At 55.2% G+C, this 61394-nt stretch overlaps 2 protein-coding genes and 1 long non-coding RNA gene across 9 annotated transcripts; 2 read left to right on the forward strand and 1 right to left on the reverse strand.

The window, feature by feature from the left end:
- Window positions 1-15767: 15767 nt before the first annotated feature.
- LHX5 (LIM homeobox 5) lies at window positions 15768-25768 on the forward strand. Its single transcript, XM_070630325.1, has 5 exons — window positions 15768-16291; window positions 18308-18531; window positions 19200-19477; window positions 20164-20329; window positions 24226-25768. Exons 1-5 carry the CDS (start codon window positions 16119-16121, stop codon window positions 24591-24593), a joined length of 1209 nt encoding a protein of 402 aa, XP_070486426.1. The 5' UTR covers window positions 15768-16118; the 3' UTR covers window positions 24594-25768.
- Window positions 25769-41674: 15906 nt separating this feature from the next.
- Window positions 41675-55467, reverse strand: SDSL (serine dehydratase like). Of its 7 annotated transcripts, none has more exons than XM_070627221.1 (10): window positions 55349-55467; window positions 54603-54715; window positions 49792-49984; window positions 49504-49543; window positions 49331-49360; window positions 48664-48803; window positions 45680-45768; window positions 44718-44945; window positions 43039-43163; window positions 41675-42054 (listed from the first exon to the last, which is right to left on the reverse strand). In XM_070627221.1, exons 3-10 carry the CDS (start codon window positions 49963-49965, stop codon window positions 41861-41863), a joined length of 1020 nt encoding a protein of 339 aa, XP_070483322.1. In that variant the 5' UTR covers window positions 49966-49984; window positions 54603-54715; window positions 55349-55467; the 3' UTR covers window positions 41675-41860. The 7 variants fall into 7 exon arrangements, with proteins under 7 accessions (XP_070483322.1, XP_070483323.1, XP_070483320.1 ...); XM_070627222.1 differs by having other exon boundaries at window positions 55342-55461; XM_070627219.1 differs by lacking the exon at window positions 55349-55467 and adding an exon at window positions 54925-55056.
- Window positions 53711-60550, forward strand: LOC139084469 (uncharacterized). The gene is made up of 2 exons (XR_011541873.1): window positions 53711-55201; window positions 58429-60550. It is a non-coding gene; the product is annotated as an uncharacterized lncRNA (long non-coding RNA).
- Window positions 60551-61394: the final 844 nt, after the last annotated feature.

Here is a 61394-nt window from a genome sequence, read left to right on the forward strand (position 1 = left end):
GTCCGATCAGCAGTCACTCTGTTTATCGGTGCTGATGAGGCTGGTGGCCGAAACTCTTCCTTCCCGGGGCATCTCGTGTCTCCTCCTGGTTTCCTACTTAATCTTCTGCACTGAACTCCTGGGGCAAGAGCGGGTCTGGCTCCTCTTGCTGCTCCCCAGCCCTCACAGTGCCTGGACCACAAGGAAGCACCATGCATGTCTGCGGATGCATCTTGATCCTTCGATAGGCGGAAAGGAGCTTCCCTGGAGGAGGAGAGAGACGAGCCACGGACTGAATAACGCCCACCGCCCTGGGTCGCCCTTTGGGAACCCGCGCTGCTCTCTCTGCGCCCTCTGCCACCACGTGGGACACACCCAGGCAGCCATCTGCCAGGCCTCAGATGAACACAAAGTGGGAGTAACGATTGAAGAAAGGGCTTGAGATCTAAGCAGTCAGAATTCACGTGAAAAGAATGCCTCCTCTCATCAACTAAAGGGGGGGGGACACTCTGCTGCTTTCTCCTCTCTTCTCTCCCAACATTGTTGACATCAGAGCTCGGAAGGGACCACCAGCATCTACAGTGGAGAATGATCAGTTCAAATCAACACACCCAGTCGATCCACGCAGGGTCAGGGTGGCTGATCCATCAGCTCCACTTCACAGACTCATGCCCAGAGAGGCAGAGCGATTCCCCCAAGCTCACACAGCAAGAGTGGCAGAGTTAGGCAACTTGAGGCTAATCAAATGAAAACACGGCTGTGGGAAGAGTGTATTGGTGAGTTGGCACAGACAGCTCTGCATTCAGTCTCGGCTTTGCAAGTTTCAGGTTGTAAAGTCCTGGAGAAGTCGCTGAACCTCTCTGTATCTCAGTTCCCTCACCTGTAAAATGGGTGGAATAATAGCCCCTACCCCAAAGATGCACGGGAAGTGCTTTGCACCGTTCCCAGCATGTGCAATCTCCAGATGTCTTGTTTGTTGTTGCTGCTGTTTATTGGTCAAAGGCCCCTGAGAGGAGGCGCTGATGGTAGAAATGCCTTGCACTGAAACAGACTGAGCAGGAGATCTTTAAGACCTCAGGCCTGCTGGTGCCCCTCAGAGCTCACAAGCTCCCGGTCCCAGACCACCCGCTCACCTCTGCCCTGACCCTTCTCGCAGATTCCACGAGGACCTTACCGGCTGAGAGCTGTGTGCCACAGCTGGATCCGCTCTCTCCAGAGAGGGACCCCACAGCACATTTTAAAACAAAGTCTTCTCTGGTCTGGTTTCGTGAGACTCGAAGGTGCTGAAGCTTCCCGGAGAGAGAAGGAGAGAGGCGAAGAGGCTCCAAGAGGTTGTCACAAACACTTGCGCACCAGGAGAAGCCTGTGTGGCTAGTGGTTCCTGGGCTCTGACCAGCCGGGGTTCGGGAGGGACCGGGCAGGGCATGGCTGGGTGTGAACAGCAGGACCCTGACCCTGGGCAGTGGGATGGGGGCTTTCTGCCAGCCACGGGATGTAAGGCAAGGTTTCCCCACCTCCCACTCTTGAGATTTTGAGCTGAATAATCCTGGGGTTGGAGGAAACGGTCCTGTGCATTGTAGGATGCTTAACAGCATCCCAGGTCTCTACCCGCTGGATGCCCATAGCATACTCCACCCAGTGTGTCAGCCAGACACATGTCCAGACACCGGAAATGCCCCTGGGGAGACAGAACCAGCCCCGATTGAGAACCACTGATAGAAGGGGGGCTTCCCAGAGGAGGAAGGAGAAACAGACACCCCAGTTAACAGTGCTGGGTGGAACGGGCAAGAAAAGGGAGGAAGGGCAGAGATACCTGCTGGCTTTAGAGGGAAACAAAGGACTCGACCCCAAGCAGATCACATCAGTAGCCCTGGGGGTCCGGCCCAGGTAAGAGAGCTTCCCCTCCTCCGTTCCGAGGGATCTCTCCTTCCTCTTCTTCATGATAAGGGCGTGATTCTGTTCTGTAAATATTTGCTGAGTACTTTTTGTAGACAAGCACTTTCATGAATTCATTCCAAACAATTACTTGACAAATCTGTACAGTTCTTGTCATCTCTTAGTATCTCATCACTAATAATTTAATTGCAGCCATCACTAACTGGGCACTTACTTGTGCCGGGCACCATGCTAAGCACTTGAGACTTATCCTCTCATTTCATCCTCACACCAACTCCATGTGCTTGTTAGTTTCTTTTGTCATTGTTGCTGTTACTGGTTTGCAAATGAGGAAAGTGAGCCTCAGACAGATTAAGTAACTAAGCCAAAAGCACCTAGCTTGACACACTTTGGGGAGAATGAATGAATGAAGGAATGAATGAATGAAGAGCCCAGCAGGCTCTTCCTCCTCTGATCTTCATAGGAGCTTGTGGACGTTGATGGAAATTTGGGTTGATGGAAATTTGGGAATGTCGTGGGTCTGCCCTGCTGGGCTGGGGGCAGCATGGGGGCAGGGCAAGGGCGCTCCTCCAGGCTGGGAGCTGCAGCATCTGGCACAGTGCTGGCACACAGTAGGTGGTCCAACACGTGTTTACTGATTGAGCAAGTGAAAGAGGGCACTTTGCGTGTATCTGATTTACCTTTACAGACACCACCCCTGGGACCCAGCACAGGCCCTGTCCCAGAGTAGGGGCTCAGTATGATTGCATTTGTGCCAGGAATAAATGGTAGGTTCTGGAATCCTGGGGGTTCCCCAGGCTTGAGTCACTCTGGCAGATCTGGCTTGAGATCAGTGGTTCTCAAGTGGGGGTGATTTTGCACCCCAAGGACATTTGGCAACATCTAGAGACCTTCTGGGTTGTCACAATGGGGGGTGGTCCTGGCATCTGGTGGGTAGAGTCTGGGGAAGCTCTAAGCACCCTCCTGTGCACGGGACAGCCCCAACCACAAATAATTATCCAGCCCCAAATGTCAATGTGCCACAGTGGAGAAACCCTGCTGTAGATGGACATAACAGTAAATAAATTACAATCAGGGGACGTTACAGATGGCTGGGGACAAAACGCTAGGGGGTCACCTCACTGTTCATTCACTCATTCAAAACACCTGTATCAAAACCTTCTGATATGAGAAAACTATGAGAAGCAGCGGGTAAGGGAGAGACAGAGATGAATACAGCTCAGCCTCCCACCCCAGCCAAGCTTACCAGCTCTGGGGTTTCCCGTGAGGATGGGCAACGTCAGAGAGCAGGGTGGGACATGGGTGGTGCATGCAGTCAACCAAAGAGAGGAGAAGCCAAGAAGAGGGAGGAGGAAAATCACCTGGAGAGACGGAGACAGTGTCCCACTTCAGCTTCATCGCTCTGTGATCTTCCCAACTACCTGTCAGTGACACCCACCACCATGGGGAACTGTATCAGGAGAAACATGGCTTTCAAGGGCTGGGCCCTGTTTTAAGTATGTCTGCTCTATTCACAACTAACATTTGTGCATCACTTTACAGAAGGCCTTCCTAGACAGCCCATATTATATTGCAAACATCTCTGTCCAAAATCACGAAAGAAAAAAAAAGCTGAAATACGTTAGCATCATGGTCAGGAATTCAGACTAAGTCATCAGATCCAGCTACAAATCTGGATGGGCTCAGATCTGTCCCCGCTGTGTGACCTCCCCTCTCTTAGTTTCTCCATCTGTGAAATGGGTCTGACAACAGTCCCTGCCTCACAGCGCAGTTCTGAGCAGGCAACAAGACCATGCATTTTGCATGAATCATTTCAGGCATCTAAGAAGATGCAATGGCTTTTTTAATGCATGCAGATGAGGGCGTGGTCATTAACTTCACAGAAGGATGCACCAGGAGAATTATCTTCACATCACATTCCACTAATGCGTTCAACACCTGGTGACACTGACCGTCGTGGGGTGGAGACACATCTTGCAGAACACTTCTATTCTGTAAAGGACGGTTCCCCTGAAGAGTGACCGTGTCCTCAGTGACCCAGTTCACACCTCTGGGCACCAGCTCTGCCTGAAGCCGGGCTTGCCCCAGCTCTGGGATCAGATATTAGAAGGCCCTTTAATGACTGCGAGCACGTAGTTGTGACCCCTTTCTCCAGGAAAATAACTTCACCTTCCTACTCTAGCCCAGGGCCTGACAAAGTGGATTCACTCACCTTCACCAGCTCAAGGAGACACATCTCCTGGGAAAGAGTAAAGAAAGTAGCGCCCCCCCCCCAGTAAGCCCCAATAAGCAACAGCAGCTGACTACTGGAAGGCAGGGTGCTTCCAGTTACCCACACATCATCTCCCCAAATGATTCGGGCCATCCTGTGAGGCAGGCACAATTACTGCCCCGTTCTCCAGATGAAGAGACTGAGGTTCAGAAAGGCTGAGCTGGTGAGAACTGGCACTCTAAGCCAGGCCCTCTGACTTCAGAGCCCTGGTCTACACTGACAGATAGGAGAAGACAGACAGAAAATGAGGTCTTAAAAGGTGAGTCTCATCTGTTTCCCTTTGTGTCTCAGTCTCCTTGCTCCTTCCCCTCCTCCCCCCACATCCCCGAACAGCCTCTGTTCCCTTTTCCTCTTTCGTACCCAGCTCTGACACAAATGAAACAGACTAAAACAATCCCTCCTGGCCACTCTATGATGAAGGTATACTGCTTTTATCTCTATTCCACAGATGAGGAAACTGAGGAACAGAGAGGCTAGGTGGCTCGCCCTATATCACACAGCTGGTAAATGATGGAGTCAGATTCCCACCCGAGGGAATTGGGCTCCAGAGTCTGAACTGTCAACACTACACTGTATTACTTTCTCCACCAGTGGGACTGGCTAGATTTTTTTTTTAAGATTTTGTAATTTGGATGTCTTCCTGATTCGCTGTGATTTTCCATTATCACCTTTTTGTTTGCACGTGAAGGTTTCAGACGCAACAAGAACAAATGAAAATCGCTCTCCAAGGCATAGACCCGTTTCTTCACCCCAGTTTGATCCTGGATCTGGTCTTCAGAATCCACCTAAAAACTGCATCCTCTTGGAGTCCCGGGGCAAACTTTTCTTTCTTCCTTTTTCCAAAGTGGGAATCGCCCCCCGCCCCCCCCCCCCCCCCCACCGCCAGCTGCTCCATTTGCAGAGCCTGGAAGATGGGCAAATAAAGTTCAGCCCCTTCTCAGCTTCACGCATCCATCTCCATTCACTTCTGCAGCGCTCTCGTCGTCTATGTATTCATTTATTATTCATTCAGTCAACACATACGTATTGAACAGCTATGTCCCAGGAAGTGAGGCAGGCACTGGGGATTCAACAGTGAACAAGACAAACAGTCTCGCCCCTCGTGGATCTGATATTTTATTAAGGAAGACAGACAAGATGCACCTAAACATATAAATAGGATAGTTCTAGATATTGATAAGGGCCACCAAGAAAATAGAGAGGGACGGGGGACAGGGTGCTTAGAGAAGGTGGTCAGAAAGACTTCTTTGAGGAGTTGACATTTAAGCTGAGACCTAAGTGACAAGAGGGAGCCAATCTTGTAAGGATCTGAGGGCAAAGGGGCCAGCCGAGTGCAAAGGTCTTGAGGTGAGAAAAACTAGGTGTGTGTGAGGCACAGCGTGGGGGGCACTGGAGGGGAGTGTGTTATGAGAGGTAGACAAGAGCCAGTCACCGAGGGCCCAGCAGAGGAGGGTGAGGAGTTTAGATTTTATTCTAAGTGCACTGGGGAGTCGTTGGAGGATAAAAAGCAAGAGAATGGCAAGATCTGATTTATGATTTTAAAATATAACTTTAGTTACAGTGTAGAGAATGGATTGCAGAAGAGGGCAAGGATGGAAGAAACAGGGACACCAGTCAGGAAGCTACTGCTATAAAACAGATGAGCTGATGGTGGCTTAGACTAGGCTAATAATGGAGAAGAAGATGAGAAGTAGATGGGTTGGAATATATTTTGGAGGCAGAGCTAACCGAACTTACTGATGGATTGGATACAAGGCAGGAGAGAAAGGGGAATCAAGGATGACTCCTAGGTGTGGATCCAGGAGACAGTCCAGGGCCCTTTTCACAGTAAACTGGTCCCATGATGTGAAACAGCCCCCCAACACACATGAAGGGAGAGTCCTCTGTCCTCTCCATTCTTAATTCTTGCTGTCAGATTTAGGACTTAAACCAACATCCAAATCCAGACCGAAGGCCATGGTGGCTTTGGAATCCAAAGGGATTGTGCTAAACAAAATGAGCAACGTAACCACTGGTGTAAATGTCAGTGTGGCCCCCAAAAAAGCATGAGGTTTTAGAACAAGCCCAGGCTCTATAACCAAAGAGATGTGGGTTAGAATCACTGTATAACCATAAGCAACTTGATGAACATCTCTGAGCCTCAATTTCCTCTTCTGTAAAATGGAGCCATGATAAATATCTACTACTTTTCAGAGCTGCAGTGAAGATCAAGGAATCAGATGCACATAATGGTCACTCAATAAGTGGCTTTTTCTTTTTTTCATTTCTCCTTCACTCACCCCAGGTCAGGGTTTCTCTCCTGCCACAATAAGTTTCTGCATTCTGAGAGGTTGAAAGGTACATGATCCAAAGGCGTGACCATTTTGGCCTTAATGAAAGATCTCAGGGTATTTGGTGAGAAAATAACAGTCAGGGTCTGTAGGAAGTAGGATGCCGTCACACCAACCCAAAGACGCAACCCCTTATTACAAGTCACTCTGGTTTGAGCGTTCTAGTTCTTCTGCCTTTATAGCCAAGTTAGCTCTAGTATGTCCAGGCAGGGAACCAGAGTGAGTCTATTCCATTGAATTCACAGGGACCCCTCTCCATATGTATTGGTAATGCTAACAACTGGGCTTTGCTGACACCTCTGTGATGGGGAGGCCTGGAGGGTGCTAAAGACCAAATGAAGAGGTGGCCCGAGGGTGTCTGGGCTTTCTAGAAGGTAGTATGTCTGTGAGGTGGCAGAGGGAATGTGTACAGATCTGTGTGCATGGAAATGGGTGCACTCCTCTCCATAGGAGGGAAGATGTGATTGTTTTTTCCTTCCCTGCACAAACTTCTTTAGACAAGGCTGCATACAAATTTGAGCAGGGGAATCAATGCTGGCTTATACACCGTGCCAGGCGTCTAGATAACACTGTGCACATTTAGAAAATGAAGGCCCAGATTAACCCTTTCATACCCAAACTTTGTGAAGGAATCGTTTCCCTCTTAATAATCCTGAAGCTTGTTATCCTTGCAAATCTCATCTCTGCCTCAAAGGGTTAAATCAACTTCATGTCCATCGTTTTCACCCTCACAAGCCATCTATCCACTCATAGGCAAGTACCTTAGTCTGTTCACCTTCATATTTGACCACCGATTCTCCCCAGCTCTTACATTTTTCCACCCTAGAAGTTAAGATGCCAAGGAGATGATCTTTCTGAAGCCAAAATGTCTAAACCCCTGGTCTCTTCTTCAGAATAAACGAAAAGGGAGATTCAGGACATTCGTTATTGCTTAGTTTTATTTTTTTCAGTATGAATTTCCACTTCTTTAGGGGTAAGGGTAGCTATCCGTATCCGTTTTAGAGTTCATTTAAGATCAACCTTTCTTGCATCATTTGGGAAGAAAGGAGAAGACACCGTTTTTAATCAATCGTTTTGTTCTCTGATATATATACCTGTGTACAGGAGGTGGGTTCTAAGGAAAAAACAAAAGGAGGAAATAAACGCAGGAGAGGGCAAGAAGCACAGCGTGAAGAAGAAGTAGAAGGAGCGGGTGCAGGCAGAGAGGGCAGGTTGCAGGAGCCCATTTGCCCCGCGGCGGCGCGCAGGTTCAGCACCGCGGACAGCTCCCGTCTTTGTCTTGGTCCAAACTCGGGCAGCCGGCGCAGAGCCAGGCAGCCACCGCCGGCGCGCCCGCCTCCTTCTCCGCCGGACCTGCTTCGGGAAGAAAGAGAGAGCAGAGCGGGGAGGCAGAGGTTTTCCATCCTCTCCCCGCGTCGTCCGAACTCGGCCCTCATCCCATCCCACTGCATCCCGGCGGCCGATTTTAGCCTGGTTTCAGGCGGAACCTCGCTTCTGTCTACAAGGTTTTGAGGGCAGGGGAATAGCCGTGGTGAGTTCAGAATAGATTTGGAATTCGTTTCGCTGTCACTGCCCCAGGCCCCAGACGCCCACGATCGGTCCCCAGATAACACCTAGCATTCGACCAAAAAAAATCAAAAAACAAAAATCCCGGCGATGTCGAACGTTTCGCAGGTGCGTACCTGGGGCTGTGGATACTGAAGGACCCCCAGACAAGCTGAGCTTCGCCCCAAGACCCGCAGCATCAAATCCAGGGGAGGAAAACCCGAAGTTCAGAGAGGGAGTCAGAAAGAAGAGAAAGCGTTTCTTCCGATGCAACGGAGGCCCGGCAAAAAGCACTGAATTATGTTACGATCGGAGACCATACATCCTGCCGCACGAATTCCACAGCGGTTTTTTCTCTCTTTCGCCAGGAAAAGCGTCTGGCTCCGAGTTCAACAAGCGTCACCCACAAAGGCTGCTCAAAATATATATTCTTTTCTGGGCCCTTTCGTAGGATCCAGGATGAAAAGAATTTCTTCTCACATTCTCCTCTGCCTGAAACCTTGCTTCCCCGAGGCAGCGGGAAACGCCGCTCGGGGGAAGTTCATTTTCCAAATCCTACACACACACACACACACATAAACACAGACACACACACACACACCAGGGTCAATAAAGTTATGCGCTTCCACCAAGCTTCCGAGAAGTCGGCCAGCCAAGCTAAGATTTGTTCTCACGGAATTCGTTCCCAAAGTGGAGCTAGGTGGGGACAGACGGAGAAAGTAAGTTTAAGAAGGAGTCTCCCGCGCAAGGAAGGCTGTTCCTCTGGCCGTCTGCGAACACGTCGGCAGGAAAGAAAGCGGACTCTCGCAGACCTCCGAAAGCTCAGAGCCCTCACACCCGCGTCCGGGGCGCAGGAATACCGCCACAAACCCGCCAGCCAAAAGACCCGGAGCCCAGCGCAGCCGCTGCGAATTGACCGGTTTTTGCCTGCAAAATAAAACACCTCACCACCCCCCTCAAAAAAAAAATCCCTGGAATATTGTTTTTGAAACAGCCTTCTGCCCTTCCCCCCCTCCTCCCCCAAGAAACCTGGAGGAGAAAGGCCACCGCGCACTGTTGGGCAGCTCAAAGGAGTTTTAGAGAAAGCGCGATCCCCGCTGTGGTCCCCGCGGAGCAGGAGGGCGCACAGCGGGGTAAACATACTCGCCTTGGGAGGAAGGAGCTGGGGGTCGCCTTCCCTGGGCCCCTCCCCCCTCCCGGGGTCCGCGGCGGGGGGCGCCTGGGGCGGTGGGCGGGGCCCCCCTGCCCGCTCCAGCGCGTGGTTCTGCCCGGCTGCGGTATAAACCGCCGCTTTCCGATGCAGAGTTCCCTTTTAACACCTTCTAAACAAAGGCTAATGAGGCCACTGCTTTACTCTATCAACACACAATCATTAGCAGCCTGAGAAATACACACACGCGCGCGCGGGCGCGCACAGACACACTCACACACACACACACACACACACACACACACACGCGCGTGCGGGCTGCCAAAGTCGGGCGAATTCTAAAGGAACCCATATTAGGCTAACAAAAAGGAGGTGGGATATGGAGGGGCGGGGAGAGGAGGTGGGAGAGAACGGGGACAGGAGAGAGAGAAAAAGAGAGAGAGAGATGCTATCCAGACGGTGGAAAACACCAAGAGAAAAGAAAGAGGAAGCAAGACGCAGACTAGCTGGTCGTCGTAGGCAGGGTAATTAGAAGGTCTAGGGAGCCGTAATGCGGAGGCTAGGGTCCCTGGAAAGGTCTCCCCATTTGGGCTCCAGAGTTGGAGCGAGGTTGCAGGCATCTTCTTAGAAACAGCTCCTGGGGTCCTGACGATGGCCTCCGCCATCAAACAGGCTCAGTGGGGCCAGAAGGGTGGTGGGCCCCAGCGCTGCCTGCTTTCCAACTCCAAAAGGCTGGGGCCGGCCTCCAGACCCAACCGCCAAGGCGAGAATGGGGAGGATCCTGTGGTTCTCAGCTCAGACCTTCTGCTTGTCTGGCCTGCTATGATCTGTGTTTCACCAGGCAGTTGGCGGGGCAGCTCAAGCTCAGCAAGAAGTATGGGGTTTTCTCTCCCTGAACAAAAGCGTCAGCATTTCGCTTACAAGTGGGGAGACTGGCTTGTCACCTTTCCCTCTGTCCTCCCCAGGACTCCCTCTGGCCCGCAGGGTTCAGACCCAGCCTGCGCCCTCCCAGCGACTGGAGCCTGAGATCCGTCCTGAGTTGGAGCACCCCACAGCGGAATGTAGCCTGCAGGAGCTGGCAGGGCAGCCTGACGGGTGGGGTCTCTGGGAGGTGCATTCCAGGAGGGGGTCTTGCAGGAAGGAGAGAGGGGACCCCGGGCTCCTCCTCACCCTGGCCACGACTAGCCGGGTCTCTAAACAGGCAAGTGCCCACAAGCCCACCCGCTCACCTCCGGGCTGGATCTCCCGGAATCACAAAGCAGAGCTGCTGACCTCCCCACCTGCTTCCTCCCAGAGACGCCCAGCCTGCCCTGGTGGCTCTTAGGGCTACCCACAGATTTCCACCTGCCCACCTCAACACCTGGCCCCTGTGAAGCTGACCACAGCCTTCAGGCCCCTGCGCCTGTCCCCAAGCCACTCAACAGACAGTGCTGCCCAGCTCCTGTCCGCTCGTGCCCTGCAGGCCTCTTAAAGTCCCAACCCAGATATCCAACTGGAGTTGAGTCCAGGCTCAGAGCCCCGCTTCCCAAGGCTGGGAGGGGTACTCAGGGAGGAGGGGAGCCTGGGGAGGGGTGCCATTGTCGAATGGGTGAATAAGGAGAGGAAGGAAGAACGGAAGGAAGGAAGGTAGTAAGGAAGGAAACACAGGACTTCTGCCTTTTTGATTAAATATTCCAGGTCGACGGGCTCAGTGAACGAGACCGTTAATTAAGCCGTGCTCAATTCAAGTGACAGGAAGGCCCCGGCCCGCAGAGATGTTCTGGAAACCAAGCAGTCCCTGGCAGAGGGCGAGGGGGCACACCAGCCTCATCGCCCCTGCCTTCCAGGGTTCCACCTATACCTCGGCCCTCTTGGGGATGCCCAGGCCCAAACACTCTCCCTGCCCGGACTGGGGGCTGCCCCACGGGGATCTTGGAGCCCCCATCCACCCCCACCCCACCCACATTCCACCCGCCATCCCATCTGCATTCCTGCGCGGGTGCCTGGGCCTGGACCCTCGCCCTGACCCACGCATCGCACACCGCGTCGTCCACCCGGGCCAGCCTGGGCGCACTCCATCCGGAGGTCCTCGGGCAAACCCGAACTCCCGAGGGCGGGGGCTGGGGACCAGGCCTGCCGGCTAGGCTCTCTGGGTCTCGCTGGAGCGCCAAACCAGCCGCTCTTCTCCGGCCTCCGGGCGGCGAGGCGCAGCCCCCCGCGCTGGCTCCTACTCGGGGGCCGATTCCTCGCGGCGGCGGGCAGTGCGCGGCGGCGCGGCGGGACGCTGAGTGTGTGTGCGCGGCGCGGCCTATATTTACACCCCAAACAAAATAATTACACTTTTGTCGGAAGGAGAAAGCCAGTGATTAGGCGCGGGCTCTTTGCGGCAAAACAGTTTCTCAGTGGTACACCAGTATAATTTTTCACGGCTGGCTGAAATCAAAGAGGGGAGGTAATGAATCCGGCGAGCAATTTAAATTTACAATTTGTAACGCCGCCGCCGCCGCCGCGCAGACCCGGCCGAGAGCGCAGCTCCGAGGCGCTCGCTGCGTTTGTTTAATGTTAAAGCCGAGCTGGCTCTTGGGGTGGGGACGGGGAGGATGCTGGGGGGTGGGGGGCGGTAATGATGGAAGTCAGGAGAGGACCCGCTGCGCCGCCCAAGACACCACCAGGAGAAGAGGACGAGGGACGCGCCTCCCGGGTCCCCCCAGCGCGCGCGTTCCCCGTGAAAGCAGGCCACTCTTGGCCACGCTTGGGGGAGGGGGGTTTGGAAGAGCTAAGGGAGATACTCGGGCCGCCGTGAAAGCCCCCGCCCCGTTTCCACTTGGCTACAGAATCGTCCCAGGCAGGAGAGCTTCCGAGGAGGCTGGGGAGGTGCAACTGAAACGTTCTTTCATCCTCCCGGAAGGTCAGCTCCTAACGTCCGGAGGAGCCCCCATTCCGGCCGCTGCCCGGGGAATCCCCGGCTGGAGAAGTCGAGAGAAAGGCGCCCCCCAAGCCTCAGCTCAGCGTACCTCGAAACTCCCACCTCGGGCGGGCGTGTGCCTCCTCGCCGGTAATTAATTACCGAACTCAAGAGGGAATATGCAAACCGCATATTACTAACTCTATGGGGCTTAAGTGATTGGAAACAGATTATTATCCTGTTTGTCTTTTGTCTGTTTTACTTATCCCGCCGCCGTCTGTCGAGTTGTAATGTTGATGGTCTTTACTCTAGGAGGAAGATTTTTATATAGTAAATTCCATCAACATCTTGTATAAGTGACATTGCGTCTCCATGCATTACCCTGTGAAGACACAAGCGGGTTATTAGTTACATATAGGAGGGGATTTCGCTGCCTGGTCGCCATCTGTTAACGCTGTTAGGGCAGGATAATTCCTCTAATAGTTGGGCGGCTGGTGTTTTTAGGATGCTGTGCATCCTGGAAGGTGGAGAGCCGGCGAAGGCCAAGCCAGCTTGGGCTGGGGCTAAGGGGTTCTGGACTGAAGCTGGGCCGTGCGAAGGCCCCGTGGGTGACTCCAGAGGGGCTGCGACCTGGACAGGATGGCTGAACTCAGCTGCAGGAGGCAGAAGGCCAGGCCAGGGCTTCTGGAAGTGGCGCCCTCATCTCCCGCAAAAGGGCATTGGGTTCCGGGTGACACACCACATCCAGGCTCCGAGAGACCCAGAGCTGCTCTCTGAGACTGCCCCCTACTCCTGTTCCCTCCCTGGTCTGGCACCACAGTGGCTAGGGCCTGGCAGTGCATTGGCATTTAAGCACATTCAGGAAGTAAGGGTGGGTGGATTTATTGGAAATGGACCCCAGCAGCCAACAGGGTGGGCAAAGCCAGGGCTGGGAATACACAGTGGCTGGGCTCTTGAAGTACCCAGTAGGGGGTTGAGGGAGAGTGGGCTCAGTGCACCTAGTCCAGAGCAGGGGAGAAGGCTTTCAGATGGGGGCTTTTAGTGACTGTCTGTGCGTCTTCCCCGGGCACTCCGAAATCAGCGCGGTGCGAGATGAGAATTGCTAATTGCAGTGTTGAGCCGGATGCCGGATTTGGACACCCAGCAGCGAGGCAGAGGGAGGAAAATTAAAATAGAGGGAGAAATCGAGAAAGAAAGCGATGGAGACACAGAGGGAAAGGGAAACAGAAAGAGACAGAGGCTGAACATAAGAAAGAATACGAGACTGAAAGGAAAACAGATGTAGAGAGAAGCCAGTGAAACAAAAGACGGAGGAGGCAGCGCAAATCTCCGTCGCTTCGAGCCCGGACGCCTCTCTCCTCGGGCTTCTTGTATCTCTCGGTCAGTCCCTGCCCTGCCTGCGCTCAAGGACTCTTCCTGCCCCACGAGGGCAGGGCCAGGTGCTGCCAGAAACTGTGGTTTCATTTGGGGCTCCCGATGCTCTCCCAGCTGGGCCTGGGAGACCAGGCGAGATTCACCCTGCTGGTCCTGGCCGAGCCCGGCTCTAACCAGCCGCACCCCAACACTGTGTGGACACTGTCCCTTGGCAAGCTGGAGGATCGAGTAAGAGCATCGTCAGGCAGAAGCTCCCTGATTTGGGGACTGCTCTTCAGAGGCCCAGCTTGTGGGTCAATACCCTCCCCGGAGACCACCATCTGTCAATAAATTCCGTGTCCCCAACCAGATCACCTCCCCTAGAGACTGTGGGGGACAGCACCAGGCCTGGAAAGGAACGAGACGGGGGTGCGAAGGGGGAGCAAATGTCTCTGTGTCCCACCAAATGCCCCGACACAGGCACCCACTAATCTCGCTCTTCAAATCCACACAGGTAAGTGCCGCCAGGGGTATACACACAAACATACCCCCTAAAACCTACAGCAGTCGCAGAAGCAAAAATACCACACAATATCGCACAATGCACACACACGTGCAGACACACACATTGTGACTGACACCCAAACACTGATCCACAAAATTCTGCACTCACAAACACACCCAATCCAGCTCAGACACACACACAGGATCTCAAGCACGCACACACTCATCTACACACAAACACACATTCAGATTTTTTCAAGTCCATTTTCACATCAATGTGATGTGCACACACGTACACGAATGATCTTACACAAACGCACACTCACACACCTGAACACCCTCACATTCACACGGCTGTAAGTAAGCATGCACACATATACACAGACCAGTAAGAATACGTGTATCCAGACTGACACACAAACATAGCGGAAGTAGACACAGATACAAACACACAAATTGCACAAAATGTACACATACCAAATGGAACTCACATGGTTGATTACTACCTATAAACCGAGGGGAAAATACAATGCTCAAAGAGCAAGTGTAAGCTAGCAAACTCAGTAACTGCACCCAAACACACATCCACAGCCAGGTCTTGCAGGAACACGGTCCTCCGGCTCCAGCCCTGGGGCCCGGGGCCTACCTACCCCGTCAGCGACTTTGCCGCAGCGCGGTGGATGGAAAATCCCGCCGTGCCTTCCGGGCCTCCCTAACTTGGTGCCCCCGGGGGGCTGGGTTTACCCCTTGGGAAAGGAGGCCTGGCCCTCCCCTTTCTCCCCCTACACCCCCACCCGGCTCTCCACACACACCTGCCAGCACCTCCCCCGCCCCCACATTCCCCAGACCCTCGGCGCTCGGCGAGCCGCTCCTCCTGCGCCCTAGGAGGGCACACCCAGCCCGCGCCCTGCCCTGCGTGTGCAAGCAGCCAGCGGCCACGAAACCCGTGGCGCTCCCTGCCTCGGCAGTGCAACCCGCTCACCGCGGTGCCCCGACCGGCTGACCCGGGATCTGGAAGGTACAGCGAGGAAAAGAGAGACATGGTGAACCTCCCCTCTGAGCCGGCTTCGGGAAGACCCGTGCGCCCTGGACCTCCCCCTCCCCCACTGCTCCCCCAGAGGCCCATGGGCGGCGCGCTCAGGCCTGAAATTCCGGGGTCTCGGACAAGGCCATATGACACGCCCCCGGCCCCCCAACCTGGGCCTAGGCCTGCGCGAGGAAGGATATCCAAGCCACAAGGCTTTCTCTCTCTCTCTCTCTCTGTCCCTCTCTTTCTTTCCATGAGAAAGGCCTGGCTGGGCCCCAGCCCCGTGTATGACAAAGGGAGCCGACTCTGGGAGTCCGGGGAGCTGCGCTGCTGCAGCTCCAGCGCGGACCCCAGGGACGCGGGCTGAAAGAGTCCAATCTGGACGGGCTGGGCTGGGGAGGAGGAGGCGGACATAGCGCAGCGAACCTCAGGCAACTTCTGCAAGTTCCCAGGATGGCAAAGGCGTCAGGGGTCCCTGCCCCCACTAGGCCCTGGAATCTTGGCCCCCAAATGTTTGTAAGGAGAGAGAGAGGAAGAGAGAAGTTTTCAGATCGCGCGACCCCATCCCCCAGCCCCAAACGGGAAGGTAAATACTTACTTAGCCTCGGAACCAGGTACAAGCTAATACTCAACAATACTGATGCCTTGTTTTTTTTGCTCTGTCCCGACCGCAACGCTGTGGCCAATTTAGATATGCTATAAATTTAAGAGGTTGCCATGGCCACCACGCGCCCATTGGCCGGCGGGCCCCCTACGTGCCGCGCCACGTCACCAAATCTGAATAAGGATGCGCGAATTAGGCGGCGGCCAGACAAAGATGAGGATCGGGACCGCTTGAAAGTGGGGGAAAGTGCCGGCGCCACCGCCACCGGGGAAAGCCGCTCGGCAGCGCCAAGGCTAGCAGCCACCCAAGACACCTGGGGGAGCCCGGAACAAGCACTGGGACGCGCGGCCCGGGGCATGAGGCTGTGAACGCCACCACTCCCCACCCCACCCCCGGCAGCCCAGCGCCAGGCCAGCGATCACCCAAGGACTTGACCGGCTGAGTCTTGGTCTGGACCGGACTCGCGCAGCGGCAGCCGAGATAACAGACGGAGCGCAGCGGCGGGGCCTGGGGGCCCGAGGGCCGGGGGCCCAAAGGGAGGGCAAGGCGGCCCGAGCCGCCGGGGCGCGGGGCTATGATGGTGCACTGTGCCGGTTGCGAGCGGCCCATCCTCGACCGCTTTCTGCTGAACGTGCTGGACCGCGCGTGGCACATCAAATGCGTTCAGTGCTGCGAGTGCAAGGCCAACCTCTCTGAGAAGTGCTTCTCACGCGAGGGCAAGCTCTACTGCAAAAATGACTTCTTCAGGTAAGAGGCCGCGCCGCGCTCCTGCCTGCGCGCCCGCCTGCGCGCGCTCCGCTGGGGCTCCGGGGAAGGGGAGACCGCGAAACGCATCCCAGCCTCCGGGGCTCAGAAGCTTAACTAGGGAGCGCGGCAGCCCACTGCTCTCCAGGAAAGGGCCTGAGCGCGGAGGGAGCAAGGACGCTGCTTCGCTACCTCTGGCTACCTCTTGTTCGCTCCTCCAGGCCAGCTTGGAGCGCTGGCAGGGGAGGAATTCCTGACAAACTTGCTCCCCACCTGTCTCTGCCCCTTCCTGGAGGCTGCGACCTGAGAGCGGAAGCTTCAAGCTTCCTCCGAGAGAGGAAGGGTTTTTGCCGAAGTTAGGGGCGGCTGGAGGGTTCTCCCACCAGGCAGAGTGGGCGAGCCCAGAGGCTGCCCTCCAGGCAGGCCAGCTCAGAGCCCTCCTGGACAAACGGAAACTTTCCAGCTCCGGAGGGGGCTGAGCCAGGAAGCTCTCCTCTGGTGATGGGGGAGGAACCCTTCTCCTCACCCGAAACTCCTTAAACATTTTCTCCCAGGTTGAAAAGTACAAACGAATTCAAAGCTGAGAATCAGGACCTCGGGGTCTAGCCTGGGCTGTGTCACCTCCTCTTGCTGCCTACGGGGGCCTGCAGGCAGGCCAGGGCAGGTCACTTCTTTGAGCCTCAGTTTCCCCCGCTGGGAAATGCCAAAGGAGGCCTAGAAGGCTGTGGGGTTTTCGGCAGCTCAGCCCTGCCAGCTTCCGCTAAGCGCCCAGAGCCGGCTTTGTGAGCGCGAATTCCAGGGGCGCCGAGGGAAGGAGGGCGTGATTAACGCCTCGGAGAAAGGCAGCTCCGGGCCCAGCAGCTCTGCACTAGGGGATGTGAAAAGGAGAAAATGTCAGCCTCGCCTTTACACGTGTAAACGCCCAGCCCCCCGAGGCCCGAGGCCCCTAATGTGGCAGTGCTTGCAAAGCACCTAATGATTTTTGATAAGGTGCATATGGCCAATTACGCCACCGGATAAGGCCAAAAGTGACTTATGGCTTCTAATGCCCTTACTACATCAACGTCACCCAAATTCGCCCTGTTTAGAGACATGGGTGTGAGTAGATATGGGGCCCCAAAGTCCCAGGCCCTCGCCCTCCCCCCCAACTACACTTCACCCCTCCCAGGTCTGCATCACCCATTTTGGGGGAGGCCGCCTTCTCCCACTGCTCAAGGAAGAAAGAAAAGGATTTAGACCAGGAACTTGGGAAAAGGGGATTTGAGAGACCCCGTGTTCTGGCCATGCAGGTTTAGGATTGCCTTCTGGTCACACTCTCCCACTGCCTGCCAGGGCCAGAGATTTTGGGGGCTAGAGACTCAGTCTCAGCTTTCCAGAGCCCAGCGTTCTGAGGTCCTGCTGTCCAGAGGCTCCTGGCTGGCTCCAGCGGGTCCTGGAGTGCAGACTAGAAAGCCTCCAGTGCTGATGGCGCTGGGAATCAGCAACGGTTCCCTCCTTCCTGCTCAGGTCCACCTCAGGAGAGGGGCTCCCCGCCCCCTTGCTAGGAACCGCCAGCCAGGCCAAGTGCCCCCTACCTGGGCCCCAGCACACTGGAAACGAGCCAAGAGGCCAAGCCAAGAAGTGGTCCAGATCTGGCCTGCCCGGCTTAAAATGCTCCGTGACCTCGAGAGCCGAGTTTGCCTCGAGCGGCCCAGGCGGACCTGGCAAGGACATGGGGGGAACATCTTGGGGTGCTCTGGGCCTTCTGCTTGGCTGACGGCTGAGCCCATGGCTGGAAGCCCAGGAGACTGAACAAACCTGAGCAGACAAAACAGGCCCAGCCCCAAGAACAGCCCAGGACATTGGTCTCACCTCCTGCACTCTAGACCGAGAGCACAGGAGGAGGGTCTCATCAGACAGATGTGGCAATGGAGGCTTCTCAGAAGCTAAGGCGGGTGGGGAGAGGTCAGGGGCTCGAGAGGGTGGGACATCGGGCTGCTCCAAGGTGACAAGAGATGACAGGGCGTGTTGTGTCTGCAGGCGTTTTGGCACCAAGTGTGCAGGCTGCGCGCAGGGCATCTCGCCCAGCGACCTGGTGCGCAAGGCCCGCAGCAAAGTCTTCCACCTCAACTGCTTCACCTGCATGGTGTGCAACAAGCAGCTGTCCACGGGCGAGGAGCTCTATGTCATCGACGAGAACAAGTTCGTGTGCAAGGACGACTACCTGAGCTCCTCCAGCCTCAAGGAGGGTAGCCTCAACTCAGGTAGGAGGCCACCTGCCACGCCCAGCCTGGCACTCTCTACTTTGCCCCCTGTGTACATTCTGTCCCGGCTCAGAGCTCTCCACGCCTGCTCACCTGCCAGGCAACTCTCAAGGCCAGTGGAGGGGGTGGGGAGGAGAGTCAGCATTTGGACCCCGTCCTCCAGGACACCGGAAAGCCAGCTCTTTCCCCCCAGTCCTCCAGTACAGGAGCTTTTTCCAACTTGCTGCCCTTCCCCAATTTGGAACCACGAAATTCCCCTTTCTGCCTCTTTTCAGCTCCTGGTAATTTCTAGCTGCACTGGGAGGACCCTAATTAGGATTGGAGGAAGGAGAGAAGGGAGAGGAAGATCTGAGGCCCGCTGGGCATCTGTACCCTCCTCCCGTGCCCTCTTCAAGAAGGCCAGTCTCTCCAGAGGGCGTGCCTCCCCCTTACCCAGGCAATAGCGGAAAGTGCTGAGAGGGCTTGAGAAGGGTCCCTCCAGAGGCCCAGCCCCGCCTGCAGGGAGTGGGCGGGCGCCGGCCCCCTGAGGGAGGGGCTGTCGCGGGGTTTGGGAGGGACCCCGGCGCGGTTGCTGGTGGCCTGGGCCTGCAGGAGCCAACTACCCGATTGAAGAGGCCGCGGGCCGCCGCTGACGCTGCTGTTTCCCTTCCCGCTCCGTCCGCCCGCAGTGTCATCCTGTACGGACCGCAGTTTGTCCCCGGACCTGCAGGACCCACTCCAGGACGACCCCAAGGAGACGGATAACTCGACGTCGTCGGACAAGGAGACGGCCAACAACGAGAACGAGGAGCAGAACTCAGGCACGAAGCGGCGCGGCCCGCGCACCACGATCAAAGCTAAGCAGCTGGAGACGCTCAAGGCCGCCTTCGCCGCCACGCCCAAGCCCACGCGCCACATCCGCGAGCAGCTGGCGCAGGAGACTGGCCTGAACATGCGGGTCATCCAGGTGCGGCCCGGCCCGGGTCAGCCCTCTGCAGCCCCGCTGCGTGCGGGAGCCTCCCACCCAGCCTCGATGGCTAAAAGGGCACAGAGTTCGGGTCCGCCGAGGGGCAGACGGTGCGCCCGAGGTCAGGGCCAGCTGGTCAAACTCCTAGCCAAAAAATTCCGCTTTGCCCTGCCGTCCTTCTGGACGTGTGATCTTGGGCCGGTCACTTCGCCTCTCTGAATTCCTCCCCCGCCCCGTTCAAGGACAGTTTTAAGTCTCGCTGGGGTACCGGATCCCTCCCTTCTTTTCAGCTTCCGAGCCGAGAAAGAGGCGAGGTTCTTCACATTCTCCCCCCTGCCCCCATGCGCGGGCAGACAGACAAACGGTCAGAGCCCGGCTGGGGAGCCGAGGGGTCGAGAAGAGAGCCATGCCGGGAGGAAAGCCTTTATAAAGCCGTCAGGCCGCGGGCGGGCCGAGGACCAGGAAGCCCAAGTCTTTATGAGTCGCCCCACGGGTCCGCGAAATCCTTCACCCTTGGCTGGTTCGCCGAGGCCCCTCTCCACCCCTCCGGCCTAATCCGGCCCGGCCTCCGCCTCTGGGCAGCCTTGGCGCAGAGGAGGCGCTAGGACCCAGCGGGGGCTGCCCAGGCGGGGAGAGGAAGGGAGGGCACCCCCGAACCGAGCTCACAGCCCCCTCCTCTGTCCCAGGTGTGGTTCCAGAACCGACGGTCCAAAGAACGCCGGATGAAGCAGCTGAGCGCGCTGGGCGCCCGGAGACACGCCTTCTTCCGGAGTCCGCGGCGCATGCGTCCGCTGGGAGGCCGCTTGGACGAGTCTGAGATGTTGGGGTCCACTCCGTATACCTACTACGGAGGTAAGGGCCCCCCGCGGGACGCGCTGCCCGACACCTACACCCGCCCCGTTCTGGGAGCTGAGGGCGCAGGGCTGATCCCGGACGCTCTGGGTCGCCCAAGGAACCTCCACCTCCCTTTCTACTCACGCAGGAGTTACACAACCAGGGACGCACCTTAACAGACACACATACACACTCACCCATAAATACCTCTTGGACACAAAAGCAGACACGTGAGTTCACTCACCCATACAGTGATACACACAGATAACACACTCATCCACGCAGGACACGTAGGTGCACTCCTGCACGCTCGAGTTCAGAGACTTCACACACACAAATCTAGACACATGGTCACGCAACCACACACAGGTATACTCCACTACCCAGATACACTCACTGACCAACACACCCGGAGAGATCCACGGCCTCACACAGTCCCAAGCATCACACCAAGGCAGTCATTCACAAATCCGCATGCCCCTTGCCCCAGCCGGACACACAGCCTTCCTGCTGCTCTTGCCGGCGGCCTAGTGCACTTGCACCAGTGGGAACACTGGCCCTGGAGGGCCGCATAGGGATGGAGGGATCAGGATTCACCCCGGGCTGCCTGCTCACTAGCTTCCGAGTCAGCAACTCCTGTTCCACAGCAACTGTGTGCACAGCAGCTGGCACGCGGCAGTTACTCTGCGCAGGACTTCCACCGACTTCCCAGCTCCAAGCCCGCCAGGGTTCCTGCGAGCTGGGGCTCAAGGATTGGGCCAACCCAGTTACCTACTCGCGGTCTTTGATGCTGTAGGGGACGGGGAGCACGAGTTTGCAAAGAACAATTCCGCCGTTGGGTACCAGGTTCAGGCCTGAGTGAACCCTCCTCTTGGTCACCCCTTCGCTTCTTCCTCTCTCTCTCTTCTCCTCCTTTCCTTCTCCACTGCCCCTCCGTTGCCTTCGCACACTTGCTTGCCAACTGATTCCAACTCTGCCGCTACCATCCCAGCTCCCCACCGCGGTTTTTGAGGCCCTCTGTGCTCTGGGGCACTGAAGCCCTCGCTCCCCATCCTGCACTTCCCAGACCCGTGCAGGCACAGGAAAGGCACCTCCCGCTTCTGTTGCTGAGCCTCTGAATTTAGGGAGCCCCCAGGAGTGCCCATGCCTGAGGGGAATCTTTGCTGTGAGTTGCTCAGTGTCCTGGCCTGGGTTGGGGGGGACTCGTTGCCCAGTTAGAGGAGAGGACACTTTTCTTAGAAAAGTGGGTTTGGCGGCAACGCCGAGGGCGAGGGCGAGGCGCCGGGCGCCCGGGCAAATCCGGGGAGAGAGCTACGGGCTTCTTCCGTACATCCGCAGGCCTGGGAGGTTGGATCTTCAGGTCCGGCGGGGGCCCGCAGAAATTGTGGACAAAATGCGCCGCTGTGCTTTTTGGAGAGAGGCTCTGCGGTGGCAGGGCCCTGGTTGGCGGGCTACAGACACTCAGGACAGCCCAGGTGGTGGCCACGTCTTGGGGTCCCGGCTCAGCGACTCTCTTCACCCATCTCTGCCTCCCTCCGCACAGAATCTCGGCCTGGCGCAGGGAGGCGGTGGGGCGGACCGGTCCGGAATTTCTCCCCGCCTGGGCAATTAAGCAAGGTTTCCCGAGGACAGTGAGCCCCACCAATCCCGCCGACCCTCTCCCCGCGCGTCTGCGGGGTGAGGTGGGGGTCTGCACACGCGGGCCCCTCTGTCAGTGAAATGGGGGAGGGCAGGACCCCCCCAGTCCCAGCGAGGCAGCCCCGCCTAATCCGCGCTGGGAGATCCCGGCGGCGGGGCCGGCAGCGGGCGAGAAAGGGGCCGGGCGGCGGGGCCGGCGGCCCCCGTGGGAGCGCGGACAAAGCCCCAGCTGCGGCTTTTGTGCCCTTTTCAGACGGCGTTTGTTCCAATTACCTCCGGCCCGGCCGCCATATGGGCGGAGGCGGCGCGCTCCGCGCGGGGGCCGCGGCCCTCGTTGGCTTGCCGGCTCGCTGCTGGCCGCGGCCGTCCCCCATCCCCGTCCCTTAGGGGCCCCAAACTCGCCGCTTCCAACCTTTCCCTTCACTTTCGGGGAGAATGGAATGAGTGGGTTTTAAAAAGTAACTGGCGACCGCTTGAGCTGTTGTCTACGCCGTCTCCAAGCCGCGCCTCCTGACACCGTCCGTTTAGACAGATTTCTGGGTTTAGAGAGGGACGGGGTGTCCAGAACTCGCCCGGGGTCTGAGTCCCAAAGACGGAGCAGGGAGCTGGGTTTTCGGAGGAGACCTGGCTGCCTGGCGCGCTGGTTTTCCCGCCGTACAAAGCGGGTTGTGGTCACCGGTGCCGGCTGCAAGGTGCTCCTTTCGTGGGGTCCCACACCCCAGTCTTTCAGGGGCCGACCTGAGGGCGGGGAGCAGGCTGTCCAGAAGGGCCTGACGGATGGGGTTATGCGAGGAGGTCAGACGGTTGATGCACAATTTGTTGAGAATGGGGGGGGGCGTGTAACCCAGAGTCCCTGCACCCCCTGATTTTGTGGGTTAAATGCACATCTGTGCATTTCACTGGAGAGGGAGTCCATAGCTATTTATCAGATCCTCAAAAGGGCTCAGTGTCCCCAAATGCTTCACAGCCTGAGTGTCCTGGCAGACCCGCCCAGGGGGAGCCTGGAGGACCGAGCCTTTCCCCGAGGCACCCGTGAAACCCTGGGCATGACCGGGTGAGCGCTCACGTCCTCCTCCCCTGCTGTCAAGTTGCTGTGGCCCAGCGTTCTCCGTTCCAGACCAGGCGAGGCCGGGGCAAACGGTCGGACCCCCACGTTTACCGGGACCGACGCAGGGCTATACTTGGCGGGGCAAAGGGCAGCGCCAGGTCGGCGAGGTGCGGGGAGCGATGGAGAGAGCGGGAGGCCGCCTTGCGCGCCTGGCGCCCAGGTTTCCCGGGCCCCAGCCCACCTCGCCAGCCCCTCCGCACTGTGGCCGCTGCCGGGTGCCGGCTTCTCCCCCGCAGGGTCGCCGCTCCGCCTCAACCATTTCGCGCTCTGGTCTCCATCCGGCGCAGCATCCCCGCCTTGCTCCTCTCCCGGACTTGTCAGCCTCTGCGTCTCTAGCGCTCTCTCTAACTCATCTCGGCGGTCTCTGGGTGCGTCTCTCTCTCCTGACCTTCCGTCTCGTTCCTGGGTCTCTCGACGGGTTTTTCACGCGTGTCTCTAACCGCAGCCGTCTCATGTCTTTCTCTTTGCCACTCCTGGCCTATCTCTGTCTTACTCGACCGCGAATCTCTCCCGGTCTCCGTCTCTGCCGTGGGTTTGGCATCTCTGGGTCTCTTTTCTTGTCTTGCCTCGGGTCTCTCTGAGTCTAGGGGCGCCCCTTTCACCCTGTCCTCTGCCGCTCTCTCACTGTCCGTCTCTCACTGTCCCTCTCTGGCTGTTTCCACGTCTCTCGCTCTCTGCGTCTCTCTCTCCAGCTCTAAGACACTGGAATCATTCACCGTCTCTGTGTCTCCCCCACCGCTGTTTCTCTCCGTCTCTGTCAAGGAATCTCCGAGTTTGAAGCCGCGGCCTCTTTCTCTGTCTGAGTTCCTCGCTGCTTCTGAGTCTCTCCCGTCTCCTTTCTGAGTCTCTCACAATCCAAGTCTCCCCTCTTTCCCCGTCTCTCCTTGTCTCTTTCTCCAGCTTGACCCCTGGGCCTGCTCCTCCGCCGCCTCGGGCCTCCCTCCCCCTTGGTCTCTGCAGGCCTCTCTGCGGGTGGCCCTAATCTCGAGCCAGTGTCCGCTGTCCCCCATTCACGTGCCCTCCCGGCGGCCCGAGGCTCTGCGCCCCGACCACGTCCGCCCGTCTCCGGCCTTGGTCTCCCCGTTCCCCTCCCTCCAGGCTCGCGGGTCCCTCCCCGACCCGCCATCTCTCATCTCTGCTGTCTCCCTCCCCGTCCCCTCTCCCGCAGACTACCAAGGCGACTACTACGCGCCCGGAGGCAACTACGACTTCTTCGCGCACGGCCCGCCGTCCCAGGCGCAGTCCCCGGCCGACTCGAGCTTCCTGGCGGCCTCGGGGCCCGGCTCGACGCCGCTGGGCGCGCTGGAGCCGCCGCTCGCCGGCCCGCACGCCGCCGACAACCCCCGCTTCACCGACATGATCTCGCACCCGGACACGCCGAGCCCCGAGCCGGGCCTGCCGGGCGCGCTGCACCCCATGCCCGGCGAGGTGTTCAGCGGGGGGCCCAGCCCGCCCTTCCCCATGAGCGGCACCAGCGGCTACAGCGGACCCCTGTCGCACCCCAACCCCGAGCTCAACGAGGCCGCCGTGTGGTAAGGCCGCCGGCCGCGCCAGTCCCCCGCGCTCCGCCCCGAGGTGCCCCCCGGCCGGCCCCCCGGACCCCGCCACCCGAAACCAAAACGGCCGACGCGGACGCGGCCTGGGTCTCCCTCAGGGGTTCTCTCTCGGGTCCGCATTCAACCGGCAGCTGCTCCGCGGCTGGGCGCGGAGGAGGACCGACCCCCATCTCCATCCCGCGGGCTCTCCGGACCCCCAGCCTGCTGCCAGCACTCTCCCGGCAGCCACCAACAATTTCTTGGGACCAAAGTCAATCCTTCGGAAGATCAAGAGATTTCAAGCACGCTCTAGACTTGCCCCCGACCCCCCAGCCACCCGCCACCTCTTAGGACCAAGAGAGGGTTGAGGCTAAGGGGCGGAGGCGATGTCCCCCCCACCCCTCTACAATTCGAGTGGCATTTTGTAATCTTATTTCTCACTCTGCTTTCCCCGTCTTTAAAAAGAGGTGATAAGAAAAAGAGAGGGATTGAAAGGAGAGAGAGGCAAGGGAGCAAAATGAGGAGAAGAGAAGATGGAGAAAGCTCCAGCCAGAGGGGGAAGATGGAGAGCGAGCGAGAGAGCAACACGCTCCGATGGGGATGTCACTCGCTGGGAAGAAGACAAATTCGCCTGCGCGCTGGCGCCCCCTGGTGGCCAATCTTGGGGATCAAGGTCAGCTTTTCTAGGAAGGGGGCCGGCCTGGGCATCGCCAGCCCTTGGCCAGACCTCCTGGTAGCTCCCTTCCTTCGACATTTATTTTGAGGCCGGCGGTCCAGGCCAGACTCGAACACGCGCCCACTCTGTCCTCCCCCTGGGCGAGGCGCCAAGATTTCTGGGCTCCAGCCCACAGACCACCCTCCCTCCCGGGGCCTGGAGGCTGAGCCGTCAGGATGTACAGCATTACACTTTTTTGGAAGTCGAACGCTTCTAGTTTCCTTATTTTGTATAAAGAAGAAACAAATAAAGTATGTTTTTGTGTTTACTGTTTATTTATTGTACTCTAGTTATCCGGGGTTGGACATTTTTATATTTTTAAGAGGAGGGTGGGCAGAGTGAGGGAGGGGAGGCAGAAAGAGGTTTACCTAAAAAAAACAAAAATCAAAAAATCAACTTTTTTAAAAAGCAGATTAATAAAAAAATTCTTTTTTCCCTCAGTGCTGTGTGGCTTTTTTTTTTTTTTTCGGTCCCTGTCGTCGTAGTCACTCAAAGTGAATGGAACTATTCTTTTCTCTAGTTCTCGTCTTGGCCATAAAGTGGACTTGATGGGTGCAAAGACCTCTCCTCGTCTAAGGGGGAGTTCTTTTGGTAACTAGCAGGTAATGACAGTGGCTGCCACTGTTTGACAGCTACCATGCGCCAGGCACAGTATTTCCCCAGGCTTTATGTGATGCCACGATCTAACCCAAGCCTGCCTGGCACATAGTAGGTCTTCAAAATATTTGATGAATGAATGGCTATGTGATTTGTTTGTCCCCAGTATGTCAGAAGAATTCTGGCTTCACTCCTAATTATGCCCCATGCGTTCCAGGTGGCAAAAACAACGAGCAGGCTGGCGAGCTGGTGCTAGTTGTCTGCAAGGCTGTGCTAGGATAGAAGGGCCCCACAGAGAGGAGAGGAAGGCTGTGCGCGCTCTGTTGTCAGCAGGATGATGGAGAGAGTGGCCGATGAGATTTAGGAGGCCTGAGGCCACTGCCTAAAATGAGTCTCTCCCTCTCTTTGCATCAGTCTCCCTGCTTACAAAAGGGGAGGTTGGAGGGAGTGCTTCCTATGTTCTCTTCCAACTCAGGCACTTTAGGATTAGAAAAGCAGATGAGGGAGAGAAAAATGGATGGAAGAATGTCCTGCATTTGGATCCCTTTCACCCAAGCTTGGAGGGGGGCCAGAGCCTGCCCATTTGGGGGTCAGCAGGAAGAGGAGGGGGCCCAGGGAGATGGGGGTGTGAACCATTAGGGGTTGGGCATGCGCTAAGAGAACTCCTCCTCTGTCCTCATGTTATGTGGACTTCACAAGAATAATGCAAGGGGATTTGGCCTTCTCTTTTCTTTCCTTATAGCTCATGGAAAATTTAGAAATTTCAGGTAAACAGAAGGAAGACAATGTAATCACCCAGAGTCTCAAGCACCGTGGTGACGTAGCTGGTGTGTTTCCTTCCAGACTTTGTTTTCGTTTTGAAACTAGAGCCCCTATTCCGCCCACCCTGTGGCCCCTGCTCGGTCCGTGCAGCAGTAGCTCTCAGACTCATAAGCTGATCACAGACAGAGCCATGCCATCCTCTGCACCCACTGCTTAAAGTTTCCTTGGAGTGGGTTTTTAACCAATTCTATTGGACATTTGCATTTGTTTCCAATTTTTTACCACTTTAAGCCAGGCTGGAGTAAATATCCTTGTAGCTAAATCTTGGAACATGTATTAGGGTAAGTTTTATTTGCCCCATTAGGGTGCTCACAGAGGTCAGGGGGCTTGTCCAAAGTCGCACAACTGGGGAGTGGCAGAGCTGGGATTCGAGCCCACGTGTGTATTGGGTTGTGTTTCTACTCCACTGCGTGCCCAGATTGTGATGGATTATAGAGGCCAGGAGAGAATGTATGAGATGGGCATCTCGGCCAGGCCCCCAAATATTTTCTGGGCACATGTGCGTTCTGCAGAAGGGCTCCCTTAGAGCTGCCGCCAGAGCGAGGCCTGGGAAAGTGAGTCTGGGAAGAGAGGGGACTCACCCTTCACTGCTCTGCAGACAGGCTTGTGACAGGGTCACAGAGGCAGGGGAGGGGGAGGAGAAGGGTGGGGAGGAGGGAATGGGGGGGAGAAGGAAAAGTGGAAGGGGGGGAAGGGGAGGGAACGGCAAGGAGAGCAGGAGCGGGAGAAGGGGAGATGAAAGAGATGGGAGGACCCCTCCCCCCCCCACGGAGGCCTACCAGCTCACTACTGCTCTGACCTGCTCTGGCCCCCAGCTGCCCACCCAGGTGGGCAGCTTGAGCCCAGAGGTGTCAGGGAGCTCACCATGGGGCAGCAGAGTGGGGCTGCAGGGTGAGAACTCGCCACAGTGCCAGCCCTCCCAGCCCCTCCTCCCAGGCACAGACACCCACACACCCACACACCAGGCACGTGTGTGCTCACACACACACATTCACACATGCAAGCATACATGCACAAAGAGAAGGGCCGGCAAATGCAGGCACAGGGGCACAGGCACATGGACACACACCAGCCATATTTGCACACCTGCAGATGCACGTGCAGGCACATACACGTACAGACAGGCACGAGGTAATAGACATAGTCTACACACGCGTGCACATATAGGTGGGTGCAAGCACATGCACATTAATATGCATGCAGTTGTGTACTGTGTGTCTTTGCACGGAGAAGCAAGTGCACACAAGCACACGTGTGCGTGTCTACACATACATGCCTTGAACCCACATGTCTACCCCTATGGGCACACACACACCCAGACATCACGGCCCTGGGCACATGTGTGCACATCCACATACACAGGGCATATACCTGCTCTTCACATGTCCACTTCCATCTGGGAGACTGGGAGTGGGAGAGGCTCACCCCTGTGTCAGGGGATACTAAATAACCCTGCGGCGGTCCCACCCAGATCCCCGAGGGGGCTGCAGAAGCCAGAATCCAGGGAGGATGCTGGTCTCTAGGGTCCTGAGCAGTACTGGGGTGACTCCCAGGGCCCTCCCTCTGAGGGCTCATGACTGAGCAGAGGTCACCTGGGAGTTGGATGGGGGCAGAACAGAGCAAGGGCCCTGAGGTCCAGGAGACTATCTGGCTGGTCACTGAGTCACCTTTTTGAGCTTTGGTTTGCTCCGCTGTGAAATGGGCTCCCAATGGCCCTTCATCCCCGTTGGCGAGTTGTAACTTAGCCCGTGACCAAGGTTCAGGAAACGTTGGCCCAGGTTCAGTCCTCACGTCCACCCTCCGCCAGACACACACACGTGTACACACACACTCACATGCACACGCCAGCTTCTTTGCAGAATGACAAGGGGAGAGAGGGGAACCCTTGTCAAAACCAGCTCAAACCCACCCCCACTCCTGCGGGCTCATGTCAACTCCCCAGGTGCCTACTAGAACCGGGGGCTCTAGGAGAAGTCCGCCCCCACCTCCCCCTCGGCAATGGCCCTGTGGTGTCACAGTCGTGGTATGGGGTGTGCTTAGTGAGGGAGGCGGTTCCTAAGGAAGGCTGGGTGGAAATGGGGAGGATCGAGAAAGGACATTTGTCCCTGGGCACCCACAACCGTTTTCTCAAAGTGTGATCAGAAGGCAGCACTTGCTAAAAATACTTATCCCCAGGCCCCACGGCCCGTGGCTGGAATTGCTCTCTGGCACGGCACCCAAAAGGCTTCACATTTGTCAAGCTCCCCAACTGATTCCCATGCCCCTGAACTTACAGGACTGCTGCCAGACAAAGTCGCGTCCAGAGCCTAATTCGGTCCTCCCAATGCCCTTTCCTTCCGAGTGAGCGGTGTTAGTCCCACTTTGCAGATGAGACTGAGGTGACATGAGCTGCCTGGGGTCACACAGCCCCGGGGCAGCAGAGCCAAGTTTTGAATCAAGAACTTCTGCTTCCAGAGCCCATGCTGCCCCTGGACCTGGGACAGAGCCTGGCACAGCGGAGCCCTCCTTCTGTGCGGAGTACCTGCATATTGGGTGGATGGATGGAGGAATGAATGAACGCACTTCAGCTGCCACAAGAAGAGATTCTTTAAGAAAGACTGCCATGAATGCTAATTCTTATTGGTAGCAACCTGGCTAGATGTTGTTTAAAACCCCTTCTGGGTTAAACAAAGCTAGCCAGAAGGGCAAAGGGCATAATGAAACTTACCAAGGTCAAAAGACGTAAGGACTTCCGGCTTCTCCTTGCTTGCCCTTGTTTCTTTCTCTCTCCCTCCCCTCCTCGTCCCTTTCCTCCTTTATTAATGTATCTCTTCATCTCCCTCTATCTCGTCATCACCTGTATTTATTATCATTTAAAAATAAAAGATTTCAGAGTGGAAAAAAAATACTCCCAGGCGGGCAGGTAGGGAAGCTAGCCAGCCCCTGGCCGTCCCCTCCAGCTCTGGGAAAAGGGGGATGTCACCTCTCCCCCGCTGCCCCGAGGCTGTAATTCTGGCCAACGCTGGACAGTTAAACCACACATATTCCAGCCCCCATCATGCCCGCTCCCCCCATCCCCATCCCTGTCCACCTGCCCCGAAATAAACACCCCCCAGAGCCGGAGAGCTGACCCCTCGTGCTTAGGACTAATATTTAAAATGCAGAATGGCTGTGGAGGGCTCCTGCTCCCAAGCCTTGTCGTGCAGTAAAAAGATATAAACAGAATAAATTACCTCTCCAGCTCGGATTATGAGAATACCCATCTCCTGACCGGAATTTTAAGTCCTGCCTCCCTCGTCGCGCCGCACACGGCTGATTTATGGAAACCCGAGCGCTCCTCTGCATATTTCTCCTGTTCAGCCAAGTGACCGGGTTTACCCTTCCTATGCCATTAGCGTTATTAACACCTGGGCAACCGATCATTGCAAATGGGCCATTTCTGTGATGAACGGAGACCTCTCCGCCGCTTCTCTGGGGCCCTGCTGCCTCCGGCCACCTCTCTCTGCATTTGGTGCCAGGACTCAGGAGCAGGTCCACTTCCCCCAGTGCCTGCTGATGGACTCCTGGGGGCTTTGGGAGAGAATCCCTCACCCCAGCAGCTGCCCGTGGCTGTCTGTGACAACACCATTCTTATTTTTTATTCTTCAGAGAATGTTCCAGATGGAGGACAATGTCCCCATGGACCAGGGAAAGAAACTCAGGCTCAGGGAGGGCCAGAGACTGGCCTAAAGTCCCACAGAGAGTTCACAGCAGAGTTGGGGTCAGAATTCAGAGCCTCTAGCCCCTCGATACTCAAAGTGTGGTCCACGGACCAGCAGCAGCAGCATCACTTGGGAACTGGATAGGAATGCAGAGTCTCGGGCCCCCCAGAACTTCAGAATCAGAATGTGCACAATCCCCGGGGGTTGGGGTGCACATTTCTTGTTTGAAGCATTGGCTTAGAAAGACAGCCAGATTCTCAGCAATCCCTTTATCACTGGAGGAAAACCTTACGGTGTAGATTTCTGCTCAGAAGCAGCAGGGACCCCAACTCCACGGTCAAACTACGTGAAGATGAAGCAGCCGGCCAAGATCGTGACGCCCACCTGGGCACCTGCAGCACTGTCCACTTCTTCCTCCACTATAATATCCCAACCACATCGTGTCTGTGTCCCCATCCCCAGGCTGTGAGCAACTTGAGACCAAGCACTGTGTGACCTGACGTTGGACACAACCTCTCTGAGCCTCAGCTTTGCCATCTATAAAATGGGAACAATAAGATCTAACTTCAAGTGTCATTGTGACAGTTAAATAAGGTCACACATGTCATAGTCTAAGCACAGTGCCTGACATGGCACAAGCCACTAAGTAATAAACACTGAATAAAATAATAATAATATAGTAATAATAACAATGGCCGTTCATTGGATGCTGCAGCTATTATTATCAGTATTCTATTTTCTTCTTGGAAGAAGTGCTAAAACATTTTTTAAAACAAGGACTAACTTCACAGCATAGTTGTACAGATATGCAATTTATTACTTTCCAGAACATTCTTTAAGATATCCATGTTGCCAGTTGGATATGACAGGGCCAGTGAAGATAAGAGCAGGTCTGGCATAAAGTGGGAGGTCCAGGCCCGATGAAGAATAATTTGGCAAGCTGTTTAAAAAGAAATGTACCGTCAACGGATGAAAAGATGAATGAAGTGTGGTCTGTCCATACAATGGAATATCATTCAGCCGTGAAAAGGAACGAAGTGCTGATACAGGCTAAGACATAGATGAACCTCAAAAGCACGATGCTAAGTGGAAGAAGCCGGTCACGAGAAAACCACACATTCAAGGGTTCCATTCATAGGAAATGTCCAGAATGGGTAAATCCATAGGGACGGAAAGCAGACCCATGGGTGCTGGGGGTTGAGGGCAGAGGAATAGGGAGCTACAGCTTAAGGGGTTCAGGGTTTCCTTTCGGGGTGATGCAAATGTCCTGGAACTGGATAGACGTGGTGGTTGCACAACATTGTCAATGTCTTAAATGCCACTGAATTGTTCACTTAAAAACGATTAACTTTATGTTATGTTTCACCTCATTTAAAAATGTATGAAAAAAAAAGAAATGCAACTTTCTGATATTCGGGACCTGCAGGACACCCAAACATAGCTGGAAAATAAACCCCCGAGGCCTAACGGAGACTCTCTGGAGCCTGTGTGACTGCTGGCTCCTCCTGGCAGATGCTGCTGGAGGAAGAGTTGGCCTCATGTGTGTTTTTGGGGTCCCTGAAATCAAACCATATCGTTGCGTGCTGCGGCCAGGCCGGTATATAACCAGAGCAGGCTTGCCCGCGGTGTGGACGGGGACGTCTGGAGGAAGCAGGCATTTTCACCGGATCCTGACACCTCGTGAAGAAGTCACTCTCTCCCATTCTTTTTCAGCCCTTTTGCTTGTTTGAGGGAGAGTCTCTGTGTGGTGCTGGCATGTCTTAAACGCCCCTCTCACACTTGCGTCAGGGGCAGGCTTGGAGATCTGGCGCAACAGAAGCTAGCTACAATGTAACAGCGTCGTTCCACTTCTCCTTGTAGTTATTGCTACGCTTATTCTCTAACTCTGGGAAGAGTACTGTTTCTTCGTTACAGGTGGTGATAACATCTTCTTTCTAAATAGCATGTAAGGCTTCAAGAAACGTGGGAATTAGGTTAATAGGAAAGAAGATGCATGGATCTGGCGCAACCCTAGGTGGCAATATGAGTTTGGGGATGATATTTCTGGAATGTGCACAGAGAGAGCTGGCCCCTACGGGCCCACTCCAAGTCACTGGGGACCTCTCTGTGGCTAACACACAGTCCCAGGGGATTTTTACTTCTGGACCAGCTTTGCTGTGCCTGTGCTGTGTGACTGTGACCCAGTTACCCACCCTCTGGGCCTCAGCATCCTCATCTGAAAAATGGGAGTGAGAGGTAGACTGGAGACCCTGCAGCCAAGTTGTACAGATCTCTGCTTGCCTTCCTGAATCTTCTCTCCACTCCTTCATTCACTGTTATTCAGCAAATATTTTTTGAAAGCCTACTATGTGTTGGGCACCCTTGTGGGCTCTGGGTTACAGAGGCGAACACAGTGGATTCAACCCCAGTTCTCACACGGCTGGTATTTTACTGGTGGAGACAGACAGTCACCAAGGGAGAAAATGGTGGATAATTTCAAACAGTGATAGAAAAAGAGGGTGATGAGATTGAAGGTGACCGGGTGTTGGGAGAGGTGGTCAGCCGGCCGGGCTGGGGTGAGGCAAGCAGGCTGCTCGTCTTGGGTGCAAAATTTAGGGGAAGGGGGCACACCAAAACACGGTAATCCAGATAAATAGTATTTTAATATACTATTTTGAAAAATCAAAATAAATACAAAAGAATCCATGATGAACAAAATGCAACCTTTTTTTAAAAGACAGGATCTGACAGGTCTGGGGTTCGGGTGAGGTGGGACACACAAGTGCAAGAGGAGATCCTATCTTTATTTGAAGTGTCGCTATTTTATTCCTCATGAATTTCCTTTGCACTAATTTTAATTTTTTTAAAGAAATGTTTTATGGGGCCGGCCCAGTGGCCTAGTGGTTGAGTTCACACATTCTGCTTCAGCAGCCCGGGTTTGTGGGTTCGGATCTGGGGCGCAGACCTACAGCACTCGTCAGCCGTGCTGTGGCAGCATCCCACATAAAATAGAGGAAGATGGTCACAGACGTTAGCTCAGGGCGCATGTTCCTCAGCAAAAAAAGAAACAAAATGTTCCATTACAATATTATTTATCTTGATTTCTGAGTTTTGGGGCCCCCCTTCCATTTTGCTCCCAAGGCGAGTGCCTCATTTGCATCATCCCAGACCTGGCCCTGGGAGGCAGGCTGTGGTCCAGGAGGGCCCTCTGAGGAGGCGACATTTAGCCAAACCCTTTGCTGGGATCTTAAAGAAGAGTGTGTCAGGCTAAGGGAACAGCGCAGACAATGGCCCTGCGGTGAGATCGAGCTTGGTGAGTTCTAGGAAGAGAAAGAGGCCAGTGTGGCTTCAATTCGGGGAGTCTGGAGGGGAAAAGGGAGGAGAAGGAGGAGCCGAGGCCTGAAGGATCCCCAGCAGCCAGATGGTACAGGGCCCCGGAGCCAAGGTGAGGGTGTCCTTTACCCCAAGTGCGGCCAGGGGGCGTGGGAGGGTCCAAGCAGGGGGGGCAAGGATCTGCCTTGGGCTTACTTAAGATGACTCTGGGTGCCGGGGTGGAGTCGGGGCGGCCTCAAGACCGGCCGCAGGGAGACCAGTGGGGAGGCTGCTGGTCACCCGGGCAGGGGACGTGGCTGGCTTGTGGGTCCTCTTTGCTACTGCAGGACTTCTCCCTGGAAGCCGTCCAGGCGTGCTTTTACTCCTCATCTTGCAGGAGAGGAAATTGGGGCTCAGAGAGGTTAAATCACCTGCTCCGGGGCCTGGCTAGTAAGAAGAAAAGGTGGGATTTGAGCCCAAGTCTTTAAAGACCCAGCTTGGCCCACTCTCTGCCCACCTTCGCATCTCAGAAGAAAAAGGACCAGTTTCCCTCATCTGTAATAGGGGATGAATCATAGCTCGCCCATCCTAGGGTTAAGGGGAACTAAATCCGCCACGCATGGCCTAAGCACTCAGTAATTTTTACCTTAAAAGGAAGAAAAAAGGCCCTTTCCACCCACTTCTCCCTCTACTGCTTCTCCCCGAAAAGGACAAACTTCGCTATTTGTTCTTCAAACATTTATTTTATTCTTTAGGTTTTTTTGGAATGAGGAGGCTTGGCGAAGGGAATCAGTTTTCGGACTTAAGATAAAAAATCGCAGCAAAGGGTCGACTTGACTCCTGATAATTAATGGGGCGGCTTGTAATAGGATTCCCCCGCCTGTGGCACTCCCAGAGAACACCTTTTTACATAAGATATTGCCCACGCTGGAGTGGCAGCGGGGTGATTTATGGGGTTCCTTGCTCCGGAAAACCTCTCCGGGGGTTGCCCAGCCAGTGGAATTTATCAGGGAGTTTGGAAGCAAGGTGAGAACCCTGCCTGTGACATTTTTGGTGGAGTTTAAAAAGCACAAACATTGGGGAAGGGAGAGGCCGATGGGACGGGAGGGCGGGGAGGGGTCTGTTGGGTTGGGTTCTCCACAAGCAGAGCCCGAGATGTGGATGCTGGGCACGAGATTTATCAGGGGAGGGGGCTCGGAGCAGAAGGGGCGTGAGCGGGAGCTGAACCCGTGGCGGGCTGGAGTCCAGCCTCAGCTTCATCCCACTGGGAGCTCTGGGGACTGTGGGTGGCGCTGTAGAGACGCCCTGCCTTGAGGTTGCGAGGGGAGCTGCTCTTTATACCCCTCACCAGTCGGTCGTCGGCTGTGCGCCACCCCGAGGAAGGCGTGACCTCCCAGGTGTCCTGGACACAGGGGCTCCCATTGGCAAGCCCCTGGAGCAGGGTGCAGCTGGGGGGGACCATTAGCGGCCAACACACCCAGCAGCTGGACAATGGCTGCACCCACGTGACACAGGGGATTTGAGTAGCAGTGTGGGGCACCAGGAGTGTCCACTGGAGAGGCAAATGTTTCTCGGGACAGGAAATGGAAATCAAGGCTGGGGACAGGGCTGAGGGATGGGGTGGGGTGGGGCCTCAGACTCCGCTCTCCCGAGCATCTCCTCCACCCTCAGAGGAAAAACCGAAGTCCCCACCACAGCCTGCAAGGCCCTCCATGATCTGGTGCCCCTTCCCCCATCACACATGCTCTTTACCTCTCTGTCCATCCTCTATCATCTCCTACCATTCTCTCCCTCACCCCCTGCCCTGCAGCCACACTGGCCTCCTCACACACTCTGACCTCAGGACCTTTGTACATGCTGTTCTCTCTGCTCTTCCCCTTCATGCTCCCCATGGCTTGTTCCTTCATTTCCTTCAGGCCTCAGCTCAAATTTCACCTTTTCGAAGAGGCCTTCTTTGACCATCCTCTCTCAGCTAACCAATCGATTAAGGGACTTAAGAAACAGACAACCAAATGCAACACAAACACTTTGGATCCTGATTCCAAGAAAACAACTCTAACAAGACAATTTTGAGACCATCTGGGAAAAGTTGAGTACAACCTGGATATTAGATAATATTAAGGAGTTATTTGTTAATTGTGATGGATGTGGTGATGGTATTGTGCTCATGATAAAAAGTTTCTTCCTTATCTGTTAGGGATCCATACTGACATCCTTTGTGAGTAAAACGCTATGGTGCCTAGGATTGCTTTAACAGACACCAACAACACGGACCCCACCCCCTCCCTGACATTCTCTCTCTCTTTATCCTGCCTCGTCCTTCCTCGCAGCATATATCAGTATCTGACATATTATGTTTTTATTTGGGGATGTGCTATTGTCCGTCACTCTCCATTAAAATGTAAGCCCCATGAGGTCAGCACTTTTGCTGTATTCCCGGCACCTGGAAAATGCCCGACACAGAGTAGGCGTTTAATAAATATTTGCTAAATGAGTGAATGGATGGATGCACAGGCTCTTCATGTCCCCCTCCCGCATGTTCCCTCCTTTTGGATCTTGTCTCAGACATTTACCCAGATGGTCACCAACGCCTGGTGGCTGCCCTCACCGCTCCGAATCACTCACCGAGTTGTGTTGATTCCACCTTCTCAGTGTTTCTCCAAACTTGTCACCTCTTCTCCATGCAAACCACATGATTTGGTCCAAGCCTCCAGGCCCTGCCCAGGGCCACCCGGCCAAGCAGAGGTGAGTCTGGAGTTGGGCATCTGGGCATCTAACTGCAGCACAGACTTCAGCCCAGCTGGGGCCCCTCCCACCCCTTCACCCACAGCCACTCGCTCCTCCACTCCTTCAGTCCTCATTGTAGTGGAAATTGCTAATTGCCTCCTGTCTCAATTCTCCTCTTTAGAAATTGAACCCTGAGCTTCAGCTGGCTAAATACCTGCCCAGCTAGAGACTACATTTCCCATACTCCTTTGCAGCTAGGCGCATCCTGTGGTTAAGTCTTGGCCAATGGGCTGTGAGCAGAAGGAAAGTGTGCCACATCCAAGTGATACCCTTAAAGAGGAAACTTCTCACCCTCCACTTCCTCTTTCCGCTTACTGCAGCCTTGGTTATTATGAACCAATTTTGACCATGTGGGTGAGGACAATATTTTAAGGGCTGGTGGAACAATAGGATAGAAGGAAACTGGGTCCCCCTATGACCTAGTGGAGCAGAACTGTCTACCTTCCTTGAACTAACACTATGGTTTTGGGTCTTTTCATTATAGCAGCTTAAGCTATACACTCACACATTTATTCTGGATGCCAAAGACTTCTTGTCAGCCCTTAAGATCTGTTTTATTCTTCTTTCTCTATAACAGAACCTCTGATTGTAGCTGGGCATATGGCTGCCTGTTATAAAGACTATGTTTCCCAGCCGTCCTTGCAGCTGGCTATGACGTGTGACTAAGTTCTGACCAATTGGCTATGAGCAGAAGTAGTGTATGTCAGTTACAGGAAATGTCCTTAAAGAGAAGGGGTGTGTCTTTCTTCATCCCTTCCTCCTTGCTGCTGGCTGGAATGAGGATATAACGGCTGGCCCCTCAGCATCCATCTGGGACCCTAAGGTGACGGTTGGAATGGAATCCATCTACAGCTGAATAACCGGAGCAAAGGAGCCTGGGTCCTTGACACATGGGTCCTATACCAGCCCTGAATCACCTAATTCCAGACTTTTAAGTGAAAGAGAAATAAACTTGTATCTTATTTAAGCCATTTATTTTGTGTTTCCCTGAATTGTAAAGCTGAACCTAATCCTAACTGATATATTCACTCACTCATTCATTCATTCATTCTGAAATGAGCCAGGAACACAAAGTAATGGGACCACTATGTGGGTCTGGGGTGGGTCCCCCATACTCCTCTCTATGGGACACTGAGTGCCTGGTCTGCCCCAAAAAGCCCTGGACGTTGGGGTCCCCAATAAGCGGATTCTACATCCTTGTGAGAACAAAGCGCCACACCGGGGCAGCACGAAGATCCTTGGGCCCTCACCCCAGGTGTTCTGGAGTCAGCAGCTGCCTCTCTCTGGGCCTCAGCACCCCAATGCCATCAGCTAACAGCCCTGCCAAGCCTCCCAGGAAGGGTGGGCATGAGGATCTAAGGCAGAGCGAGGCCGATGCCACACCCCTAAGAGCGGATGGAAACTTAGGCCACTGCCTTCCTACAGGGCTTGAGTCTCGATGCTGGAACTGTCTCTGGGTTCCGCCAGCCGCAGCCCCCACCACCCCAGTCACTTCGCTATGAGGCTCCTCCCTACTATGATCTGAGACATCCTCCTGGCTTCATAAAATACTGCCCCCACCTTGTCAGCCACACCACCTCGGGTTCTGTCTTGCTCTTCTTGTCAAGGCGGTCCTCATGTGCTCCCAGGCCTGGGAGCAAGAAGAAAAAGTGGATCCGAAGGGAGGCAGAGCAACACGCTGCCCAGATGGCCCTCGTTTTTGCTGAGGGCCAACCCCAGATAAGGCTCAATCTTAGGCAGCTCAAAGCCAGTCGATTTAATTCAAGAGATGTGGATTAAATGCATACATCGTCAGTCAGGATGCTGCCGCCCTCAAATGACAGAAATCCAAGCTTAAGAAGAAGGAACTGTTGGCTTGCACATGTGGACAGTCCACGGGTGCCTCCCAATTTCCAGCTGAAGTCCTGAGAGCTGCTCTGATTGGACAGCTCAGCTCCCGAGCCCACCCAGGAGCTTGGATTGGCTCAGACTGGCAGTCACGTGATTCTCCCCTGGCTTCAAGGAAGTAACTTTCTTGCAGGACCTGTTCAGAGCCTTTGTATGAATATGTGGACAAACGGAGCATATGGCAATTCCAAAATTGCTTTGAATTTGAGCTAACACTAAGAAATTGGGAGATCTGTTATGCAGGGCCTGCAGGTGGATGGACTCGAGCAGTGACTGCCTCCTTTAGACAGAGCATGAGCTCTCCAGTTTGCTCCAATCCCCACTACTCCCTAATGTCTAGTCCCCAAGCTGCTTCACGACAGACATCGAAGTTTGATGTCTCACTAGTGACTGGATTATAAGTCCCAAATGCAAAAATGTGAAGCACCACACAATTTGAGGGACATCAAATAACCCTCAATTAATTGCGTGTACTCTCTTGTACATACAAAAGCATGTGTGTGCTCTCCCACATGCACACGCATGAACACAAACATGCATGCATGCATGCAAGTACACGAGTACGCAGCTGCACACACAACCACACGGACCCCCCTGAGATACAAAGCCAGCCTGAGCCATCACATCCCCAGCCTGAGGCTCAGACCCTTCTCTGCAGGTACTGGGGCACGTGCACGCCCTGTACTGGGCTCTTGTCCAGGCTGGGGAGGGGGAATCAGCAGTGGCATGACCCTGGTCCCTGCTCTCCACGCCCCGCCTTGCCTGGGGCCAGCTCTGGGGTAAGGATACCTACCATGCTGGCCAAAGGCTGGGTTCTAAGCTTCCGTGTCACCTTTGGCTTAAGGCTGGAGTGAGGACTAGGTGGAGGTGAGCCTCCGGAGGCAGGGGCATTAGAGTCAGCCATGAGGGGACCAAGGAAGCCTCAGCCGCTAGAACCCACAGGAAACCAAAGGGGCCCCCCACCCCAGGAGAGGGACCCCAGTTGGGGGTGAGGGGGAGGCTGGTGTGTCTTGAGCAGGTGCACACTCCTGGCGGCCCTGTTTGCGGTGCTCTCTGTGGGGCCCTGGACCAAGACAGAAGCTTCTGCTCCCAGGACCCACCCTGCAGGCTCCTCGTGTCCCTCAGCAAGCGGTCCGGAGGCCGAGATAGGAAGGCAGGTGTCTCTGCTCCAGGGCCCCTCCTGCGACTTCAGCTCCTAACAACCCCGGCCTCAGCTTCAGGGAGCCACGGCCTCGCTCTCTCCCTGCGCCTCCACCCTGCCCTCGGCGTTCCTCGGGTGTCAACCAGGAAGGACGACACGAAGGCCTGCGACGTGCGTTATCTGGACGGAGTCAACAGGCCCCTCGGCTTCTTATCGCCAGGCTCCCGGGACCAGGAAAGGAGCCAAGAGCAGCTGACAAGTCTCCCAGGAGAGAGGCCATGGGCTGAGGCCTGCCCGGGAGGCAGAGCACCTGGCAGGGAGGTGAGCTCGGCCCCTCGCCTGCAGGAGCACAGGGGGAGTGGGGGCGGCATCGCTGGCTGAATCAATCCCGGGAGGTTCCAGGGAGGAGGCCGCCCTCACACTGGGCTTGGCAGAATGGGTAGGACTTAGAAGCGTGGAGGGCTGCGCAGACAGGGCACAGAGCTTCAGCGAAGGAAAGGAAGTGTGAGCACAGCAGTGCTCAGAGGCACAAGCCTCAGGTCTTCACATATCAGGCTCCAGTCCAGCTGTGTGACCTGGAGTAAGTGGCTCCATGGCTCTGTGCCTCAGTTTCCTCATTTGTAAAATGAGGAAAATGTGCCGATGGCACAGTGTGGGTTATTACAGGATTCGATGAAATGACTGCTAAGGCCCATAGCACACAGTAGGTACAATGCATGCATAAATGCTAGTTCCTCCCCACCCCTCATGGTTGGGGTGGGAACGCTCGGGAGACGGTAAGGGCTCACACTTACTGAAAGACCACACATGCCAGGTCTGTAGCAATAACGCGCAAACAATCCCTTTTAAGATGGGGACACCGAGGCTCTGGAAGGGAGCATCCCTGGCCTGAGGTCACCAGGCCACTGAGGAGGAACAGAGTTCGGGCTCAGGTGTGGCTGAATCCAGCTCTGGGGCTCTCAGGGTCTCCTCTGTTCTGGGGAACTCACAGCCTGACTCAGGGACATAGGGCTGGGTCCTGGAGGGGGCAACCCTGGCCGTGGAGGGCCGTGTCTGGGCTCAGAGAAGGAGACCGAGGCAGTGGGAGAAGCAGAAAGAGGTCCTTGCTGCTCTCCAACCCTCCTCTTCAGAAGAGGAGGAGGCCCTGGTGGAGGGAACAGCCGGGGCAAAGGAAAGAAGGTAGGAAGCAGCAAGAGGGCCTCCTCCAGCACAGAGGTGCGACCTGAAGCCCAGAGAGGGGAGGGCACCTGCCCAAGGTCACACAGCCCTCAGGAGGCAGCCCCTCGGTAGGGCGCAGCAGCCGCCTTCTGACCCCGGGCGGCCCCACACTCTCTGAGCCTTGTTTCCTGCAGGGCTGTGAGGGGTTGGAGAGGGCCCCCCATGCCAAGACCTTGTGGGCCCTAGTCTCCTCTGGGACCCCAGCACCCCCAGCTCGGAGAGGGTGCCACTCAGGGTGGAATCAGGAAGACCCCAGGGCCCAGGCAGGCCTCCCGGCGCTGCGCCCGGCTTCCCATCGGAGACGCTCTGCTGCCCTCTGGTGGCCCCAGGAGATTCTCATTTTCCCTCCAGTTCCTGAGATCCTTCCCGAGGCGGCAGGTGCCGGACTCCAGGACCACCACCCACACTCCCTGTGCCCCACAGGTGTGTCCCGACCGATGTGGGGGTCCAAGAAATACAGAGTCATATTAAAGCCTCAGGTTTGAACCCACCCGGGTCACATTCCAGCGACGCGACTTCGTGCGGGTTAAGTAACACTCCCGTGCCTCAGTTTACCCTTCTGTAGAACAGGGGTGATAATAATGGTTGCTACTTCATGGTGCCCTTGTGAATGTTGAAGGAAATGTGAAGACAAGATCTTAGAAGTTTATGGCACATAACAAGCTCTTGATAAAAACTGGTGATACTGTCCCCGACCTGCCCCAGCCTGTAAAGTGACAGGACATCCCTCCTCCTTTCTGACCTGGTCCCCAGGTAAGGGAAGCCCTGCTAGGAGCTCAGCACGGCTGGATTCCCTCAGAGACCAGGGTTTTGAATCCTTGGCTTTGTTGCCCAAGTCGTGTGACACAGAAAGAGTGGCTTCATCACAGTGCCAGCTTCAGGGCTGCTGTGTGCCTCCCATGAGCTCAAGGAGGTGGGAACCCTGGACCCACCAGAGTCACAGATTCAACTCAGAAAGTGTTTATTGGCCAGGGCTATGGGGTGGGGCGGGGGGGTGCCACAGGGAGCAGTTCAGGAGGCCTTCCTTCAGGAGGTGGCCAGCACAGGGCACAGGGCAGCTTCCACAGCCATCCGCCAGCCTGGGGGCCCCTCAGCTGGCCATAGGGGTTTCCAGCCCAGACCAGGAGCCCTCAGCTCTGACCCAGCTGAGCTTTCAGAGCCTGCAGCTCTCGGCTATCAATGCTGTTGCCTCCACACACGATGACCACGACCGAGGCCAGGGAGGGGCGCAGGCGGCCCTCGGCCTGGAGCCTCTGCAGGAGGCCTGAGTAGATGGCAGCCAAGGCTGCCCCGCAGGCAGGCTCCACCAGCATACGCTCGTCATCTGCCCAGAGCAGGGGGGTGGGGGAGGAGGAGAGCACAGAAGGGAGGGACGCTGGTTAGTGCTCCGCAGGCTCTGGGCAGTGCAAATCCGTGAAGCAGCCAGCCAGCCTGCCCTCTGTCCACCCGTCTCACAATCCATTATGTGTCTGACTCTCTCTCCATCCATCCCTCCATCCATCCACCTTTCATCCCTCTATCCATCCATCCATTCCCCTATCCATCATTTGCCTGTCTGTCTGTCCATCCATCAGTGTATCCATCAGTCAACGTATCCATCCATCCATCCATCCATCCATTCATCCATCCATCCCCTATCCATCATTTGCCTGTCTGTCTGTCCACCCATCAGTGTATCAATCAATCAGTGTATCCATCCATCCATCCCCTATCCATCATTTGCCTGTCTGTCTGTCCATCAATGTGTCCATTAATCAGTGGGCCCATCTCTTATCCATTATCTACCTTTCCACTCACTCATACATTCATCCATTCACTCAACAAATATTTATCGAGTGCCCATTCCCTGCCAGGCCCCATGCTAGCAGGACCCCGGGGACATGAGAGCAAACAAGACACACCAGCTCCCACTCTCATGGAGGTCACAGTCTAGTGATGGAGGTGGGTAAGAACCAGGCCGTTATGGGATTGGTGCATAGGAGTCTCCCACCTATGCAGGGTGGGGGCGGGAGATCAGAAGAGGCTTCCTGGAGGAGGTGCGGTGAGGCTGAGCAGCCTTGAGTCACAACAAGGCCACAGGGAGCAGGGCCGGGGAAGAAGCGCATGCACAGAGTCTGGGGGATGGACACAGCACGGCACGCTCTTCCTCACCCTCACCCCTTCCATCGACTCAACGTGCACTCATTGCGTAAGGACTGCGTGGCCAGCCCTGCCACAGGCGCTGAAGACACAGACAGGGGAGAGCAGGCTCTCGCTACAGGGCGCAGGGACTCGGGCCCGGGGAGGGGCTGGGGCAGCGCTCACTCACCCAGGAACCTCTGCACGGCACTCACAGCCTCCACGTCCTCCACCACCTCGGAGAAGATCTCGAACTCCTTCGTGCACTCCAGGGCCCGCGCGAGCACCGTCTTGGCCCCCAGGGACTTGGCCACACTGGAGGAGGGGCGGGGGCGGGGAGGGCGGGGTTGCGGGGGGAAAGCTGGGGAGTCAGGAGGCCCCACGCGGACCCAGCTCTCCCCAGCCCTGGGCTGCCCTCCTGTCTGGTGATGGGCGGGGGCTCACAGAGGACACGCTCAAACTCATGTGTCCCATGAATGACAGACCAACGCTCATCACTTTCTGACTGTACGACCCTGACCCTGCCGCTCCTCGCACAGACCCCAGAAAGCCATCATGGAAAAGGATTCTTTTTCATTTGATTCATTAATAACTATTTATCACGTCTGTGCTATGGCGAATATTGATTGAATGTTTACAAGGGGCCAGATGCATGGGTTTCCTGTTTTAATCCTCGCAACCACCTTTTGAGCTGGCAACTTAAGAGTTCCATTCTATAGGTGAGGAAACCTAAGCTCAGAGAGGGCAAGGAACCGGCTCAGAATGAGTCAGAACATGACTTTATTGGGAAATAGGGTCCTTACAGGTGTTATTTATTTAAGGTCCTACTGGATTGGGGTGGACGATGAATCCAATGACTGGTGTCCTTATAAGAGGACAGACACACAGAAGAGAAGGCCAAGTGAAGACAGAGGCAGAGGGATGTAGCTACAAGCCAAGGAAAGCCAAGGATTGCTGATAACCACGAGAAGCCAGGAGAGCAAGGAAGGATTCTCCCCTGGAGCCTCCGAGGGGGCGCGGCTCTACTGACACCCAGATTTCAGATTTAGAGCTTCCCGGACTGGGAAAAAATTAATCTCTGTTGTCGCAAGCCACCTCGTTTGTGGTCATTTCTATGGCAGCCTTAGGAAACTAACACAGCATCTGTGATGATGGTGGTGCTGGCGGCCATGAAGGATACAAGATGAGGCGGGTCTGGAGGCTGGACCACTCTCTGTTCAGTCGTTTGTTTGTAACAACTTTTGCCCAGTTGAATTAAGATCAGTTACAAAAAGCAATGAGGAAAATGTTCTCTCATGATGTTGCAGAAAAAATGAAACTATGTTTATGATCTATAATACGAACTAGAAAAATAGAGGTTATGGAACTGTGTGAAGGATATAATCGCAACTTTTAAAAATACATAATCAATTCATTCATCATGTCACAGACATTTATTGAGCACCTACTGTGTGCCAGGCACCTTTCACTTGTATATAACTATGCACGCACGGGGGGAAAAAACAAAGACTGGGAACAATGCGACCCATTGCTCATCTTTGGGCGGTGGAATTGAGGGTGCCATTTTGTTTTCTGTTGCTTATTGCTTGCCTACATTTTCTAACTTATCTGCAACACACTCAGATTGCTTTTGTAATGATCCAGACCAATGAAAGTTTGTTTTATTAATTGATGAGGCTCAAATGAACCACATCCTTCATCTACTTTTTCAGCACCGCCTTCTAACTTAGACCCATGTTACTACAGCTGGAGTCCCAGGGGAAGGAGACCCTCTTGGGTGCTCCTCACCCACACTGGTTGGGCCTGGGAGGCCCTCGGGCAGCAACATCCCCACCCTCCAGTCCCCCAAATGCCCCCAGCCTCACCTACCTGGTGATGTCCGGCAGCGTGACTAGCCTGCCCGCCTCGACGGCAGCATTGAAACAGTGGGCCCCTCGGGTCTCCATGGCAATGACGGGCACGTGCTGCCAGCCCACCTGTGCCAGGCCATCCAACACCCCAACCAGGAGCCCCCCACCCCCCACCGACAGCACCAGGGCTCCTGGCGGGGTCCCCAGCGCTGCCTTCAGCTCCCGCACCAGGCTGGCATGGCCTTCCCTGGAGAGGAGCGGGAGGAAAGCAGGTGAGGGAAGCCCGGAGTCCCAAAGGCTCCCAGATACACAAACTGCCCTTGTCACCATCCCCGCCCCACCCACAGCAAGGGGAGAGTGGGTGGCTGAGCCACACTGGGTTCATTCAGTGTTCATCCATTCCACTTAGTCACTCACCCACTCTCTCCTCCCCCCTCACTCTCCCAGGCACTTTCTCAGACATTGTCCCATCGAATGTCCTCTGTAACTACGGGAAGAGGCAGCAGTCGTGGGTGTGTGTGGTTCAGAGGGGACCACCGTACCACTCAGAACCAGCCTCACTCAAGTCCTGGGCCTGGGACTTAATGTCTCTGTCACTTACTAGCTGTGTCATCTTGGGCAAGCTGCTTGACCCCTTTGTGCCTCAGTTTCCTCACCTGTAAAAAGGGCATAAAACACCCACCTCTAGGGCCTCGGGAAGGAAGAAATGGATTCGATGTGCCCCAAAGTACACACTCAATAAAGGGGATGAATTATTTGCATTTCCATTTAACATATGTGGAAACTGAGGCATGGGGTGGTGAGATGCTTTGCATGAAATCACGCAACTTGCAAGTGGCGGAAGTGAGGTCTGAACCCAGGTGTATCTGGCTTCAAAGCCTCTTCTCTCTGGCCCTCAGTTTCCCCTTCTGTCTAATGGGAGGACCCTGGCTCCACAAGGGTCTCAGCTCTGAGCTCCATGGGGGAGGGCACCAGCCTTACCATATCAGAGGGTGGTCAAACGGGGAGACGTTCTCCCAGCCGTCCCTTCTGGCCAACTCTAGTGCCCTCAGATTGGCCTCGTCCCAGACCTAAAGAGAAACCAAGGGCCTCAGAAGACCCCAGAGTTGGCCTGCTTGGAGGCTGGAGCAGAGCCTGCGGTCTCCTGGACGGCTCCAGGGCCCGGTGGGCTGGGGAGGACCCCGAGGGTGAGGCCAGAGCTAGCACGGGCCCCTCGGCCTCAGGGACAAGTGCAGTGGCTTCTGGGTGGACCCAGGGCTGCCGTGTGCTTTCCACAATCCCCACGGGCCGCGCCTGGCTGCCAGGCTGTGTGAGGACGGAGCCCCCCATCCTGAGCTGCTGGGGGAGGGGCGAGGCGTCTTCCACTGCTAACCAAGCGGCAGGGGAGAAGCCCCCTTAAATCACAGCCGCAAATAGCACCTTGACCACTACAGATCCTCTCCGTGAAAACCAGCGATGGCCCAGGTGGTGGCCTGCAGTGGGGCTTAGGCAGCCAGAGGGACAGCCCCCATCTCGACAGACCCGACTACTTGAGGTCCTGTCTTCTTTCTCACTGGCTTGGCATCTTGGCAGAGGTCCATGTCCCTGCACCCCACCCCAGGGTCACCTGTGGGGCATTCTCTGGCTAGGGGACTTGCTGGCCAGTGGGCAAGGCGGACAGCAAGTGTGAAGGAGCTGACCCCCTAGAGTGACCCTTGGGCCCTCCCCGGGCCGTGCTCTCCACGGTAGCACAGAGGGCCCCGGGGGACTGACCAGCGGCCCACGGAGGTGACCTGCTCCTTCACACACCCCTCCTGGGCTCTCTTCGCTTCCCTGACTCATTTCCACCCTCCCCTATTCACATTTCCTGCAGTCACCCCCCCAAAAATCTACACGCACCCCAATTCTTCTCTGACGGTCTGCTTCATTTCAGAGGGACCCACGCCATCCCATCTCAGCAGAAGCTGAATGGAAAACAGCAGCCTCCTTTCCCACGGGTAGGGTGACACGGGGGCCAGAGAGAGCCTTTGCCCGACCTTGGGCAGCCCGCAGCGCCCACTCTGCGCCCAGGCCTGTGCCAGGGGGACTCAGAGAAGAGAAAGCAGTGGTCCCCGCCCATGAGGAATGCCCCGTCCAGCTGAAGAGATGGGCCCCATTCTCACGAGTTATTGAGACAAACATGAGGTTTGAAGCTGTGCAGCCTTGACTCCCCGGCGCTCCCCTGGAGGTCCCCAGCAGCCCCCACCCAAGATCCCTGCCTCTAACCCCACATGCCTCCCATCCATTGCAGCCAGAGCCAAAATCCAGCCACATCTCTCGGCTGCCCAAAATCCTTCTCTGGCTCCCCACTGCCCGCAGGTTGGAACCCACGTGGCCTCACCTACCAGCCACCCTGCCTGACTGGGCACTGTGCCCTCCTCGGCCTCCCCTCTCCCCACCATCCTGCCAGACGCTGGGCTGCAGCCGGAATGCACCAGGCTCACCCCATCTCCACGCATTTCCCTCTTTCCTCTTCCCACGAGCACTCTTTCCCTTTTCTCCACTGGGAAGACTCATATTTCTCCTTCAAGACCCCACTCAGGGGACACTTCCTTCTCAGGGAGCCTTTCACGGATCCCCTCCCCAAGTCTGGGGTGCAGCCCCGTGGGAGTTTGGACCACCACCCAGCTCTCCCCCTCCCCCGGCTAGAATCCTCCAGCCATGCCCTCTGCCCTCTGACTTTGCTGTTCCTCTACAGAGTAGGGGGGAGGACACTCCACACCCCACTGAGATTGGTCTTCACCATGTGACTTGCTTTAGCCAATGGCACATAGCAGAAGTGACAGTGTCACGGTTCTGAGCCAAGACCTTATGAGGCACTGCATGCCTCCTCTCACTTCCCTTGCCACTCACCTAGAAAGAACAGGCCCCAGGTGGCCCCTGGGCAAGGAAGATGAGAGAACGTTTCCTACAAGCCGTTGACATCTGGGGGCTGTTTGTTATGCAGCATTGCCTAGCAGCGCTAGCTGGTGAACACAATACGCCTTCTCTGTTCCCCCTCAGTGCCCTGTGCTTCCTCCATCGCAGCATCTCCGTGCTCTGTTATCAGCATCTGTTACCTGGGTGTCTCCCCGACAAGACTTTGAGCTTCTTGAGAACAGAGACCATGACTTACTTTCTTTGTATTCCTAGCTCTGTCTAACATAGTGCAGGCACATAGGATGTGCTCAGTGAATATCTGTTGGATGGAAGAAAGGAAGGAAGGAAGGAAGGAAGGAAGGAAGAGAAGGAGGAAGAAAGGGTACTGGGATGATGGAAGGGTGAATAGATGCATGGATGGAAGGAAGGGATAAAGGGTGATGGGTGGGAGGATGGTTGAATGGGTGAATAAACAGAGGACAGAAGGAAGGAAGGAGGGAGGGGAGAGGAAACTATACACTAAGTATTGGAGACCATCTTTCAAGTACCACGGTATGGCTTTTAGTTTTAATTTTGATGGTTTTAAATATCTGTTTTCCAAGGATGACTTTTTTTCTTCTTTCCAGGAGCATAGAAGGATTCCATGTTTGTGTCTATGATTCTTTGGTAAGAAAGTGCTATCCCGTCAGTGGGCACCCTTCGTGCTGGGTGGTACCAGAACGAGAAGTGATGCTGCCACCATCTTGCTTTATACTTTTTGTCTTATCGAATGGCAAAAATTTTAGAGGGGAAATACCAAGAGTTAGTGAGGCTGTCGGGAGACACACAAGCTCCTGGTAACCACCAGCTCCCCGTTTCTCCCGGGTTCATGCAGAGGCAGCCTTCTCAGCGTGGGGAGAGGCAGGTCGAGAGGCCCCAACCTCAGTACACATCACACCCCACTCCCTCCCCTCAGCTCAGCCGTCTCAGGGGAAGACTGGTCCCAGGCATAGTTCATCCAAAGGAAGAGGGGACAGAATCTCGCAGGGGAGCGGGGGTGAAGGGGGAGCAGCCCACTCCAGCCGGCTTCCCCTTCCCAGGGTCCTTACCTTTCCAGTCAGCTGGACCTCGGCCCCCTGCCCCTCCAGCCTCCTCACGACCTGCAGAGAGGTGCCCTCGGGGAGCACGATGGTGGCGGGGACGCCCAGCTTCCGAGCAGCATAAGCAGCAGCCATGCCCGCGTTGCCCCCTGTGGAGGAAGTAGAAGGGGGTGCAGTGGGAAGTGCTGCATTAGCCTGTTGACACGCTTTCCCCCTCCCTCCAGTGGCCTTTGGGGGCCACTCCTTCCTGTGCTCCTGTGCCCCACCTTTGAATCCCTCCCCTAGCCCAGAGGTGGACACACGATCTAGACTGAGTCAACTGGAGAACTTAATCCCCTGACCCGTGATTGATTCAGGGATCAATACGTGACCCAAGGTGGGCCAAAAAGACCAAGTCGTGGATTGAGGAGAGCCATCAGGAAGGGGTGCTCCCTTCTCACTAGGGTTGGTAGGATGGTAGGGGGCAAGCCTGGAACTCCTGATGGCCATCTTGAGGCCTCTACCATGAGGCCTGTATGAGAATAAAGCTAGTATAGAGGAAAGAGAAGCCAAGAGAAGGAGAGATATAGAGGAGAGGTCCTAGATCCAGCCATGCCTGAAAGCCACTTATCCCAAGAATTTTCAGTTCTTGACATCTATGACTTAAACTTGTATGAATTGGGTTTCTGTCACTTACTACCATGAGTCCTGAATGATGGGAAGAACGCTGGGAGGGGACACACAAAGTGGGCATCTGACCATGACCTTGATGAGGAGGCTGAGCCCTGGACATCTACTGCTGCTCCAGCCAGCTCTTCTTCCCCACACCCAGCCCTGAGGACCCTCATGAGCAGAAAGGGGTGGGGTCACCTGAGGCGCACACCAGGTGTCTGCATCCCTTCTTGGCCACCTGGGAAAAGAAGGAATGGGGTTGGGGGCTAACCAAGCAGGCGTCATGGAGGCCTGTGTGGGACACAGTTGGACCCTCCCCATGCCACTGCAACCCTGCCCACCCCACCCCCACCCCCAGCTCTCCTTTCCCTTCTGCACCTGTTCACCTCTCCCCTCCTGCCCTCGCCCCCATCCGCCCCACACCCCTCACGCCTCCCCTCCCTCCTGCGCAACCTCGCCTCTCCCCTTCTGATCACACGGCCTCACCTCCTGGCAGAAATGCCCAATGCCCCGGATCTTGAAGGAGCCGGTGGGCTGCACATTCTCACACTTGAGGAAGACGGTCGTGCCCACCACCTGCGACAGCGCCCAGCTCTCCAGCAGAGGCGTGACTGTGTGGAAGTGCTCCTCAGCCGCACGCTCCGCCAGGGAGCCCTCCATGCCAGCAACCACAGGAGTCCTGCAGGAGGACATGGACGTCACAGCCCGGGCACCACTGGTCAAGAGTCCCCTTAACCAGGACGGGGTGCTGAGGGGCAGGGCGGAGGGAGAGAAGACCCTCTGCTTGGCTCCCCCTACCCCCTCTACTGCCAAGCTGTGAGACTCCTGGCAAGTGTCTGCCCCTCTCTGGGCCTCAGTTTCCCAACCCGGATACGGAGGTTTGAAGCTGGGGCCCTTTGATTCTGTAACTGTGGCTGCCCACAGCGCTGGGGGTAGAGAACATGGCCTATACGTGGTGGTGAACGAGAGCAAAAGCATTCATTCCTCCATCATTCATTCACTCATAAAAGCATTTCTTGAGCGCCTACTAGGTTCCAGGCAGCCAGGTTTTGGGACCCAGGCATGTACAAGCCAGAGGGCGGCCCTGCTTTGTCAGAGCCCACATTCTGGTTGGGAAGACCAAATCACAGAATTTCAAACAGGGGTGACGGGAAGGGGGTGCATCTTAGCAAGGGTGGTCACGAGAGACCTCTCCCAGAAAGAAACTTTTTAAAAAACTTTTATTATGGAAAATTTAAACATAGCAAAAGTCCTGAGAACAGTAGAAGGAACCTCTTGTGTAGCTGTCACTCAATTTCAGCAAATCAGCTCACCGCCTGGCTTGTTGCATCCATGTCTCCACCCACTCTCCCTTCCTCTGTTATTTTTTCCTCCCTTATTAAATTTTCCTCCTGTATTATTTCATCTGTAAATATTTCAGCACGCACCCCTAAAAGCAAAGAATTCTTTTTTTCCTGGCAAGATTGATTTCATTGGATCTTTTTATTGAGATGTAATTGACATATGACCTTATACTAGTTTCAAGTGTACAACAATTATTCAATATTTGTATATTTTGCAAGTGATCACCATCGTAAGTCTAGGAACATCTGTCACCCTACATAGTAACAAAATCTTTTTCTTGTGATGAGAACTTTTAAGATCTACTCTGTTAGTAACTTTCAAATATGCATAACAGTATCATAGTCACCAAGCTGTTCCTTCCACCCCCATGACATTTATTTGATAACTGGAAGTTTGTACATTTTGCCCACAAAGAGCTCTTTTTAGACAATGTAGCCACATGGTTTCACAACTACATACATTTGTCCAAACTCATCGAATTTTCACTGAAAGTGGGCTAATTTTATTTATGTAAATAAATGCTAATTTTTAAAAAATGTAATCACAATACCATCATCACATCTAAAAACATTAATAGTAATTTCTTAATGTCATCAAATATCTGGCAATTGTTCAGGTTTGCAGCCGTCTCATGAAATGTGATCAAGGGTGGTGGGTTGGGGTTTTTAACCGTCTGAATCGGGATGCATATGGGATCCGCGCGTTCTGATTGGCTGAGCGTCTTCTAATTTTCTTTTGATCCGCACGTTCTCAAAAGGGAACTCTGAGATGAATGACAAGCAGGGAGGGAGGGAACAGCATTCCCGCGGCGGGAACAGCAGGTGAAAGCAGCTTGAGAGAGGGAGGACTCGGGGTGCACCGGGGGCGGGGAGGAGGGCTGGGCGGCGGACGTGAGGGCCGCGGGCGGGCAGGGGGAGGCCCGGGCCGTCCGGCGGGGTGGGGGGCGTCCCAGCCCCGGGGAGGAGCCGTGCCTTTATCCTAATCCCACTTGCAGTGGGAGGTTTCCAGCCAGGCGCGGGGGAGGGAGCGAGCGAGCGAATGAATGCACCCGTGGGTAAGGCGAGGAGAAGAGGAGAGAGGGAGGAAGTGAGAAGGGAGGAGAAGCGGAGAGAGGAAGAAAGGAGCAAATGAAGCCGCTTTCCTTCTCTGCGCCGAGAAGGGTTGGGCCGCCCCCCCCACAGTTCCACCACTTGACACTAGGGGGAGCGCTGCAGCTCCCCACGCACCACGAGCCGGTGTCGTCTGCACCTGCTCAGGGCTGGGTCCCCATCAGAAGGTTCCAGCTCCTGGATTTGACCTGTGTCCTTGTCGGCATGGCCCTTTGAGTCCCCAGGCAGGGCAAAGCCTGAGCCACCTCCACCTGGTGCCATCAAGGGCACTTTTGGAGCTGGTCATGGCATTGAGGGAGCGGCGGGAGGCCCCCCCCAACCCCTGTCGCCTGTATCGTGGAGCCCCAGAGTGTGAGCTCCGGGGTCAGCAGGGGACCAAAGTCAGAAACCGGCTCAGAATTCCCGGCTGTGTGACCAAGACAGGTGTCTCAACCTCTCTGTGCCTGTTTGCCTTCCTATAAAATGGGAGTAACAGTCCTGGCCTCACAGATTATGGTGCAGATTCTTCATCATCATCATCATCATCATCATCATAATAGCTACTGAAGGGGAGCAGATTTTGCCACTCCAAAACATGTCTGTTTGGCATCCAGGTTAGTTTGAGCTAAAGGCAGTCAGAACCCAGCAGACTCAGGAATGCTCTTTACTCCGTCTCAGCTGCCCAAATGCATGTTGGAAGGGGGCCTGGACCCGGACGAGAGCGGCTGTTGGACTGACCTCTTTAGCCGGGAAACGGATCTGCTGGGCAGGGAAACCTTTGCTTTCCAAGCCTCCCGCCTGCCTGCCTGTGAGGCGCCCCCCTCCCCCCGTGCCCAGAGCCTGCCCCTCTCCCAGCTCAGGACGGGCCCGAGCCTCAGTCGCCGGCCTGCCCTTTGAGTCCGCATATCTTTATGGGCTCCCGTGTGCACGCAATCAACTCTGCCTCTCTCCTGTTAGTCTGTCAGATCAGCTTAATTACCAGACCAGCTGCAGAGCCCAGAGGGGAGAGGGGAGCATGTTTCCGCCCCTACGCTGCCCCCTGCTGAGTCCCTACTGTGCGCCAGACATCAGCCGACCCCCTGCAGGTGCTCTGTCACCGGGGCCTTCTAACTGCTGGCGTGCTCCCCTCACTCTGGCAAGTTTGTAGGACACTGAGAGGGGACAGCCCTGGCCTGGGAACTGGGGATGCCACAAGACAGACATCTGCTCTTGGAGCTGGTTTACAGTCTGATGGGGACATCAGCGTTCCACAAACAACTGTATAGACAGACAAAATAATTGGAAATGGTGAAAACTGCTCAGAAGGAAATATGCATATGGGGAGTCTTGAATAGAACAAGGGGACCAACTTTGGGTAGAGAGGTCAGAAAAGGCCTTTGGGAAGAGGTGACCATTGCAACTGAGACCTGAAAAAGGAAAATGAACTAACCATACGGCAAACGGGGCGAAGAGCTTGCGCATCACAGGCCCGTGCTGAGGATTGAGACCATCCAGCAAAGGCGTCAACTCTGGGCCTGGCATTATGATAACAGCTAATAGTTGGGTGGGACTTGCAAGCCAGGCACTGTGCCAATCACCTTATATGTTATCTCATATAATCCTTACAACAATCCTGAGATAGGTTCAATTATTAATTCCATTTTATAGACATGGAACTGAGGCCCAGAGAGGTTAAGGAACTTGTCCAAAGTCACACAGCTGGAAATGGCGCGGCCAGGATCCAAACTCAGGCAGTGTTCTTTGGCATTTGTGCTCTTAACCACCATGCCATACTTCCTCTATTATATTAGCAATATTATGATGATGATGATGATGATTAAAGGTGTGAGCATTTAATACTTAATTGCCAGTTGGCCTGAGGAGCCAAATGCTGCCGGCTCAGTCTCCCGGCTCCCCCAGCCCTCTTGGTTATCCTGACCACCCGCAAGAGGGCGGCAGGTATCAGTTAAATGAAGAAGCCCCAGGTCACCAACAGCCTTCTGGGTCCAGACGCCCATAAGGGCACAGGCCTTCCAGACTGAGGTCTGGGCCAAGCTGAGCCCGCGGCCTGGGGACGTGTAGCTGTCCCCGCATGTGGCAGCCGCTGGGGCCGAGGGGGTGCCCTGGGCCCTGTCTGCTGAGGAGCAGTGCAGCGGGGAGCCCACGGCGTGGTTCAGGGCCCAGCAAGTACAACCGCAGCCGAGCCCCCGTTCCTCACCGGGCTGTACCTGTCGCATCTGTGGACTGGGGTAATCACCTCCACTCGCCCCACCGCCCTGGTCCCTCGGGCTTTTCCAGAGGCCACCTGGCTGACACTCACAGCCAAACCCCTACGCAGAGTTGGGAGACCTTGGCCGGCCCCCCGCTGGCAGCCCCCCAGCCCTGCCGCCCCGGCCAGCAGGACCTGCCCCCCACCCTCGGCCCCTGCACCCGGCGCTCTCCTCGGGGCAGCCTGGGCCGCGGGGCAGCGGGAGCGGAATCAGTCTTCCTGGGAGGGCTCAGGCCACCCTCCCCTCCTCTCACTTTCGCGCACTCAGCTGGGACTTTGCCCTGGAAACTTCCAGACTTCCCCACACTCACAGTCGCACATGCACACAGAGCCCCAGGCCCCTTACCTTCCTGCCCCACTGTCCCCAGACCAGCTTGGCCCCAGCCTGTGGCCACCAGCCACCCGGCTTCCCGTGGCCTCACGGGGCCTCGGCCCCTCCCACCGTGTTAAAGGGACAGCTCCCGGCTGGAGGAGGGACCCGGGAGCAGCTTTCACTGCCTCTCCGTGCTCTGTCCACTATCCCATCCCGCCTGACAGATGAAGAAACGGAGGCTCAGAGAGGGGCACTCCCTTGGCTGAGGCCACCCAGCCAGCGAGAGACACTCTTTACCCCTCACCTCGGACCATCTCTTCCGTGACACCAACATCTCCAAGTCTTCTTATTCCAGCCCGCTGCTTGTCCTGAATGCCCAGCCACGTGCCCTGGACCACTGTCAGGGTCGGCTTAGGTCTGAGACGAGAAAAAAAGGACAAGGAAACAGTTGTTATCCGTCACGTGAGAAAGGCCTATTTTCTGAAGCAGCGCCTCATCTCTGATATCTTACACCCAACTTGGGAACCCAAACAGTTATGTACGGTTCACATGCACGACTCTGATCATTCATTCATTCATTCAACGAACGTTTATTGGACAACTACTATGTGTCAAGCCCTGGGGACCTCAGCTTCAAAGAAGACAGCATGTCCCCCGCCTCAGAAAGCCCCAAGGAGCCGTGGAGGAGCAGTTGGAATCCGTGCCGTCAGAGGCTGGCAGCGGAGGCAGGCAGGGCTGTGGGCGGCCAGAGCAGGTAGGAAGGCTTCCCGGAAGAGGGTAAGACTGAGCTGAGCCAGGAACCAGGAACGCGGATGGCGAAGGTCAGGAAGCGAAAAGCGTGGTGTGTGGCAGGACGGCAGTGTCCAGTGGGACTGGAACAGAGGAGGCACGCTGAGGCAGCAGGTGGGTTCAGGGCTGGCAAGGCGGGCAAGAAGAGAGTCCACAGGGGTGCCCGTGCCAATTCAGAGTCTGGACCTCTCCCGGGGGCAGTAGGGAGCCATGGAAGGCTGTAGGCAGTGGAATGATGATGTGATCAGATTTACGTCTTGCCTCTGTCACCATCTCGCTGGGTGAACCTGAGCTAGTCCCACCCATCACTGGGCCTCAGTTTCCCTGTATGGAGAATGGGAGGTGAGGTCCAGAAAGCATCTGGCAGCCCAGATGGTCTGTGCCCTCCTTGGGCTCTATATGACCTCCCCAAGTTTGATGATTAACTCCCGGCCGCACGGGATCAAGTCGAGCTGTTTGGCCGCGATCCTAGATGAGGACTCTGGCAACTTCATCCCCCTCCTCTCATTGCACGTGCACCCGGCCTTGTCAGCTGTCCTGTCCTGGACTGGCTGCTGGGGACAAGAGGTGGTAAAACCCAATTCATGCCCCGAGGTGGCCCCTGGCCTGGAGGGGAGAGGAAGACACCCAGTTCAGCGACAACGCTAACACCGCCTGGGAGGACAGAGAGCAGAAGGTCCCCAAGTGCAGCTGGGGGTGGGAAGGGATCACGGAGGGCTTCCTGGAGGAGTGGGGCCTTAGCGCTTACCTCAGGCTTGGAAGAGAAACATGACAGCTGCATTTATTGCGTGCCTACTGCATGCCAGCCCTCTTGTGTTGGTCAGCATACCTTAAAGGTTTTTCCATAGTTGGGCATTTACTTCTGTGTGCATTTGGACATAGGGACAGTCGTGTGCCACGTAGCGACATTTCAGTCAATGACGGACCGCATATACGACGCTGGTCCCCTAAGATGAGTCCCATATAGCCCAGCTGTGTAGTAGGCCATGCCATCTAGGTCTGTGTGAGTACGCTCTGTGATGTCCACACACGACGAAATCGCCTATCGGAACATTTCTCAGAAAATGTCCCATCGTTAAGGAACACGACTGTATATTATGCATATAACATCAAACCCGTAATTTCATGGATATGATTGCTTAGGAGGAAGTTAAGTCAGGTACAGAGGTTTAAAAGTGGAGCCTGTTTTAAAAAAATATTAACTAGTAGCAGTAATTGTGGTTTCCGGTCTGAAAAGGCAGTATGCCTAATGGTTAGAACACAGACCCTGGAGCCAGGCTCCGGTACAAACACCAGCTGTGTCACCGACTGGCTGTGTAACCTTGGGTTAGTTACTTCACCTCTCTGTGCCTTGTTTCTTCAACTGAAGATGGGTATGAAATACCAGCTCCCTACGGGAGTTGATGAAAGGCTCAGATGAGTGAATATACGCAAAATATCTAGAACAGTACCAAGTGCTGTGTGTTCGCTGCTGCTGCTGTTGTTATCATTACTGTCATAAGAGAGGTGACAAGTTGTACACCTAAAATGAAGACAATGTGATATGTCAATAGAGCTCAGTAAAAAAAAATAGAGGTGACACAACAATATGGCAAAAGTTGCAAAGGTGACACGTGAATGTCCAAAGTCTGGGAACATGACGTCCTTATACCACAGAATGTTTACCACACCCCAGGGCAGTGGGAACCCTAGATTGTGGAATCACGCTTGGCTCAGAAAGGCCAAGTCACTTTCCCAAGGTCACACAGCAGTGGCAGAGGCAGGGCTCAGACCCAGAAGAGCCGGGCTCCAGAGCTCCTGGCTAGGAAGAGGATGGGGTAGGGAGGCCCAAGGTGGCTGCATCAGAGAGCGGATGAGGCCGGAGAGGCAGGCCAAGTCACTGACTGTCCCCTCCCACAGCCACCTTCGTCAGCCACCCCCTGTCCCTGACACCTCAGGTCACCAAACACCCACCTGGCCGGTCCCCAGGGTTACTCATTAAGCTTCGTTTCACCATCCTCGCCCCCAGCTGGCCTTCTTGATCCCGGGGCGAGGGAACTGCGTAGAGAGGACGGACGGGGCCCGGGACACGGGCGACTGGCCCTCCGGATTTGCAGGTTTAACCCTGTATTCCGTGTCGCACGCTTTCTAAGCCTCGCAGGCTCAGTTCCACTAATCGGTGAAAGGACTGGGGCTCGGCAGTCAGCTCGCGGCCCCGCGGGGGAGTCAGCCCCCGGCATCTGGACCCCGGTTTTCTGACACCCAATACCTGCGGCAGCTCAGCTGAGCTCTCAGACTCTTCAACTCCTGCCAAGACGACGGGTCCTCCCAGAGCAGACAGGCTCTCACACTCGGGGGCCGCATTTCTGCTGGCTGGGGCGGAGTCGCTCTGTCCTCTGTAGGGAGGCCTGGCTCTTCATCTGCCACTGCCCCCCACTCCCTGTCGCAGCCCCGACACTCAACAGGCCCCTGCCTGGCCCCTGTAGATATTGGAGCTTGAGACCCTTGCACAGAGGAGCTATCCCTCTCTCCTCTTGTCCCTGAAAAGGAAACGAGTCAGTTCTCAAGGGGGATCTGAGGCACAGAAAGGTTAAGCAACTTGCCGTGGGTTGCCCAGCAAATAGGCCTCAGGGCCAGTCTTCGACGGACCCCACATCCAACCTGGACGCTCTTGTCCTGAGAGACTTACAAATTCATAGCCATGATGTCTGAGCCGAAAGAATCTGCAAGGGCCATCTAATCCATCCTTTTTGTGGATGGGGAAACTGAGGCCCAGAGGAAAAAAAGGGACAGTTTAGCATCTGTCTTCAAGGCCGAGGAAAATTCTGGTCCAGGTTTTCAGAATTAAGCCAATTTGCTTATGCAGTCAGCAAACATTACCCCAAATTAGGCCCTACGAAAGGAGAGATGGAGACAAATAAGATGCATTGCCGGCCCTCAAGGGGCTTACAATCGAAATGTCAGTAAACAGATGCAACACAGCATTAGAGATGAGCACCAGAAAGTGAAATTAGAGTAACAATAAAATGCCAGTTTTTAAAAACTATTAAGTTTGGCAAAAAAATTTAAAAGCAAAACATAACAGCCAGGGCTGGTGAGAGTGACAAAAAATAGGCGAACTCATCGGTTGCTGGCATGATCAGGGATGGCTACGGCCTCTGGGGGAATAGATCTGTCAATGTCTATTACAACTGGATCAAAACCCAGACTTCTGAGCAAGAAATCGTAATTTAGGAGATTTATTCTCTTAAAAAAAAAAAAAAGCAGAAGGTAGGGATATGGGTGTGAGAGCTGTTATTAGAGTGTTGTTTAGAACAGCAGAAATATATATATTTACAGTGTTATGACTTTTTTTTACAAAGAACAACAGGCGAAAGTGTGCGACGTGGCAGTCTAAGATTGTGTCCAGGCCAGCGGGCTCGTGGAGAGCAGCGCTGACAACACAGGTTATCCCGGAGCATCGGCGGAGGTGAGGACAAGGGGGCAGGGGTCATAATGAAAACGTGACGCCGGAGACGTCCCACCGTCTGCTCCGTCCACAGTAGCCGCTCACCACCTGTGGCTCCCGAGCCCCTGGAATGTGGCCGTGAGACTGAGGAACGGAATTGCACATTTTATTTAATTTGGACGGATTTAAATTTAAATGGCGGCAGGCGGCCAGGGGCTACTGCACTGGACCGCACGGGTCCGGAGAATCTGTCTAGGAGACAGTGTGGCCCCAACGTGAGAGGGGTCATTGTCATCGGGGACGGTGTCAGTAAACCCTTCGGCTTTGTGTAATCATTTCCCACCCGAGACGGACAGATCCGAGTGACGTGCAGACAGAAGGACAAATACGAAACTGGGACAGTAAGTACCCAAAATCAGCAATGAATCCGTGTCGTGTACAGATGGCCGCACCTTAGAAAAACCCCATACCCAGGAAAAAAGAGGAACTTGGCAGTGGAGACAGCTGCACACGCTCCCTGGGCCAGGCGGTCGAGGCCAGCGTCGATGGGGCGAGGTCGTGTTGGTGCCTGATGTGGCCTCGATGTGAGGGGACGAGAACAGCCCTGGGCCCTCATGTCTTCCTTCCCAAGTCCTATAACCCTAGTCTGCCCACGAGGAGAAAACACATACCCACAGCCAGTCCTGTTCAGATCCGCCCAGTCATCGAAAGCAGGGGAGTCTGAGAAACCGTCACAGCCAAGGGGAACCTAAGGGGACAACTAAACGTCATGTGGTGTCCGAGTTGGGATTCTGGAACAGAAAAAGGGCATCAGGGGGGCCAGCCTGATGACGTAGTGGTTAAGTTCACGTGTTCCACTTGGGTGGCCTGGGGTTCGCAGGTTCAGATCCTGGGCCCAGACCTAGCACCATTGGTCAAGCCATGCTGTGGCAGTGTCCCACACAAAATAGAGAAAGATGGGCACGATGTTAGCTCAGGGCCAATCTTCCTCACAAAAAAAGAGGAAAGAAAGAAAAAGGGCATCAGGGAAAAACTAAGGAAATCTGAAAAAAGTATGGACTTCATTAATAACAATGTGTCGATCTCAATTCAATAATTGTGACCAAGGCACCATATTAATGTAAGTTGTTAATCACAGGGGGTCTAGGGGTGGGGTATGTGGGAACTCTCTGGACTCCCTGTGCAGTAGGTTTCCTGGCTGTACATCCAAAACGTTTCTAAGATAAGTCGCTGCGCGGAAACCCGCGGAAGTAGTGGGAATAACAGGGCCTCCCGCCAGAGGCCTCTGCTCCGCAGGACGATTGTGCTCAGAGAGCGCTCCAACGATGAGGCCGTCTTCATCCTTGTTAGAAGCGAGCTCAACTGACGAAAGGCCCATGCTTCGAAAGGGACAGAGAAACAGGCCCCCTTCTTGGACACGGACGCTGAGGAGCGAGCAGGTGACAGAGAGAAAGCTGGAAGAGAAAGTGGGCTGCAGTCATTCGAGAAAGAAGGGGCAGCAAGCATGAGCCGTCCTGGATTGGCGGTAACAACTTGCCCCCTTTTGCCACAGTTCCTTGCTTCCGTGATCCGGGGAAACGCAGAGGTGAGGCGCAGGGGAGAAGGAAGAACATTTTGAGAATGTGAGCTCGTCACTCCCTGCCCCTCACAGCCTCCCCCCGGGGGGGAGAGACAGAGACACAGAGAGAGACAGAGACACAGGGACACAAAGACAGAGACAGACACACAGAGAGAGACAGACACACAGAGAGAGACAGACACACAGAGAGAGACAGGGACAGAGACACAAAGACAGAGACAGAGACACAGAGAGAGACAGAGACACAGAGATACAAAGACAGAGACAGAGAGAGACAGAGACAGAAAGCCAGGAGGTCTCACTTCAGACAGCACCGTGAAACAGCCCACGGAGGGTGCCACAAATTCACCACCAAACTGAATGATGAACTGAAGCCGGTGAATGAAAATGAAGAGGGCTAGGCACCAAGTCCTACAGCAAGGGCCACAGAGGTCAAAAGCATTAAAGTCAAAACAAAGGAGACCTGATTGGATTGGATTAATTTTACCAAGAAAAAAAATCTTTTAACTTCTCTAGGGGTTGAATGAGTAGCAGCTGGATATAGAACAGTAGCTTTTTGGATAAAGCAACTTTCACCCACATGGGATTAATTAATTTCATCTGGTCATATTAATAGAAGTAGAGAATATAGAAGGAGGGAGGTTTTAGTCTCATTCCCTATTACCCTTACGCAGAGTTGCTCCGCCTCAGCACTACTTACTTTTGGGGCCAGATAATTCTTTGTTGTGGAGGGCTGTCCTGTGCACTACAGGTTGTTCAGCGGGTGGAGGGGAGAGCAGGAAATCCAAGGGGGAATGGTCAGTACAGACCTGCCGTCAGGCTGTTCGTGGCCTCCTGGGGAGAGACTCAGGGGCTACCAGGCTGCAGAATCCCAAAGAGGCTCCAGCCCAGAATCGACAAGGAAGAAACATGAACAGGGAGCCAGGCCTAGAGGGGAGACTCAGGAAAACAAGACCAGAAGGAAAGTCTCAATTAATAATAATAATAACAAGACCAAAGATAATCATAATAGCAGCTACTATTCTTTGAGCCCTTACTCCGTGCCTGGCACTAGACTGCCATTGTCTCTAAGTCTTGTGACGCCCTGTGAATGTCACCCTTATCGTCCTTATTTCTCAGGGCAGAAAGCAGGCTAAGGGAAGTTAGGCAGCCACCCCAAGGTCACACAGCCGGGCGTCAGTCAGTTTCAGCCCAGCTCTAGGGGACTCAGGAGCCAGAGACCTTGACTAATTCAGAGACACCGGGACTGGCTGACCAGCCAGGGAGGACAAGCAGGGGCGAGAGCAGTCCGTGCTTCCCCG

Source organism: Equus przewalskii, chromosome 7 (assembly GCF_037783145.1).
Source record: "Equus przewalskii isolate Varuska chromosome 7, EquPr2, whole genome shotgun sequence".
In the NCBI taxonomy this organism is placed as follows: Eukaryota; Metazoa; Chordata; class Mammalia; order Perissodactyla; family Equidae; genus Equus; species Equus przewalskii.

Coding starts and splice junctions, on each gene's coding strand:
- SDSL (XM_070627221.1), bottom strand. CDS start 49,965: ATGGAGGGCTCCCTGGCGGAGCGTGCGGCTGAGGAGCACTTCCACACA. Junction 49,544..49,791: donor TTGGGCATTTCTGCCAGGAG/GTGAGGCCGTGT, acceptor TTCTTTTCCCAG/GTGGCCAAGAAGGGATGCAG. Junction 43,164..44,717: donor ACGCTGCCGGACATCACCAG/GTAGGTGAGGCT, acceptor CCCCTCCTCCAG/TGTGGCCAAGTCCCTGGGGG.
- LHX5 (XM_070630325.1), top strand. CDS start 16,119: ATGATGGTGCACTGTGCCGGTTGCGAGCGGCCCATCCTCGACCGCTTT. Junction 16,292..18,307: donor TGCAAAAATGACTTCTTCAG/GTAAGAGGCCGC, acceptor TTGTGTCTGCAG/GCGTTTTGGCACCAAGTGTG. Junction 19,478..20,163: donor TGAACATGCGGGTCATCCAG/GTGCGGCCCGGC, acceptor CCTCTGTCCCAG/GTGTGGTTCCAGAACCGACG.